We start from the raw sequence: 72,089 nt of genomic DNA, 5'->3' as shown, positions 1-72,089 counted from the left end.
CCTAGAGTCTATAGAAGAGCTACGCCGACAGACGACGATCAGACCTGGAGTTTCAGGTAGGAAATATGGTCCTCCTGAAAGTGTCACCTTGGAAAGGTGTCATCCGTTTCGGAAAGAGGGGCAAGCTGGGCCCCAGGTACATTGGTCCTTTCAGGGTTATAGCCCAGGTGGGCAAGGTGGCGTATAAGCTGGATCTGGCAGCCGAGCTTAGTCAGATCCACAATACCTTTCATGTCTCCCAGCTGCAGATGTGCCTGGTAAATGACTCCGCGGTGGTACCTCTAGAGAATATTCAGGTGGACGACAACCTGAACTACGTCGAGTGGCTAGTAGCCATCCTCGACAGGAAGATAAAGGATCTGAGGAACAAGAAGGTCGAGCTAGTAAAGGTGTAATGGCAGCACCGCAAGGGCTCGGAATGGACTTGGGATTTTGAGGACAAGATGAGGGAGCACTACCCAGAGCTATTCCCAGATGTAGCAGACTTCGAGGACGAAGTCTAAAATAAGTGGGGGAGATTTGTAACGCCCAGTTCTTGGTATGTATTTTAAATATGAATTACTCATTTTTGCAAAGGGACTCGACGAGTTGGAGGCCCCAAACTCGTCGAGTAGGAATGGAAATTTTTGGACGCAGGACTTGAAGTCAATTCGACAAGTTGAGAGCCTCAACTCGACGAGTAGAGATACCAGAGTGAAACCCTAAATTTCAGGGTTTTACACCCTATTTAAGCACCTTAACCTCCAACAGGTGGCCTCATTTGCAGCCTCCATCAATTTAAACCCTAGCCACGAAACCCTAATCAATCTTTGTGTGTCTTTGAGCCTTTGTTGTGTGTTCTTGGTGATTTTGAAGCTTGAGAAGGAGCGAGAAGCTTGAGGATTCAAGATGAAGCCAGTAGATCCGGAAGTTGAGCTGCATTTTCGACTTATTTGAGGTAAAAATTTGATACCTTGGCTTTCCATTGCTTAGATCTCCGTTTAGGGTTGTATTTTGTTACTTTGGGGCCATATTGAAGTCATTTTCGGGATTTGAGTGTATCATGAGGTTTTGACTTCATATCTAGGCACTCATGAGCTTATGAGGCTTAAAGTTTCCAGCTTTATAAAGCATTGGCCCTTTCACATGCATTAGATCTCTTATATAGCATAGTTTTGGTGTTTCTAGCTTCATGACACCATGCATGGACGTAAAGTTAGCAACTTTACGTGGTAACTTGGTCCTAGGGGACCAAATCTATGGTTTGGAAGCATTGAACTAGACTGGAAACAACTGAATGGGTTTAGAATATGGGGGACTCGACGAGTTGTTCATGCAACTTGGTGAGTCGGGTCGTGGTCCCTTAACCTTTTCTGTTACCGAGCAAACTCGTTAAGTCTAGGAGACGACTCAGCGAGTTGGCCATGATTTTGGGTTATGAAGATTGAGGAACTCGACGAGTTCAAGGAGGGGCTCGAAGAGTTGTGAGTGAAATGTCCCAACTTAGTATGAAGGGGAACTTGACGAGTTAATGAAAGAACTCGACGAGTTGGATCAAGATTTCCAGGGTTTTATGGATCATGGAACTCGACGAGTTGATGGATCAACTCGTCGAGTTGAGTGAACCAGGATGTTGACTTTGACTTTGACCTTTGACCAGAGTTGACCCTTAAAGGGGTTATGAGTATGAACGAGTAATTAAAAGGGATTTCATGTGTAGGAGTTGAGGAGAGTTATTTCCAGAGCCAAGGATAGATCAGCTACTTCACGACATTTGAGGTGAGTTATCTTCTAGTAGAAGTGGTTCGAAGGCACCAATGCCAACCTACTAGGAGTTGATTGTAGTAGAGATAATTGTCTTTATGATAATTTTCTGGTATGCCACTATCTGTTACGCTATTTGTGCTAGTATGCGATGATATTATGTGATAGTGGTAGGAAGGGGACTAGTCCCCGGACGCGGTTGAGATATACCGGTAGGGTAGGTTGGGCACCCAGATATGCCTGGAAGTATGTTATGCTATGTTTTTATGTGGTAATGATAGGGGTGAAATAGTCCTCGTAGTCGGTTGAAATAAATCGGAGGGTAGGTCGGGCACCCAGATATGCCTGGCAGGGTAGGTCAAGCACCCATATATGCTTGACAAGGGGTAGGTCGGGCACCCCGATACGCCTGAGCACCCAGATATGCTCAGCAGGGTAGGCCGAGCACCCATATATGTCTGACAGTATATTTATTGTATGGTATGTGGTATGATGGGGGCACTCACTAAGCTTTGTGCATATGGTTTTCAATTTTTCTTTCAGGTCCTTCTTCTTCGAAAGGAAAGGAGTCGACACGGTAGCGGCGCATCACACACATGATTTTCCGCATTATGAGATTCTTGGGATTTGTACTTTAACATTGTTACTATCTTATGACATGATTTTGAGACATATGGCCTATGGTTTTTATGAAATAAAATAACTTGATGATGTTTTCTATATACACACTTTCGGTTTAACATCTACTACGACTTTCGTTTAGATCTCTAATGATAAAAAGTATTTTGTCAAAAATTCACTTTTTACGATATGCGGAGCCGTGCCGGTTTAATCGTGAAAATTTAATGGGTCATAACTTTTTCGTTATAAGTCGGATTTCAGCATTCTTTATATGTACGGAATCCTTGTGACATATACTATAACTTTGGTTAAGATTAGTTATCCTAAATAATCTTCTATCAAAAAGTCATTTTTACGCTTATTATCTCTAAATTGACTAGCCCGAATCTGCAGACATTACATAAACATCTTATGTTTGTCATAATCTTTATAGTTTATGTAATTGGATCATCTGGGTGGTTTTGTTAAAATGATCAGAAAATAAACTAGTTATTTAAAAGTCTTCTATTTATCGCTTAAAATTGTTTTATTAAAAAAGATCGTTTTTAGCTTCTCAAAACCCATCAAAAACTAAAATGAACTCATTCTCAAGTTTTTTCTTTATTAATGTACTACATTTACTGTCACACCCTCAAACCGGAACGGTGGAAATGTCCGGGGGTGGATGACTTCATGTTAACTATAACAACACATGTATCATAGTAATCAAAGTACAACAACCATTGTATTAATAATGTATAAGTTTTTGCGTAAGTGTTCAAGTCATTGTATATATGACATCAAAAGTAGATATATATCAAAAATCTAAAAGACGTGACTCTATACTGCTCCGTCTTCTAAAAAGTTTTGGAAGGTACCTATCTACTGGTTCCTTGAGAATACAAGTGTTTTGAAAAAGAGAGTATCAACATTTAAGTTGGTGAGTGCATAAGTACTTATGTTTAGAAGTTTGTTATCTGTTCCTTGAAATAGTGAGTGTGTTTATTGTTCCAAAAAAATAAAATATTTTCTAATATTACTGAAAGCAGTTTTAATACCATAAAACCGTTCTGTATAAATGTTGTTGTACTATAAAAATAGTGTAACATAGTTTTAGTTCACAATAAAACTATAAAAAGACTATTTTCTATATTGTTATATTCTCTTTGTTGTAAACCGGTACGTTGTATTTGTACCCCTTTAGTATAAACATGTACTTTGTATTTGTACCCCTTTAGTATAAACCGGTACTTTGTATTTGTACCCCGTTAGTATAAACCGGTACTTTGTATTTGTATCTCTTTAGTATAAACCGGTACTTTGTATTTGTACCCCGTTAGTATAAACCGATAATTTCTATTTGTACCCCTTTAGTATAAATCATTTGTACGAGAGTATATATTTAAACTTTGTATACTTGAATAGTGAAAATCGTGTGAGTGTTCCATAAATTATACCTATTATAATTTATGATGAGATTAAAACAACAACTTTTAATCTATAAAGATCGATTAGATCATGAACAAGTATATGAATATGAAACCCAAGAATACAATATAAATAACAAGATAGAACGCAATAATAAGAACAAACAGCTTGAATCAAACGTGTCGAATGATTAAATAAAATCCTTAGAAGAGCTCGATTAAGAACATCAACTGTAAAGGATTAGAAGATTACAAGAAAGCAATATCGTAAATTCTGGAGCGCTAAAACAGAAATCTTGAATCTTAACCTAATATGCATGCAAGCGATAACTTATATACAATACATAAAAGGCTCTCGGTTGGACAGGCCCAAACCGGAGAATACAAGGCTAATCTACGAGCCCAAAAGACGCAATACAAAACAGAACTTCAGCCCAACAATCTCCCCCTTTGCGTCAATTTGGAGCGAGACCATCACTTCGTACTTGGGCCGGCAGCTGAAGCTGGTACCTTCTTCTTCACGGTACTAAACAGACACTTGGTTATGGAAAGGATGGTCTGTCTAAACCTGATGTACCAGTTGATCATATCTTCAAAATATTTGATGTCATCAGCCGAATTGTCCTTACACCGCTTGATGATAGATAGGACGTGTTCCAAGCAGGTAGTGGTGTAGAGGTGCTTGTCAGCTAACGCGAACAGACATTTCTGTCCTTCGGCTCTGGTGAACATCACAGAGTTTCGCCTTGAATCTATCTTGCCCATTTTCATCGCGTTTAGATCACTGGCCGATCCCACAGGCTTGACTTTCGGTTTCTTCTTAAACACTGTGGCAACCTCCTGATCCATTAGGGCCACCTCCATGATATAGCATGCCAGCATCCTTTTGACATGGTCTAAGATGGGACCATATTCGGCTTCGTTTGTCAGCAAGATGTTGTACAATACTATCCAATCATGAGGGTTCAGATTGGGCAGATCCGCCAGAGAGATCATGTGAGCAGTTCTTGCAGATCCTCGGATAAGCTTGAACTTGACGTTTGTGAATCTCCCCACGGCGAATGGCTTCATCACCCGAACATTGACAATCTTCTGGGCGCTCCATGTAAGGAATTGAGGGCGAGCGGCCTCCAGATAAAAGTCAATGAGCTCCCTGTCAAGCTCATCGTTCGGATGCGGGACTTCGTAAATGTTGGAGAAGGCGTGGAAGATGAACGCCTTTCGAGTCAACGGCATATCAAATTGCGAGTCGACCGAGTTGATGCAGTCGAACGATATCACCGGCTCGAGCCATAGTATGCTTGGAGTCTCTATGGCCTCCTTTATCAGACGATCCCTGGTCCAGGCAGGGAAGAGCAGCTTTCGGCTCTCAAGGAGATCGTTGGCTTCTTTCTGTTTACGTTCGGCTTCTTCAGCTTCACGTGCCACACGACTGACATCGTCATCAGTATTGCGACTGTTCTTTCTCTTCAACATGTCCGCAATAGTCTCCTTGTCTTCATCTTCATCTTCATCTTCATCTCCTCCCTCTGCAATGTTTTTCCCTTTGTCCTTCACACCCGAACCCGAGGCATGACCAGTTGGGGGTGGTTCGGTCGTGTGAGTTGCTTTTGAGGAAGGAGGTGGTTTCGATCCTTTCTTCTCATCTCCCCCTTGTTTCGGAATGGACACGAAACTGGGTAGGCCTTCAATTTTATTCAAGAGAGCCATGGCCGGAGAGAGTTTCTCAGCGAGGGTACGCCTCACCGAGTAATTGAGGATGGGATCGTGTGCTTCCAAGATGTTGGATAGAACGGCGTGGACATCCGAAACACACGTCTTGATGATTTCCCTTTCGGATCGAAGAGCCTCCAATTGTTGTTCGGAGTTGGAGAGTTGGGTGCTCTTGACCTTGAGGGCAGTAGTCTTACTCGCCAGGACGTCCATCAGTTTATTTTCAGCCGCAAGATCCTCTTGTAGCTTTGCCAAGCGGGCTTCAATGGAGGCACGGAGTGCCGAGTTGTCGTCGCTAAGGTTTTGTCTGAGGGTAGCGAACGACGATAACTCCGTCTTCACAAACTGGGCCAATTGATTAACAATTGGTTCCAGTGTTGTTTTGTTGGCTTCGGCGCTTTCCTGCATAGACTGCAGCAGGATTGTAGCGTCATGGAATAGTTTATCGACTTTTTCGGTCGCAACCTCACAAGCACGGGTGGAGGCGTCAATAGCAGCAGTAGCAGAGGCCACTGAGTCATGTTGAGCCTGAGAGAAGGCATCAACTATCCTCTGAAGAGCAGCTTCAGATAAGGATGACTGCTGATTGGAAGAGGAGGCAAGAAGTTGATCAACTTTCTCGTTCAGCTCGCGGAGATGCTTCTTAGTAACAGGAGCATCATCCTCCTCATCGCTTTGAACTTGAAACGGACTATAGTAGACCGAATCAAAGTTCAGATGGTCACCACCGAGGTATTGATCATCGCCATCGGAGACGTCTTCAGGAGAGGGTGGTGATGAAGCTGGGGGTGTTATGGGTTTGGTGGGTGCAGGGTGAGTGGGTGGGGGGTGAGTTTCGGGTGGTGGTTGTGTATGGGTTTCGGTTTGTGGAGGTTCGGTTACAGGTGGGGTTTCGGTTGATGTGGTGAATATGGGTGGTGGTATGGGGAATGAGGTTGGTGGTATAGTAGGGGTTATGGTGGGAATGGAAATAGGGATTGAGGGTGGAGGGGAAGGAACTGGGGATTGGTGAAGTTCCATCTCCGGGGTTGGGGACCGAGGGGGTGTATTGCCTCGTAGAGGAGAGACATCGCCTTGGGATCCCTCAGCGTCCGAACTTTCAACTTCGGAGTCACTTGATGAGGAGGAAAGAATTAGCTTTCGCTTTTGTTGGGTCTTCCTCCTTTTCGGTTTTGGTGACGAGGCAGCCTTCGGTTGTTTGCGCTTTTTGGGAGTAGGTTTTGGGGCGTTTGATGGTTTCTTCCCCTTGTCTGCCTTCTTACCCCTGGCCACCGGTTTGTCGGCATCATGGATCGATCTCAACATGTCCGGTGTCAGTTCCCTCGGACCAGATGGCCCTAATTCCTTGATCGCCTTGATCAAATTGCTATCTGATGGCACACTGCCATACATCGACTCCGGGATAGAGCCAATGAAGGAGAATTTTGAGGCAGCGGATACAATGATCTTCGTGGTGTGGAACGTACCAACCGAAGACATCGGTGCACCGTCAGCAGTTTGGACATCGAACTTGTCCATAGCCCATCTTGTGATCAAGATCCAGAACCGGGCTAGTGACACCTCGGAGTGTCGGGAAGTTGAAGAGAGGCTCTGAATCAGTTGTTGCCAAAGGACAAAGCCGTAGTCCAGATTGATTCCGTTGTACACTGCAGACATAATCGACAGAAAAAGACGACTGGCCCCGTCCGATCCTGAACTTCGTTCTGACAGTCCCTTGAAGAGAACTGTAAATAACCCATTCCATTGGGGCGGTAGGCATGACTTCTTGAATCTGGCGACGGAGGTGAGAACTTCCGTGTAGCCCATGTTGTAGAACATGCTGTAGAGCATACCAACTGGAATTGTCTCCGGGTGAACACGCGATGGGTCAGCAGCAAACCCAAGCATAGAGCAGAAGCGGGGACGAGAAATCGACGTCTTGTGTTCCGCCACTTCAAAGAAAACTCTGTCAACGGCCTTGTCGTAATAAGTCGTTGCGTAGACCTGAGATAGGGCGACCATTGGCACCGTTTCAATCCGTGACAGTGCCGGAGCAAGCTGGGAGTATTTGAGACACTCGATGATCGGCGACATGTAGGGATCATAGGCCAGTGGGTTCAGATCAATCACGAGGCATTGCTGAGGACGGATTGGAAGAATCTGAGAAGTAGCATGGACGGAAGAGGATTCAGCCATTGTTGCAGGTTGGAGAAGAAGATAACCGGGAGAGAGTTTGGAAGTATTTTTGCTTTGGAAATTATGGGGCAGGAAAGAGGTAAAAGGTGGTCTGGATGGGTTTTTATAGTAGGTGATAGGAGAGAGAAAGATCGATTCAAATCTCTTATGGAAATATGGAAGGGTTTTTGAGTGACTGATTGGTGACAGTTGGGACGTGCGATGATCACGTAGGAGAGAGAGTGTCAGATTCCTAGGATCACGCCGCCCAATAAGCGCCGGTTCAGAGAGAGGAACCGTTTCCATTTCCACACGCGCCATTAATGCCAGATGGATGACGCTTCAATACTGCACACGCGTCCAATAGTGTCAGAAAAAGCGCGGCCTCTTCAAATTCACGCGCCCGCCTTTTTACCGTCGTTTGAATTTCGATCCTTTGAACTTCCGCCGTGTCAGCATCTTTTGTCTTTTTCCCTTTTTAATCTGCTTTGTTTTGAATAAAACGCCCACGTGGATTATTAGTAACCACAACTTCATTATCAACCATCCATTAATTATCCAGCCTGTAAAATAATTAGTAACGGATTTTTTGAAAATCTAGGATTTTCGTGCAAAGAGTGTAAAAAAAATAAAGAAATAAAGCAACTCTTTATAGGATAATCTGTGATGTCAAGAATGACACAAAACTGATGATCCCGGGCACGAATCTCTTCCTTCAAGGTCAAGAGAGACCCCAAAGTGTTAGTGTGGAATCCCGTTGAATTACGATCAATCATTCATTAATAAATGTTGAAAGGTTTCTTTTAATAAGGCCAATTAAGGGTGGTTTCGCTTTGATTCAACAATTCAATTCTTGATATAAGAACGAAGGTGAACAAAGTACTTGTGAGACCAGTGTAGTCTGTTGAACAAGTAGGTTGGAGTTAATTCTGTAGTGGCTTGGATTAATACGAAATCTCAGATAAAAATTTAAAACTGGATCCCTTGGGAAGAAATGTTATGGTGTGTAACAATTTCATTGGAACCACGCAAAAAGAAAAGAGATTGAGATTTCATGAAGGTACATTCGTCAATTCATTGGTGAAAACTTGATCAAGTTAATTGGTCACCGTCAATTCGTTGGTGTTGAATTTTGGGTTTCACTTAGTTCGTAGTGGCACGAAACGAAGATCATAAACACAGAGGTTGTGTAACCATAAACCCCAGTGGTAGTTTCTGAGAGTCTCAAGGGTTACAATGATGAAACGAATGTTATGGAGAAGTGTAATGGGGATTGTGAAAGAAGACATAGTACCTCTGCTGCGAACCTAAGGACCAAGCAGGAGACTCTGAACTCATGTGAGAATAGAGTGAGGTAGCTCACGATTAGAATAAATAGGTTAGCCTTATTGGGAAGACAAGGTTTGTGTGAACCAGGTCATGAAGGCTATTATTCAAAATCTTATGAGGCTTGGGACACATACAGCAGCATGCTTCTAGGGACACTTAAGTAAGGCATGGAATATATTCCCATAAACAAATGAGCACACAATGAAAAATAACAGAAAATATTTTTGTAGTTTTTGAAATTTATATATATAAAAAAAAATTAAAAATAATAATAAAAAAAATATAGAAGAGAAAAAAAAACTTTTTTTAAAAAAACTTGGAAAAAGATTGAAAAACCGAACCCGAGCGTTCGGTTGGTTTCGGTTGGAAAAAGTTGAAAAACCGAACCCGAACGTTCGGTTGGTTTCGGTTCAGGGAAATTTTGGAAAACCGAACCCGAACCTTCGGTTGGTTTCGGTTCTTGAAAATTTTGAAAAACCGAACCCGAACCTTCGGTTGGTTTCGGTTCTTGAAAATTTTGAAAAACAGAACCCGAACCTTCTGGAGGTTTCGGTTTTGGAAAATTTTTAAGAAACCAAGGAGTTTAGATATGCAATATGAAAAAACTTTTTACATAAAGAAAAACAAATTTTGCACAAGAAATATACAACGCAGAAAAACTACCTTTGAAGTAATGGGCGAGTGAGATGGTTGAACCGAATCCGAACGTTCGGTTTGTTTCGCTTCTTACGATTGAGATTGAGAGGTAGTGTGAGGTACTGATTCTGATTCCATCATACCAAGTCCTTGCAAGATTTTATTGAATGAGGCTTCTGGAAGAGCTTTGGTGAAGACGTCGGCCAGTTGATCAGTGGTTCTTACGAAGTGAACTTCGACATTTCCATCTTCCACATGATCTTTGATGAAGTGATACCTCAGTGCTATGTGTTTGGTTTTAGAGTGTTGCACCGGGTTATGACAGATCCTAATTGCACTTTCAGAGTCACAATATAGAGGGATCTTCTTCATATTGAGTCCATAGTCTCGAAGTTGACTCTGGATCCAAATCACTTGTGATGTGCAGGATGCAGCGGCAATGTATTCCGCTTCAGCAGTAGACAGCGACACACATGTTTGTTTCTTGGATTGCCAGCTGACCAACTTTCCATCAAGAAATTGACAGCCACCAGTTGTGCTTTTGCGGTCGAGTCCACATCCTCCAAGGTCTGCATCAGAATAGGCTTGAACAAAGAAGCCAGAGTTGGATGGATACCATAGACCTAAGGAGGCGGTTCGCTTGAGATAGCGTAGGATGTTCTTCACTGCCAGCAGGTGAGGTTCGCGTGGGTTAGCCTGAAATCGAGCACAGTAACATACAGAAAACATGATATCAGGCCTGCTCGCAGTTAGATACATCAGTGAGCCTATCATTTGACGATAGAGCGTGATGTCGACGGCCGGTTTATCTAGTGAAGGGGTAAGTTTAGTGCCGAATGCCATAGGGACTTTGACTTTTGAGTCTCCCATCATGCCAAACTTTGCTAGGAGAGTCTTCGTGTAAGCTTCCTGATTGATAAAGATGCCTTCGGGTCCCTGTCTTATATTTAAACCAAGGAAAAAATTAATAGGACCCATTGAGCTCATTTCAAACTTAGTCTCCATCAACTTTCTGAATTCAGCTGTTAAGCTGGGATTCGTAGAGCCAAAGATGATGTCATCGACATAAATTTGAACTATCATAAGGTGGTTACCTTCCTTTTTGCGGAAGAAGGTGGGGTCAACCGAACCTTGTTTGAATTTGGACATCTTTAAAAATTTTGTAAGCGTTTCATACCAGGCTCTCGGAGCTTGTTTAAGGCCGTACACAGCTTTATCCAGAATGTAGCAATGATGTGGATACTTTTCGTTCACAAACCCAGGAGGTTGCTCCACATATACCGTTTCTTCAAGTTCTCCATTGAGAAATGCGCACTTGACGTCCATTTGGAAGACCTCAAAGTTTTTGTGAGCAGCATAGGCCAGAAATATTCTAACCGATTCTAGCCTAGCTACTGGAGCGAACGTCTCTTCGTAATCTATCCCTTCCTCCTGACAATATCCTTTGACAACCAGGCGAGCCTTGTTTCTTATGACATTACCTTCCTTGTCCATTTTGTTTCTAAAAACCCATTTGAGACCAACAACTGAAGCATTCGGAGGAGTTGGAATGAGGCGCCAGACTTTGTTCCTCTCAAACTCGTTTAGTTCGTCTTGCATAGCTTGAACCCAATCAGAGTGATCGAGGGCAGTGTTCACTGTCTTCGGTTCAACTTTTGATACAAATGAGTTAAACATACAAAACTCAACTTTTGAGAATAAGGATGTCTGTTTTGCCTTCAGTTGAGATCGGGTCAGAACCTTTTCAGATACATCACCAACTACTTGAGAGATAGGATGATCTCTGGTCCATTTTGTAAGAGGAGGGTAATTCGGATCAAAGGATGGATCTAGCTCAGCGTTGATCATCTCTTCAGGCTCGGATTGGCTATCAAAATCAAGCGTCATATCATCATGCTCCCCCTCAATTGATGAGTCTTGACAGACGTGAGGTTCAGGGGTTTCTTGTGGCGCTGGATTTTCAGACATTGAAGGACCTTCGTGAGGAGGTGCATCTTCGGTTGATGAAGGACCTTCGGTTGAAGTAGTAGAGCTCGGCTCCCCCTGGACTTGTGAGATAGGCTCCCCCTCAACAAGAGAATTTGGCTCCCCCTCGACTGAAGCATTGTTGGTTGGAGATTCATGAGAAGGCGATTCTCCTTCATGCATTCTTCTTGCAGCATCTTCGACAATCTTCTTCATATGATCCATTTTGTTGTCGGCTGCCCCTGCTTCTGAGAGAGAAGCTTTTTCCGGTTCATCAAAGAGATCCAGAAAATTCTCGTACATATTGGCGATGGAGATTGTGACTTGACCAGTTTGAGGGAAGATTTCCCTGGCAGTGTCATCTGTGGCCTGTAGCTTTTTGACATAGCTATCGTCGAAGGTCACATAGTATGTTTCTTCAATCCTTCTTGATCGTTTGTTTAGGACCCTGTACGCCTTTGATGTGAGTGAGTAACCCAGAAATTTCACATTGGGCTTTGACATCAAACTTGTTGCGGTGTTCTTTAGAGTTAAAGATGAAACACCTTGAGCCAAACACGTGGAAAAATTTCACATTGGGCTTCCTGTTGTTTAATATCTCATATGGTGTGAGTGTGAATCGCTTGTTGAGATAGGACCTGTTTTGTGTATAACAAGCAGCAGAAATAGCGTCAGCCCAAAAATAAAGAGGTAAGGAAGCGAAACTTAACATAGTTCGGGCAGCTTCACACAGAGATCGGTTTCGTCTTTCGACTATTCCGTTCTGCTGTGGTGTGTAGGGAGCTGAGAAATTATGACTAATTCCCTTTTCTGCAAGAAACTCTTCAAACTCCTTGTTCTTGAATTCGAGACCATTGTCGCTTCTGATGTTCCGAACGACCTTCTTGAGCTGGACTTCAATTTGCTTGATAAACACTTTCAGCTTTTGAGTCGCTTCAGATTTGAGCTTTAGAAAGAATACCCATGTAAATCGTGAAAAGTCATCAATGATAACAAGAATATACTTGCTACCACCGATGCTTTCTATAGATGAAGGACCACACAAATCGATATGAAGCAATTCAAGTGGTTCAACAACTTTTGTGTTGATTATAGATGGGTGACTTTGACGACTCTGCTTTCCCATTTCGCATGCAGCACACAAATGTTCTCTGTCGAACTTGAGCAATGGAAGACCCCTAACATGACCTCCAGTGACAAGTCGGTTGATATCTTTGAAATTGAGATGAGAGAGTCTTCTGTGCCACAACCAGCTTTCATCGGATTGTGCTTTTAATAGCAGACAGATTGCTGGGTTTCCTTTGATAGGTTTCATGTTCAGCGGAAACATTTCACCCTTTCGCTCTGACTTCAGAATCACTTTCTTTGTTGTTTTCTCTATGATTTCAGAACCTTCATCATCGAATGAAACTTTGAGATCTGTACCTCCAACAAGCTGAGATACACTGATGAGGTTGTGTTGAAGTCCTTCCACATAGGCCACCTTTCTTATGGTAAAATCACCATTCGTTATCATTCCATATCCCTTTATGGTGCCGTAAGAGTTATTTCCAAACTTAACGTTGCCACCATTTGCAAGAGATCTGTATTCCCTCAGTTCCTCCTTCCTTCCTGTCATGTGACGCGAGCATCCACTGTCGATGTACCATTCTTCGTCAAACTGCTCGTCACTTATAACCTGCAAAAATTAAGCAGATTTAGGAACCCAAAGTTTCTTGGGTCCATGTGAGGTTTTCATGGGAACAGGAATAGTTAGAGAGATATCAACAAGATATGTTCTTTTAATTAAAGTTGTTTCATCTTTCCTTTTAATGGTGAAAACTTTTATTTTGTTTGGATTGGATTTGTTCGCTTTAGACTCAGGTTTGAATTCACCGACTTTCTGCTTTGCCTTCTGTTCAGCAGATGGACGTGGTTTTTGAGAATCCATGGAATTAGTGTTAGAGCAAGATGGAGATGAACAAGAAGAATTAGGAAGAGAAGATTTAGATTTGGATGGAGGTGCTTTCCTTGCTGGTGACTCTAGGTGACCCTTTTGCTTTTGATCGTTGGTGGGTTTAACCTTTGAGTCTTGTTCTCTTTTGACTTCAGAACCGAACCTCTGAGTTCGGTTGGAGTTGTTCTTGGAACCGAACCTTTGGTTTCGGTTGAAATCCTTTTCAGAACCGAACTTTTGCTTTCGGTTGGAATTTTCTTGCGAACCGAACCTTGGCTTTCGGTTGGTATCTTCTTGCGAACCGAACCTTGGCTTTCGGTTGGTATCTTCTTGCGAACCGAACCTTGGCTTTCGGTTGGTATCTTCTTGCGAACCGACCCTTGGCTTTCGGTTGTTGGAATTATCGTGCTTTCTTACGGGATTATTTTCATACTTCAGATTCTTGTCCTTGTGCGAATAGTATGCATTCTGGGAGTGCCAGAATTGTTTCCTTTCAGAAAGGTTTTTTCTGTATCTTAGGTTCCTTTCTATCTTTTTATCCCTCATCTGTTTAGGCTGATGATGAACGTTCGCTTTCGCTTTTGATGTCACCTTGGCTGGTTGCTTTTGATCTTTAGGAGTTTTTCTTTGAGCTGAGGGTGCAGAGGGAATGTTTGACGAAGACTCAGTTTGACCTGAGAAAGTGGAAGAAGTATCTGATGAAGTTTCACTTCGAGCTGTTGGCGTTGGAGGAATGTCTTCTTTTGCTGAATGATCAACCTCTTGAGGAGTATCTTTTGTACCACTTGTGCTTGGTTCGCTGAAATTATCAGGCTTGTTCAAGGGTTCAGGTATGTATCTCCCTTTCTTCATCCAAGAGGTTCTTTCAGATAGGCCAACGGTTTCGTTTCCATTGTCAATAGGAGCTTCCCAGAAGAACTCATCACAGCCATCAGCATTGTCTTCGTTAACAATAGCCGTGAGTTCAGCTGTCTGATGTTCGGTTACTCCAGTCACTTTGTATACCTGATTCGGAGTGGTTCTGACCTTTTGATAGACAACAGCCTTTTCTACTAATTTCGGGGACTTTTGTTGGGACAATCTAGCGAATTCCACAGAATTTTCAGAAATAAGATTTTTGTGGTTTTCAGTTTCGCTTTTCACAAATTCTGAGCAGTCAACCGTATCCTCTACAGAAATTTCACTCATGTTTTCGTCCTCGTTAAGCTCAGATGCATTTTCAACATCAATTTTATTTTCTGAGCTTACTTTGGCATTTAGAGAGTCAAACTTTTGTATGGTTTCGGTTCTCAGTTTAAGTCTATCATTTTCGTCCAAAAGATTTTTGAGCATGTCCTTATGGTCTTTGGATTTAATGAAGGACTCAATTTTGTCCAGTCCAATTTGATAAGATGGGTTGACATCATCAGACGAAATCACACTCTCACAATTGTAAGCGTCGGTATCGATTTCATCCTCCTTAAATTCTAGGAAAGGTAAAATCATACGATGGATCTTTTTGCCTATTTCACAGTCTAAGTGCAGCTGAGTAATATTGGAATATAAACGTTTAGCTATTAAACAAAAAACATTTCGTTGTTTTAACAATTTCAAATTGTCTCTTTGCAAATAAATGTTTTCGTCTTTGACTTTGATTAATTCCGACTCTTTTAACTCAATCCACATACGCCGCTCCTCACTCTTCGACGCCACCCTGCTTAATTGATCAGTCAGGTTAGAATTGGTGACTCTAGTTTGAGTTAAGCTACTATCTAAATGAGAAATTCTTGTGTTAACGTTTTTTAGTTCTTTCTCATATGAGGATGATGGTACTTTAGATGAAATAAAAACAGATTGTACCTTCTTTATCAGTTCATCAAGCTCATTGAACTGTTGGCTGAGTGGTTTGGCAGTGAAGCACATATCTTCCTGCACTTTCGGTCCATTGCTTCCTCCATCGGTATTGTATCCCCTCATTTGAGATGCGCTTGACACCATGAAGCATTTTCCACCACTGCTTTCCTCCTTAGCCATATAAGCCTTTCCATGAGTAGGCTTCCTCACTTCTTCATCTTCTGAGTCAGTAGACCAAACTTCGGTGCTACCGAACTCGTCGTTATTAACCGAACCCTGCACAATAAGAGCATTAATAGAAGGGTTAGCGGTAGACTTTTTCTTCCTCAGCTCATCCAACCTCTTCTGCAGTACGGCTTCCTCATCCTTTCCGTCATCCTTTTCAGCCATCTTTTTAAGAACACAGTCCTTAGCATAGTGGTTCTTGCCACCACAGTAAAAACAGCTTACTCCGGAATCGCCATCTGCCTTCGGTTCCTTCTTGGACTCTTCAGCCTTCGGTTCATTGTTTGCCTTTTCAGAGCTATAACTCCCCTGCCAGTTTCGGTTTTTGTTGCTGGGGAATCTCTTCTTAATGAACCTCTTAGGATTGGATACCATCATGGCATAATCCTCAGTTGTGAGGTCATATTCTTCCAAGTTGAGCTCTTCATCCTCCATCACGGCTTTACTTTTAGATAGGAGGGCCAACGAACCAAGACTAGACACAACATTCTTCTCTTGAACAACAATCTTCTCTTGGGACTTTAGAATACCCACCAGTTTCGCCAAAGAGTATGATTTAAACTGTTCATGGGCTTTGACTGTGGAAACAACTGCTCTCCATTCCGATCTCAGTCCGTTCAAGAATGTAACCTTTTGTTCGATGAGCTTCCTTTCAATGTCGTGTTTGATCATCTTGCTGAGAAGATGATTGAAGCGATCAAACGTCTGAGTCACGGTTTCTTCGGCCCCTTGCCTGAATTCTCCAAACTCAGATAGAAGCAAGGTTTGGATGGAGTGTTCAAGATCTTCGTCTGTTGAATACAGTTCGCGAAGTCTATCCCACACTTCCTTCGCCGTAGTGCATGAGCTGACTAGTCTGAATGTGTCGGACTGAAGGGCGAATCTGATCAACCTAAGTGCCTTAATATTGCACTGGAATTTATCTTTCTCGTCCTGCGCAATATTCGTCACGTCCTTGAGCAAATCGTTGTATTCTTTTTGCGTCTTAATAACTCTGGATGTCGCTGAATGAGAAAATGGTCCATTGATAATGGCTTCCCATATGAGAAAACCATTGTCCTCCGATCCAATCACGTAATCTTCAAAATGATGCGCCCATACTTCATAGTCATGGGTGTATAAGATTGGAATCTTTGTCGTCGAACCAATGCTGTTGGAAATATTAATAGGGTTTGATTGCGTTGCGTCCATAATGATCGTAATAACCTGTTCAAAGATCAGACTTGTAATAAAGCAGATTAGGGCAAAACAATAAATACTAAGATACGTCAATTAAGATGACGGCTCAATAAATATCGATGATTGCGGAAAACCCTAATGAAAATCTTTTTCACAGAAAAGAAGTGTATCGATTACACAGCCTCCTGCTCTGATACCAATTGATGAGATTAAAACAACAACTTTTAATCTATAAAGATCGATTAGATCATGAACAAGTATATGAATATGAAACCCAAGAATACAATATAAATAACAAGATAGAACGCAATAATAAGAACAAACAGCTTGAATCAAACGTGTCGAATGATTAAATAAAATCCTTAGAAGAGCTCGATTAAGAACATCAACTGTAAAGGATTAGAAGATTACAAGAAAGCAATATCGTAAATTCTGGAGCGCTAAAACAGAAATCTTGAATCTTAACCTAATATGCATGCAAGCGATAACTTATATACAATACATAAAAGGCTCTCGGTTGGACAGGCCCAAACCGGAGAATACAAGGCTAATCTACGAGCCCAAAAGACGCAATACAAAACAGAACTTCAGCCCAACAATTTATATGTGTTTTCTATTTGATATGAATTATTCGTGAGAGTACCCCCCCCCCCCCCCCCCTCTTTGCTCGGCATGTTACAAAGGGAATATGAAACTTATTGAAGTAACTTTTTATATTCATATATATATATATATATATATATATATATATATATATATATATATAATTAAAATTGAAACAGCAGTTGGACAAATAAATCTACCATAAGCCCATATCCAAATAAGGAAAAGGAAATAAAACGAATTATTAGTCCTAAGCCTTTTAAATCTTATATATATATATATATATATATATATATATATATATATATATATATATATATATATATATATATATATATATATATATATATATATATATATTAGAGTTTTAAGACATTTAAATGTGTTTGACAATATTTAAAAGCATTTCAGCAACTTAAATTCTTGTTTAGGAATATTTAGAAATCATATAACTGTAAACACAATATCCTTGTGTTTAGACTTGTATTCCCCCTAAAAATGTGAAAAATAGTAAATATGGAGGGGTATGAACTCACCTTTTGCGAGTCTCTAGGTGAAGATACGGTGTAGTCGAGTTAATTCCACAAGTTAGAACCCGTGATAAAAACCGAATCCTAATTTATATTAACAACATATTAAGTATAAATTAGATAATCTAATGAAGTTTAAAGTGTTAAAAAAACACTTAATTATTGTAAGAAGACTTACAATAATCCTTAGAAGATTGTGTGGGTGTTCTTCGTGTATTCTTGAAGAAAACTACAGATATTGGGTGTTTTTGGCCCAAGATATGAAGATTGGAAGGTGTTTTTGGACGATATCAAGAACAATAGATGATTTTTCGCTTGATAATCAAGAAGATTAAGGGATTTCACATGTGTTCTTGAGAGAGAAGAGTGATTTCGGTTGATGTTCTTGAGAGAAAAAGGTGGTGATTTCGGCTGAATTGTGTGAGAATGAGGAGTGTTTTCAGTTTATACATACATACATACATATGTATATATATATATATATATATATATATATATATATATATATATATATATATATATATAGATATAGATATAGATATAGATATATAGATATTGTGGCAGTTTTAACACAAATATCTAGATATTATGTGTTTTCGGTCAAGAACACAAACCAAGGAAGGGGTTCTTGGTCAGGAACTCTACCCAAGAAGCCTCGTTTGCAGTCATAAGAGGATAAGGGTTGCGAGGTTTTGGGCCGTGAACTATATGCTGGCTTCGCATGTTTTCGGTCTGAGGTTCTTGGCTAAAAATGTGTTTGCGGTGCGAGGAGATAAGGCAGTCTGAGGGTTTTTGGGCATGCGAGAATCCTCGGTTTAGAGTAATTCCACTTCTAAACTTTACCACACATTTACCAATAGGTTTATTCTAACAAAAATCATTAATTTAACTTTATTAAATTAATCTAAACAGCAAAGTTGACTTTAATTTGATATGTTTGACCTTAGTTGACTTTGGTTGACTTTTACAAGATTGAAAATGACGGGTTGTCACATTATTCCCCCGTTAAAGGGAATTTCATCCCAAAATTAAGACTATAGAGATACAATAGGACTAGGGAAAGAGATGCAGGTATTTTTGTTCCATTTGATCCTCCCGATCCCAAGTGAATTCAGGTCCTCGCTTTGCATTCCAGCGAACCTTCACTATCGGGATACGACTTTGCTTAGTCCTCTTGACTTCCCTGTCTAGGATTTCTACTTGTTCTTCCACAAAGTTGAGGCTCTCATTTATCTCGATCTCATCGAGTGGGATCATAAGAGTCTCGTCAGATAAGCTCTTCTTTAGGTTAGACACGTGAAAGGTAGGATGTATGTTTTCCACACTACGGGACCGATTCTAGCAAGAATCTCGAACGGTCCAGTGTACCTTGGATTTAGTTTTCCACGCTTTCCAAAGTGTATCATTCCCTTCCAGGGTGAGACCTTCAACATCACGCGGTCACCAACATGGAATTCCAAGGGTTTTCTTCTTTTCTCTGCGTAGCTTTTCTGTCTGTCTCTGGAAGCTTTAAGTCGTTCTCAGATTTGTACTATCTTCTTAGTAGTTACTCGAATGATCTCCGGACCAGTGAGAGTGCTGGAAGGAATTTGACCTCTAGCCAGTTGCGTGTCACCTACTTCAGCCCAACATAGAGGTGATATGCACTTGCGACCATAGAGGGCTTCGAATGGAGCAACCTTAATGTAGTATGATAGTTATTGTTGTATGAAAACTCTACTAGTGGCAAATGGGTATCCCATGCTTTACCAATGTCGATAACACAAACTCTTAGCATGTATTCTAGTGTTTGAATTGTTCTCTCACTCTGTCCTGCAGTCTATGGATGGAAGGTTGTACTCATGTCCAACCTAGTCCTTATAGATTTCTGAAGTGACTGCCAGAATCATGAGGTGAATCTACTATCTCGGTCAGAGATAATAGATATTGGTACACAGTGCAGTCTAACTATCTCCTTAATGTATGTTCTAGTTAACTTCTCCATCTTGTCTGTTTCCTTTATTCGTAGGAAGTGCGTGGATTTGGTTAATCTGTCGACGATTACCCAAATGGTATCATGACCACCCGTTGTCTTGGATAACTTACTTATGAAATCCATTTTAATCCGTTCCCATTTCCATTCAGGGATTTCCGGTTGTTGTAGAAGACCCAAGGTTTTTGGTATTCTACCTTGACTTTGGCACAAGTAAGACACTTGCCCACATAGGTAGCAATCTCAGCTTTCATGTTAGGCCACCAATAAAGTTTCTTAAGGTCCATATATGTCTTGTCTGAATCCGGGTGCATGGAATATCGTGTCTTGTGTGCTTCGTTCATGACAACCTCTATGTAACCATCAGATTTTGGTGTCCAGATCCGGTTCATGAGATATCGGGCTCCATCACCTTTGATTTCTAATTTCTTTTACATTCCTATTAAGGTCTCACTTGCCACATTCTTGGGTTTCAAGGCCTCAAGTTGAGCCTCTTTGATCCGTGTGGATAGGTGTGAATAGATAGTCATGGTCAACGACTTTACTCGGTGTCCCAAGTATTCTTTTCTACTGAGGGAATCAGCTACTACATTTGCTTTTCCGGGATGATAACGAATCTCACATTCGTAATCATTTAGTAGTTCAACCCAACGTCGTTGTCTCATGTTTAGTTCCTTCTGGTTGAAGATGTGCTGAAGACTTTTATGGTCTGTGAATATTGTGCATTTCGTGCCATACAAGTAATGTCTCCATATCTTCAGAGAAAATACCACTGCTCCCAGTTCGAGGTCGTGAGTTGTATAATTGACCTGATGTGTCTTAAGTTGTCTCGAGGCGTAGGATATGACCTTTCCTCACTGCATAAGAATACAGCCTAGCCCTTGTGTTAGTTCACAATTTTGTGGTTTGAGCTAGGCATTCATCTTGTATAGGTCTTGGGGTTTGCTATGTTCGTTGTAGTATGTTAGCGAGTGTGTGCGGCCATACACGCGTGTGCGGCTGCACACTCTGTGTGCGGCCATACACGTGTGTGCGGCTGCACACTATGTGTGCGGCCATACACGCGTGTGCGGATGTACACACGTGTGCGGCTGGTGGTCCTATAAATAGAGTGTGTCTGTGTCAATTGTATAGAGACGTCAGTGACGTATCTGTGTGTACTTCTCAAGGTGTACTTGACATTTATGATATAGATGTGTGCATGCTTGATGTTATCTCTCTTCTACTCCTTCTACACTCCATTTTGATTGCTATTTGCTTCATTGATTACTGAATTGGATCCATATTTTGGGACTAACAATTGATATCAGAGCCAATTTGGTATCAATTGAAGCATTTTAGAGTGTGAGGTTGCAAAATTTCACTGTTTTTGAAGTGCATTTGTCTGATTTGATCAAAGAAATGTTGTTTGATTATTGTTTTCAATAGTTTGAAATCAAGTTTCATCAAAATCTGAGAAAATTGTGTGTGCAGGTGACATTTTTAGTGTGTGCGGTTAGCTGTTGAAGGTGTGTGGTTAGCTGTTGAAGGTGTGCGGTTAACTGTTGAAGGTGTGCGGTTGAATCGTTTGAAGGTGTGTTGTTAAGGTGTGTATGGTTAGAGTATACGGTTGAGTGTGTGGTTGAGTGTGCGGCTGAGTGTGCGGTTGGAGTGTACAGATTGAGTGTGCGGTTGGAGTGTGCGGTTGGAGTGTGCGGTTGGTGTGTGCGGTTGGGACCTAGGCTTGTAATGACATGGGTCCCCAAATTTAAATAATCCCGCTCATTGTGCAGGAACAGCTGCGGAGGAATGTCTTCAAATTGTGGTACGTCGGCAGCGGTTGTTCCAGGCACATTGACAGGAGACATCTCCCAACTGCACGTCATTCAGACTTTTAATGGGGGCTATGTTTCCTTCATGGGAGGAGATGGAGGGAAGATCACTCAAAAAGGAATAATTGTAAATGGAGTTCTGAGTTTTGAGAACGTCATCTACGCTCATGAGTTAAAGTATAGCTTGTTGAGTGTCTCACAGATCAACTTATAGACTACGGATAATGATATAAGGTTAAGCAGTGAAGACCTCAATGCAATAGTGTTTACAGAGTGTTCCATCGACTTGTACCTGACATTTTTCTGATATAAACATGTGCAAGCTCGATTTCTTTTCATCTTCTTATTCTATTGCGATTGTTTGTTGCTTGATCATTGACAGAAGGAGTTAGTGGTGTTCTCAAAGTGACGTCTCCAACTTTTGATCAGATGGCTGACACCTTTCAACCGATATGGATACAACTTCAAGGATTCCTCCCCTTAATTATGCTATTCCTACTTCTGTCCCGTCCACAAGTGATTCGACACCGACACAAATCTCCCTGCCTTCTGTAAAAAGAAGTCGACTCGATCCGAGGCATGGAGTGTTTATTCAAGATCAAGAACCACCAGTCCAACAACCCTCCACAGCTGCTACACCAACTCAATCGACCCTAAAAGGACCAAGTAATGTTAGATCTTCGTTTGAATTCGGGAGTTCTTCTGCTCCTGGGGGTTCTTCTCCTCCACAACTTGCGCATGATGTTGCCTCTTTGAGGCTTGCCTAGTTTCTTGCTCAACAAGATTCAGATCCTTTACCTCATGGAAAATGAATATTAATTGGTGAAGGAAGTTCAGGGGGAGCAGGCCCATCTATCTCAGAGCTCAAGGAGGAGATCACTACTCTTAAACAGAAGATCATCAAGAAAAACATTCTGATCGGAAACCTCGATATTCGAGTTTCTGAGCTTGAAGAAGAAAACATTTAGAAGTTTAAACAGATCTCCGATCTCCAGCTTAATCTTGGTGCCCTATCAGCAAGCTACTCTGACTTGAATAACAAACTTATTGCAGAATTTGGTGACAAGTTTAAGACCATAGTCGAAGAGCCTTGCGCCACTGCAGTGATCAAGTTTCAAGATAGAGATTACGCTATTTGTCTTGTTTGATGCTAAGGTTCTTCTGCAATTCAGGAAGCGATACATACACACCTTGGTGATGCTGATTAGAAAGAATGAGTCTATGCTAGCCACAAACCAAGGGGGAGACTGTTAGGTCAAAATTTGTTGGTTTGGGCTAGGCATCTATCTGTATAAGTCTGACGTGCTTCTGATCGAAGAAGACCTTAGTCCATGCTAGCTCAAACCAAGGGGGAGATTGTTAGGTCATAATTTTGTGGTTTGAGCTAGGAATTCATCTTGTATAGGTCTTGGTAGGGTCTTGGGGTTTGCTATGTTGGTTGTAGTATGTTAGCGAGTGTGTGCGGCCATACACGCGTTTGCGGCTGCACACTCTGTGTGCGACCATACACGTATGTGCGGTTGCACACTCTGTGTGTGGCCATACACGCGTGTGTGGCTGTACACACGTGTGCGGCTGGTGGTCCTATAAATAGAGTGTGTCTGTGTCAGTTGTATAGAGACGTCAGTGACGTATGTGTATGTACTTCTCAAGGTGTACTTGACATTTATGATATAGATGTGTGCATGCTTGATGTTATCTCTCTTCTACTCCTTCTACACTCCATTTTGATTGCTATTTGCTTCATTGATTACTGAATTGGATCCATATTTTGGGACTAACACCTTGGTTAGACGCATCGCAGTATACTACGAAGTCTTCTGTCCCTTATGGTAGAGACAAGATAGGTGCGCTGCACAGGGCTCGTTTCAGTGTTTGGAATGCTACTTCTTGTTTCTCTCCCCAGCCAGATATTACACCCTTTTGAGCCAGAGTGGTAAGTAGTTTATCGACTCAGGAGAAATTCTGAATGAATCTGCAATAGTAGCCAATAAGGCCTAAGACTTGGCGGATTTATGTAGGCATTTTGGGTGCTGACCAGTTCTCGATTGCCTTTATTTTGGAAGGGTCCACGTGTATCCACTCTTTACTGACCACGTGACCTAGGAAATCCACTTTCCTAATCTAAAACTCGCACTTTGAGAACTTCACATATAGTTTTTCTGTTCTCAGTGTTTCTAAGACTTGTCAGAGATGTTGGCTATGCTCCTCCTCACTTCGTGAGTAGATAAGGATATCATCTATGAAGACTATCACGAATTTATCCATGTATGGATGGCACACGCTGTTCATTAAGTCCATGAACACTGCAGATACATTGGTTAGTCCGAAGGGCATTACTACAAACTATTAGTGACCATAACGAGTTCGGAATGTTGTTTTGGGAACATCCTCCTTCAGAACTCGTAACTGGTGATACCCAGATCTTAATTAAATCTTTGAAAATTAACTTGCACCTTGTAATTAATCGAACAGATCATCAATACGAGGTAAAGGGTATCGGTTCTTGATGGTAAGTTTATTTAGCTCGCGGTAGTCTATGCACATGCGGAAAGATCCATCCTTCTTCTTCACGAACAAGACTGGTGCTCCCCAGGGTGAGAAGCTTGGTACAATAAAACCTTTGCTAAGAATTTCGTTCAGTTGGTTGGATAGTTCCTTCATTTCTGTTGGTGCAAGACGATAAGGTGATTTGGCTACAGGGATAGCTCCAGGAATTAAGTCGATTATGAATTCGACTTGTCGCACTGTTGGTACTCCTGGAAGATCGTCGGGGAATATGTTGGGGAAATTACAGACTTTGTGGATGCTCTCGAAGTCCTTCACTTCTTGTTTCTTGTCTACCACATGAGCCAGAAAAGCACAATACTCCTTGCGAAGATACTTTTGCGCTTTGATCCACGAAATGATTTGTAGGTTCGTACCGGGTTTGTCGCCCTAAATGATGAGGGTTTCATTACTCAGCAGGTTAAGGCGAATGACTTTCTCGTAACATAGGATGCCGGCATGATTAGGACTTAACAAATCCATACCAATAATGATGTCGAAACTTTTTATGGAGACCGGCATAAGGTCGATTGGGAAGGAAAACTTATTTAGAGTAAAGATACATCCTATGTATATATCGTTAGCGCTCTCGGTCTTTCTGTTGGCCATTTCTATGGTAAAGGTATCTTTTAATGTTTGGGAAGTTTGTTTAAGTAGGTGTTCAAATTTATGGCTCAAGAAGCTTTTCTCTGCACCACTATCAAATAGAATGCATCCGTATGAATTGTTGAGAAGAAACGTACCGGTAACCATGATAGGATCTACAATAGGTTCTTCGTGACCAATAGCCAGTATTCTTCCCAAACCACTGGTATTGCTCACCTTTGGACAGTCCCTTTTGAAGTGTCCAGTTTCACCGCACTCATAACATGCCCAACTTACTACAACGCCAGGAACTTGAGTGATTGGTTGCGTCGGTGACCTGCAGAAACGGGCGGTGTGCCCCTTTCTATTTCAGTTCTTACAGTTCATTTCATGACAACTTCCTGTGTGATGGAAATTACACTTTTTTCACTTCGATAAATTTCCAGCATATTGCTTTGCTGGGGTAGGGGTAACAGGAACAGCAGCATGAACAGTAGTAGCATGAACAACCATTATCTTTTGTTTATTGGAGGGCTCTTGGGAAGATTGACCCTTCCTTTTGTTCCAGGACTTTTTCTTGTTGTTGTTGTTGTTGTTTGTTTGTTTGTTTGTTTTGGGTTGTTCTGGAATGACGGGCATGAAGCCTTGACGAAGTCCATGATCTACTAGTGATTGTGCCAGTTGTTTGGCACTATCGAATGTAACAGGATTTGAAGCTAACATACTCCCTTGGATCTAAGGTGATAGTCCCCAGATATACCTTTTGATTTTCTTGCTCTCCAGGGAAATCATTCCAGGACATATGATGGCTAGATCACTGAATCTATTGGTGTAAGTTGCTATTCCTAACCTGTCATGGTAAGGTTCCAAAGCTCTTGCTCGAGCTTTTGTACTTCACCCCTCGGGCAGTACTCTTGCATCATCATCGATTTCAGATTCTCCCAGCCAATCGAGTTAGCCACTATAAGAGTTAGTGACTTTACATGTCCATTCCACCATGTGAGGGCTCAATCAGAGAAGGTGCAGGTAGCAAATTTCACCTTGCTCCCTTCAGGGCACGAGCAAATCTCAAAGACTGCTTCGGTTTTCTCTATCCATTGAGTTAGAGCAATGAATCCCCCAGTCCTATTAAAGGTTCTAGGTTTTCCATTTGTAAAGTCCTTATAAGAAAACTCTTGTAGGTGTCCATGACTTTCACCATGATTGGAGGGATGAGCACTACTCCTAGATCCACTGGCACCAGTTGTATTTATGTGTGACATGGCGGCTGCCACAGCTGCAGTGACCGCTGCCTGAAACATAGCAGCATCAAACTGTGGAGGTGGTGGCGGAGGTGGTGTTGGTTCTGCATTGATATTGACCTGTCTTGAGTTTCTTCTTGGAGGCATCTTTTGCTTTATGATTTAAAGAAGAAAATATGGTAAGACACCAATAGAGATTATAAATCGGGTGTCTTTGAACTATTTACACTAGCTTAACATGTATACGGTAAGAAGTTATAATAGAAGTCTATCACAAGAAATAACTTGTAAAGCGATCATATAAAATAGAATAGTGATTTTTCAAAGGAGATGAGATGCCTGTCAATTTAATTGGTATATTAGATGCATAGTGTTCGGAAAATTTGACCTTGAAGTAGGCCTACAATATACCAACTTAACGGAAAACTTTCACAACATATCGACCTATCGAAAAGTGAAATTTCGAGGTCGTTATATGAACATGAAAACATCACTAGTGTATATACGTAGACTTAACCTATATCCAAAAAGAGTGAGTAGAGTATGCTCTACTCGCGAGGAGTGTTGTTCGGTTTCCTACTAGTTCCAGCCCTAGATTTAGCCAACCGGTGTTCTGTTTCAAACATATGCCTTTCCAATGATACTTGGCATTCCCGAAGTTCTCTGACTTCAGCTCGGGTTGCAGCCAATTCCCTTTGCAGGAACTCAGTGCGATTCCTGGTTACTTCAAGGTCGTTATCTAGGTGGCAAAGGCGAATTGTGTTGACTTCAGTTGTAGCACCAACATGTATGACTCGGTCGATGGCTGCTCTTGTTTATTCATCGTTACGAGCAAATCGGTGCACTAACACAGGGAGAGCTCTGTCTGCTGAGCCTCCTTCGTCAAGATTATAGAAGCTTCGGTCTCCATTATAAGGAAGGTGTTGACCCTGTTCATGACTCCATCTTTTTAAATTCACTGCCTACTGAGGAGTTGGGCCTTGGAAATTCTTTCGGGGATTGGGATTTTGGGCAACTTGAGGTGGGTTATAGACTTCTGATTCTGAGTCAGAGTCTTCTAGAATTTCTTCTTCTTCTTCCTCAATGTCTTCTTCTATTGGAACTAAAGGGTCGTCTTATGGTTCTATGTCTAGCCATCCTCCATCCCTTGATTGGGAAAGTATGGATCTCCCAGTAGATGAAATCCAACCATGTTATCTATGCGAGAATAGGGGTGTAAGGGATATCTAATAGATTTAGTAAAGGCAAATAAACAATTTTCAAGTTTCCATATAAGAAACTTATAGTAGTATTGTTAATGTACTATGTATGGTATGACCCATATTGGATCCTTCTATAACTACATAGTATATACTAATTATATATAACTTGAGTTGAATAGGCCTTCGAATAAATGATTCTACTCTATATCCACATCCAAACAAGGAAAAGAAAGTAAAGCTAAACCACCCATTCTAAGTCTATATGTAAGTCCCCAAATCTGCTTGTGTATCAATCAGATCCAATTGATGGTGTGGAATCCCAATCAATTGGATGATTTCAGATCAAAATAGAATAGAAGGAGAAGAACAATAACTTGAATCTATGATGTATTCAATGTTGGAATGAAGCTCCTTACACATAGATTCATACACACACACACACTCTTCTCTCTAACTTTCTCTCACACCTTACGCACACACACTTAAGCACCTTGATTAATGCATCACCTCACCCACCTAACACCTATATATACATGGGCCACAAACTCAAGGCCGAACCGAAAACCCAATAGACCAAAAACTCATGGGTTTTCGGTCCAACTACAATTAATTTTCGGCCCAAATGATAAAACAATAAATGCTTAGAAAAGCAAAGTATAAACCAATTTTAGACCCAACACTACAAAACCTTAATTATATATAATCATAATGCATACACTTAATACTTATAGATCTACCAGCAAGGGTCCTTTGTTTTCACATAGTTGGTTCTTAGTATTATAGTGCCTAAAATACTCCTATAATATTTTAACTTTATGTTATGTTCTAGAGTTCCTTTGTATATAGTTGGTAAGTTTTAGACTTGTCGCAACACTACCATCACTCCCAAACACATGTTGGTCATATCTCAAATAAATATAGTTGATCAGGTTATATTTATCCCAAATATTATTACATAACTGTCTAGGTTTGACTGCAGTGTCCAACATCAAAATACTTTTATGTTGTTACGGCTGTGATAGTATGTATGTATGTTAGTATACTTCTTATAATATACTTTATATTTTAAAAGTATAATTTTAGTAAGAGCGCTTCAGTCCTATTGTATTTATAGTTGTATATCTTTTATGAATTGATATACTGAGTTCACTATAAACAATGCTCTAATACCAATCTATCACACCCCCAAACTGGAATGGCGGAAACGTCCAAGGATGGATGACTTCATGTTAAGTATCACAACACATGTATCATGGTAATCAAAGTACAACAACCATTGCATTAATAATGTGTAAGTTTTTGCATAAGTGTTCAATTCATTGTATATATCATCAAAAGTAGATATATATCAGAAAGCTAAAAGACGTGACTTTATACTGCTCCGTCTTCTCAAAAGCTTGGGAAGGTACCTGTCTACTGGTTCCTTGAGAATACAAGTGTTTTGAAAAGAGAGTATCAACATTTAAGTTGGTGAGTGCATAAGTACTTATGTTTAGAAGTTTGTTATCTGTTCCTTGAAATAGTGAGTGTGTTTACTGTTCCAAAAAAATAAAATATTTTCTAATATTACTGAAAGCAGTTTTAATACCATAAAGTCGTTCTGTATAAATGTTGTTGTACTATAAAAATAGTGTAACATAATTTTAGTCCACAATAAAACTATAAAAGACTGTTTTCTATATTGTTATATTCTCTTTGTTGTAAACCGGTACGTTGTATTTGTTGGAATAGTGTCTAAGGCTGCAACTATATTAGGCAAGTATTTGACCCGGTTGTGCATGGTCTTTTTGGGTTGCCTTCACCATAGCAACTTGATAGGATAATTTATTAAGAGAGAGTAAATATTATTAATATATTATGAGAATAATATAAAGAATAATATATTGTTATTTGATTAATATAAGTCATAGAATTAATTGGAATTAATTTGGTGACTTAAAGAGGTTAATTAAATAAAGGGGTATAAACTGTCAATTGTTTGATAGTTAAGCTTTAGACTATAAATCCTTATAGATATATAGTGGACGGATTCTAGAAGCTAGGATAGCTTCAAAATCGTTCAATGACTTATCTAAGGAAAGGATTTGGATAGCCTTAAGAGAAGATTATCTAATTAGGGTTTAGGTTGTAACCCTTAAGGAGTCTACAAGTATAAATAGACCCTATGGCGAAGGGAAATCGGCACCTCACCAAAAGTAAGAGAACCCTGGCCGATTTCCTCCTCTCTCCTCTCTCCTAAATCATCTTTCTTGCTATTGGTGTTTGTAAGCCATTAGAGGAGTGACAATTATGACTCTAGAAGCTCCAAGACTACAAGATCAACAAGAAATTCAAAGGTATGGTTCTAGATCTGTTTCAATGTTATTATTTAACCTAATTAGCCATTAGAAGTCTTGGATTCAAAGCATGTTTAATTAGAAAGCCTAGATCCAAGCATTAGGGTTTTGCATGCGCACATAGGAAAGTTCTTATGGCTAAAACCCATCAGTATTTGTACCCCTTTAGTATAAACCGGTACTTTGTATTTGTACCTCCTTAGTATAAACTGATACTTTGTATTGGTACCCCCGTTAGTATAAATCGGTACTTTGTACTAGTACCTCTTTAATATAAACCGATACTTTCTATTTGTACCCCATTAGTATAAATCGGTACTTTGTATTTGTACCAGTTTAGTATAAACCGGTACTTTGTATTTGTACCCCGTTAGTATAAACCGATACTTTGTATTTGTACCCCTTTAGTATAAAGTATTTGTACGAGAGTATATATAGTTAAACTTTGTATACTTGAATTGTGAAAATAGCGTGAGAGTTCCATAAATTCTACCTATTATAATTTATATGTGTTTTCTATTTGATATGAATTATTCGTGAGAGTACCCCCCCCCCCCCCTGCTCGGCATGTTACAAAGGGATTATGAAACTGAATGAAATAACTTTTTATATTCATATATATATATATATATATATATATATATATATATATATATATATATATATATAATTAAAACTGAAACGGTAGTTGGACAAATAAAGCTACCCTAAGTCTACATCCAAACAAGGAAAATGAAATAAAGTGAATTATTAGTCCTAAGCCTTATATATATATATATATATATATATATATATATATATATATATATATATATATATATATATATATATATATATATATATATATATATATAGAGAGAGAGAGAGAGAGAAAGAGAGAGAGAGTTAGGTTCAAATGTTTTTACTATCTATTGTGTGCTTGTAGGATTGATTCTAGACCAATCATTTTAGTTATTTTAAGAAAGTAATTAATGCATATTAAATGCTGAAGTTCTAATTAATGTTCATTATATCTTTAACATCTAATATGTATTAATTACTTTCTTAAAATAACTAAAATGATTGGTCAAGAATCAATCCTACATGCACACAATAGATAGTTAGAACAATATAACCTAACCCTATATATATATATATATATATATATATATATATATATATATATATATATATATATATATATATATGATTTTGGCAAAATATAAGTTTAAAAGAGTTTTTAAGAGATTTAAAGGAGTTTGACAATATTTAAAAGTATTTCAGCAACTTGAATTCTTTTTTAGAAATATTTAGAAATCATATAATTCTAAACACAATATCCTTGTGTTTAGACTTGTATTCCCCCCCCCCCCCCCTCCCTAAAACATTGAAAAATAGTAAAAATGCAGGGGTATGAACTCATCTTTTGCGAGTGTTTGGTGAGGATACGGTGTAGTCCAGTTAATTTCACAAGTTAGAGCCCGTGATAAAAACCGAATCCTAATTTATATTAACATCATATTAAATATAAATTAGATAATCTAATGAAGTTTAAAGTGTTAAACAACACTTAATTATTGTAAGAAGACTTACAATAATCCTTAGAATAGTATGTGACTGTTCTTCGTGTGTTCTTGAAGAAAACTAGAGATATTGGGTGTTTTCGGCCTAAGATATGAAAATTAGAAGGTGTTTTCGGATGATATCAAGAACAATAAATGATTTTTCGCATGATAATCAAGAAGATTGAGTGATTTCGCATGTGTTCTTGAGGGAGAAGAGTCATTTCGGTTGATGTTCTTGAGAGAAAAGGTGTTGATTTCGGCTGAATGGTGTGAGAATGAGGAGTGTTTCGGTTTATATATATATATATATATATATATATATATATATATATATATATATATATATATGAGTATATTGTGGCGGTTTTAACAAAAATATCTAGATATTATGTGTTTTCAGTCAAGAACACAAACCGAGGATGGGGTTCTCGGTTAGGAACTCTACCCGAGAAGCCTCGTTTGCGGTCAGAAGAGGATAAGGTTTGCGAGGTTTTCGACTGTGAACTATATGTCGGATCGCATGTTTTCGGTCTGAGGTTCTCAACCAAAAATGTGTTTACGGTGCGAGGAGATAAGGCAGTCCGAGGGTTTTCAGTCATACGAGAATCCTCGGTTTAGAGTAATTCCACTTCTAAACTTTACAACACATTTACGGATAGGTTTACTCTAACCAAAATCATTAATTTAACTTTATTAAATTAATCAAAACAACAAAGTTGACTTTAATTTGATATGTTTGACCTTAGTTGACTTTGGTTGACTTTTACTAGATTGAAAATGATGGGTTGTCACATTTAGAGTGTGTGGTAGCTACATATTAGTAGTGTGAAGTTGTAAAAATTAAAGTATGTCTGAAACACGATGTCCGGAACGATCCAAAATATGTTTTGAGAATCTATGCCCATGATCGTGTGACCGTGAATCTAAAATGTCTGAAATCTGACATAAATGATGGATTTGATTTGAAATCAATGGTTGATTTAACATCCAGAATTTCATTCCAGAATGGTAGTTAATCTAAAATATACCACTATAAATAAGCGATCGGAAACAACTCCAAAATGATAGTTAATCCGGAAGCAACCTATGAATGTATGAAGTTGTATTTTTTGGAACAATTAGCTGTTGAAATGTTATAAATTTTAAAGAAACAATTAAAATATGGACAAAATAATTTTACCACATATCTAATATCCACAAAACAGAGTTGAAAAATGATCCGACACATTAGTTTTGATGTTGGTGTAACTATGAGGGTTGGTCCGCCGAAGGTTGTATAAATATGCAGACAAGTTGGTAAAGCTTTTTTCATGGTCACTATCTGAGAAACTTATCTTGAAGCAGTTATAATAGATAATTACATATGATCCAAAGTGAGTGACTAACTACATGGTATACCATTTATATATAAGAGATGAAAAAAGTTGTTTTTTGGGATCCAGTGTGTGTCTGGAAACGTGTTTGTGAATCCATAATGTCACATCTATGTACGATTTTGACTTATGTACTTCAGAATTGACTTTGTCAGTTCGGAATGTACGGAGACAGATTCCGGATCAGAAGCTTTGGAATGCATACAGCTACTCCTGAATGTTTTATTCTGAAGTTTATGATATTTTTTTTTGAAAAAGAATTATAAATTAATCATTATTATTGTTAGTAGATTACTCGATTTCCCTTTTACAAACCAATAAGACTAAATTTGAATTTGAAGACTAGTTTTTTTAACGGCAAATTTATATATTATTTCTAAACTACATCTTAGATCCACAAATCTCCGGTCAACTTTAAGAAGAAAAGATAACATCGGATACCGTTAGGATAGAAGAAACCCTTTGGTTTGAAGATTAGTCAACAAATCAAACTTGAGGCTTTGTTAAGGTGGTGATAATTATTTTGTTATTATACTAATTAAACACGGTATCGAAACTCTAAACCTCCGTTGGTTACATAGAAAGCACATCCAACGGATGAGAACTGACATGGTCCCACCTTTTCAATCACAGAAAACAACGCGCGGAATGGGAGCGTGGATTAAACCAAAAAAGGAAGGATAGAAGTGAAAGAAGGAGAGGATGGTGCATGATGAATATGATGATGATAGATGAGACCAGACATTCAGGTGCTGCTGGGGCTTTCTTTCATCTTGTTTGTACGCTAAATTCACACTCCTACTCTCTCTCTGCCCCCTCCAATTCCGATCATATTCCCCCAACCTTTCTCTTCAAATCCATATCTTAATTCCATGTACAAACCTGTTATTGATCGATAATGGAGGAAATGTACGGATTAATGAATTACCATGAGCAAATTCCGCCGGCAGAAACGGCGAGAGAGAATTACCATCACGCTTTCGATGATCAGGCACCGGACGTTCGCCATCAACGGACTATTCCGGCAGTGTTTGGATCAGGCTCCAATATTCAAACTAGTAGTAGCAATAAGAATAATAACAACGGATTAGCTGAAGAATTAGATGAAGATTTGTCAAGCGCTAATCGAGCCAAGATCATGTCGCATCCTCTATATCCTAAGCTGCTCCAAGCTTACATCTCTTGCCAAAAGGTATGTCTGTATATGTATGAGAGAGAGAGAGAGAGAGAGAGAGAGAGAGAGTTGCTTGAGTGCTTACACGTATGTGTCTATGTATGTATATGTGATGTATTCGGTGTACGTATGTATGATATGTATCCGGTCAGTTTATCTGTTTCCTCTGAGTACAGAGACACTGTTAGTTTCAGTTACAGTGGATCTGCGTTCAAACAGACACGAAAGCTGCGTAGCAATGTCGTGTGCTTGTTGTGTATTTAATCGCTTGCAGAACGTAAATCACAATCACAATATTCATTTTCAGTTTTGCAAAAATTTTGAAATCCGCGCGATTTCCTGCTTGTTTTTAAAATACGCATTTGAATAATTTGATCAGTGATATTCCGAGTCCTCAGAAGATCTTCAAACGTTTAATCTATAGTGACTAGGAGTTTAACTCACATTCAACAGGTTCTGATTAGAATAAATTTATACGAACCTTCTGTTAGGGTTAAGATTCGTTGAAGAATCAAATACGTCACACGTCAAGAAGAAATCACTAGTGCGTGTTTGATTCTTATCAGGTTGGAGCTCCACCAGATATCGCGAACCTGTTTGATGAAATTTTCAGCGATAATGATTTCTGCCGGAGATCCAGCGCCTGTTCATGTCTGGGCGATGATCCCGAGCTCGACGAATTCATGGTGAGTCAAATTGCTGTCACTGTCGATCGTGTGTTTGTAATTAATTTCTTCATTCGCTGATTGCTCGATCAATTTGTGATTCTTTTGAAGGAAACTTACTGTGAGATGCTGGATAAGTACAGATCGGATCTGGCAAGACCTTTCGATGAAGCAACCACGTTTTTGAACAATATGCAAACTCAACTCACCAATCTCTGCAAGGGAACTTCTATAACCTACCACACAGGTCTCTCTCTCTCTCTCTTTTTCTCTCTCTCCTCCAGTCATGGAATCTCGTGCTATGTGTGTATTTCATCATTATCATGTCCCACGGTTTATTATTATTTTATTATGCGTCTCATAGTCAATTATATATACTATATAATTTATCCAATCGGAAACCCTTTTTATATCTCTATTTCGCCGCCGAGGGAAGGGGAGGCGGTGATGGAGGTAGGTGATACGGTGTTGGATACCTCCGCCGTTAAGTATGTGCGTCGGAGCCGCCGGATATCTGTTGTCACGGCATTTTGAATCCGACGGCGAAACAAGAATGAAGAAGAATCAGGAAAACCCTAGCGTAGCGAATTATATTTCTTCTGAGTGAGACTTTCATGGTCTGATTTTAGATATTTCATTGGTTATCCCTGATCCTTCACTCATTTTCATATTCGAAGTCTGATGTGTGTTTGTTTTGCAAAACAGTCCAAACACCTCGAAATCCCAACTTGTTCTAGGATATATGGATAATATATCCGATTGATTTTATATATATCTACTCTTTGGCAAAATACAAAAATCACTCTAATTCTTTGTCTTTTCTTAATTCTATTTAAATGATTACGTTTAATTAAAAAACATATTAACAACTAGGCCTTCTTATTCGGAGAAGAATCGGATTTATGAAGTTTTTAAAGTAAATAATCCAGTCAAATTTAGCTGGAGCTTTGTATATTAATTGGGGTTTGTTATCAAGTGATTAGCTTCAACTTAACTTTGGTTATGATGGTCAAATTAAATTTTGATATGTAGTTAATATGTATGTTATTGGGTCTAATAAGAAGTTAGGTCTAACCTGGTTAGAACCACAATTAGAAACCGTTTATATATTTCTTAGTGAGTCTGATAAGTAGGTTGGATCTAACTCATTCAGACAATGATTTAATTAAATCTAAGTTAATCAACAACTATCAAACAATCTATCAATCACATGAAGAGGTTTAAACTTTAAACAATAGATAATGAAATTAGTCGGCCTTGTATCAATGCTTTGCTATCAGTTTTGGGTTAAAGGATATAGTAGGGTATTCATCTTGTAAGTTAGCATATATCTTAATAAGAAAGTCTATTTCTTAAATTTATTTATGATGCACCTTAAAGGGTACATTTAATCAACTTCAAGCTGTTGGATAGATGATGTATTGTCATTGTGCATTTGGCTTGACTAATTCGAGTTAGGATTAGGAAGCAGGCTCTATATTTAATTTAATATATTTTTGTGTATTACTTTTAAATATAATGTATGTAAGATATCTTGAACTCAATATTCCTATAAGTTTGAACAAAATTTTTAGACATGCATAAAATTTAAGCAGTCACCTTAGCTAGCTAGCTTTAAAAAAAAAAAAAAAAAAAAAAAAAAAAAAAAAAAAAAAAAATCTTTTACTTTAATTTTCGAAATATATGATATAGCAATTCATTCAAAGCAATCGAGAGCTCCCGAGAATTCACAATTCACGTATAAGAAGCCCCTTCCAATACATTATACTCTGTTTAAATTAAAGTTAATCTGTATTAATTAAGTATATACGTGCAGAAACAAAGGTATGATTAATTAAAGATATAGGAAGATATATAATTTTATTTGAGCATTTGCCCAAATCTTGAATCTTAAGAATAGCTAGGGTTTTCAATAATAGGTGTTCTCGCTCTTTTTTTTTTTTTTTGAATGTGATTTGGGTAGTTTGTTTTATTAGGAACTCTGCTTTTCCTTCTTCTTGATATAGATAGAGACATAAAAGGGGAATATGAATGGTGACCACAATGACAGTGGCACTCAGATTTTTTGTTTCTATTTACTTTTTCTTTGTGTTTTTTCTATAATGAAGATGAAAATATTGAAATTAAAAAAAGAATTTGAATATTGTATATAGTAGTTAAGTACACAAAAGGAGTAAATTTTAAGTAGTCTATATGGACCTTTTTAACATGTCAATATAGATCTATTTCTTAATGATTACAGACATTAGGCATACATTATTCTACTTAAAAAAAATGATAAACGCTATAAAATAATATGACTCATCATGTCAATCACAGCTAAATCTTAAGTATATACTATATTCAGCTTGAATTTATCAAACGATTTATCACGTATATGTTTAAATTTACTAAATAATGATATGCTATCATTTCTTAAAAAAAGGTGTTTCAATGGGATACATTTTTTTTATCATGTATCATTGTATTGTTTCACTGTTATAGTAGTTTGCTTGTTTTTTTTAATTGCATGAGAAAGATAAGACATGAAAACCCAGAACACTATGCCATTTTGTAGTCTTATCATAGAAAAGTTGATGATTAATCTTATTTTCAAGATCTTTTACACCAAAGCAAAATATTTTTTCTATGAAGTTTCCTTTCATGAAATAAGAAACAAAAAATACTCTATACCTTACAAATCATGTCATGGTTAATTAGTACAATAGTGAGCTTCTCAAAAAATCATGTTGGTTTTCCCAATATCGTGTCTACCTTTGACAGCTTTCTTTTTCCCATTTCGTTGTATAGTCTGTTGAGAATCTGAATCCCTTTGATGCATACTGCATCTTATTATATAAATCCCAAAATTCAGGATCTCTTTTTCAAGAAATTAACTAAAAGCAAAGAAAGCATAATGTTTTAGTATTGACTTTTGCCACATTTTACTACTATTAAATTTAAAATTTCACATTATCATTTTGCATTCCATACAGTTTTATTATTTTTTTTTCTATAATACATTGAAAGGGATCCCTACATTGAAATCTAGAAAGTTCAATGAAAAAAAAAATACCAAAACTAATTTATAACATTTATTTAAGAATTAGAAAACTTTCTTTTTTCTATTGAACTCTAAATCAAAAAATAACGAGATTTAGCATCTCATACAACTGTCATTGAACTCTCTAGTGTGAGTTGAGTATGCTCTTAGATATAAAGTGAACCAAAAATAAACTTTAATTTTAAGTATATGGCTACTGTCATTCATATAGAGAAATGACTTTTAGAAAACTCCAAAACCCCACTTAAATGAACTAAAAAAGCTTTTATCTTCCATCATGTTAAATCATGTAGTCATTCAAGATGTCAATCTTTCTGATCAATATAAAATATAAAGATTCAAACCATCATTCTTAGTCATCCAAGATGCCCATCTTTGTCAATGTAAAATATAGATATTCAAAGCGTAAGGTTTGAAGTATAAGCCCAATTGGAACTACATACGCATGCTTTATTAAAGGTCGAATCATCTATATAGCATTTAATCATCAAGTGGGTTAAAATGTCCTTTTTTGTTTTTTACTATGTGGAATAAAATATCTCAAATGTTAAACAAATAGTTAAATTCGATTTTGTTTATGTTATTAGTTTGGTAAACTAAGTATAAATGTGGCAATGCGTCCAATTACTAGAGTAAGGAAATATTAAATGTTGTTAACAATACAATTAATTAAATAAGGTTATAAATGAAAAACCAACCTTAATTTCTTTTCTTGACTTTTGTGTATCAAAAGAAAGGTAACTGATCCGGCCCTTTGTCCTACAAGGTTTAGTTTATTAGTAGATTAAGTAGTATGTGAGATAAACAAATCAAGAATCTAGTATTTCTACTTAATTGATTACGAAAACAAGATATGCCTATTTATAATATATAGTTGATAACATGTTAAAACGATATGTTACTTGACATTTAAACACTCTATATATACTCGGATTTAAATCCCAAAATCTTCTAGTTAGGGTGACATGCCGTTATAAAAATACTTCATAAAATACTCTTCAATTCTTGTGAATAGGGGTTCTTTGGATTATTTTTAAATTTTAGTGAGATACAATTATTCGTACTTGAGGAAGAAGGCTTTTGAAACAGTTGTTATTGTAAACTCTAGCTGGGAGGAGTGAAGTGAATATGCAACCTTTTCCCAAACATCATAAAGGGCTTGTCAGTGTTGCCCTACACATATATAATATATAATAATATAAAAATAAAAGTTGCATATATATATATATATATATATATATATATATATATATATATATATATATATATATATATATATATATATATATATATATATATATATATATATATGTACGGACTGTATAGTCTTTCCTAAACTTCATGGGGTTTTACTTTACGTTTTAGGGTTTGTACTTTTAGTAAGTGATTAGTCTTAAAGGAAAGGAAAGGAAAGAGAGAGGCACTACCAGGTAGGTGAGGTGCGTGGTTTGCGGGTTATCTCCCTTGTCTGGCTTTTCTCTTCTTTTCATTAATTTATTTATTTATCACAAGTCCGTACACATGGAAAGTCTCACTCTCACACACCAGGCTCTGGGCTCTGCTTGCGATTCGACACAACGAACCTTTGTATTATCATTTCTCTCATCTTTTTTATTTTATTTTATTTACAGTGAAAGACGTCAGTCAGTATTCATTTCTTTTACTGTGGCCCCACAACCAGGCCACTCAGCCTTTGGTGTTTTCACATCCCTGGAATCATTCAAGTCTAGCTATTGTATTTGTACAACCCTATATGGAGTTGCTTGCCACTAGATCCATTAATTAATTAGGTCTTACTTGTCCTGTATATATATGTATACATATTATATATGTATACATGCATATATAAACATAAACATGCAGAAACATATATTAGCTATATATACCTAGAAGTGTGAGAGAACTGAGAAGTGGAACTGGTTTAAATTTTTGAAGGAGCTTGATGTATAATAGTAGTACCATTACTAAAAGAGAAAACTGTAGTTGGGTAATCATATATAATTTAAAATTTGGAATTAACATTCACACTTTCCATTACATGTTAGTATTTAGCTAGCACAACAAATTTGTATCAGGGTCAGGAAAAGGAAATTAACAGTGACTTCTCACGGGTTCTTCCTTGTGTTTTAAAAGGTTTAATCAAAGGGATGAACTCTACAACTGGGTGATGATAAATTTTTAGTGCATAGGGAGTATTTTCGATCAAAATGAAAGGTGCAATAGTTTTCTGAATCTAAAGAACCATAAAAGTTTTGGTGCGCTTTTTTGGGAAATCTAGTATTCAATATGGGTAAGAAAGACGTTTTCAATTTGGTTTGTTTCTTTGAATTGTTCTTTACTTTTGGGTTGGAAATCAAAAAGGGATACTAGCTAGCTAGCTAGCTCTACAAATTAAGTTTTCTACTGAAACTTTCACGTTCCATTTCCCTTAATTTGGTGAATTAATGGTGAGGACAGATTTGTGTCACGTGAGAAAGTCGATGGTCCTCCGAGAGGGTACGTTCTTCACTTATGTCCGAGAAGCTGGTGGTGGAATCTCCAAACGGTGGAGGTTGGCAGCACTACAGTAGCATCAAGTGGTGGAGGTCTAGAAGTTGAATGATCTTATAAGTACCCAATTCGAGGTGGAGGCTCGAATGGTTACCCAAACGTGAATGTCGGTTGACTTAATTATAGGTTAAACGGGAGTTTTGTAGGTTTCTTGCAACTTTCAAGTTAGTCTAGGGCCTTAAGTGAATATAAAGGGTCTTTTGGTCAATTCACATGTTAAATAAAATAACTTCTTTTCTTTTAGCTGACATAGGGATGAGAAAAAATAGAACCGAAAATCGAAAAAACGTCAAAACCAAACGCAAGAATCCGAAAACATGATGAAAATGGTTTGAATTTTTATAAAAATCGATATATCAATTCATTTTTGTATTATAAACTGGCCTGGAAAAACCGAACCGACTCATAGCTTAAAAACCAACCACCATATATATATTATTTAATATTTATTATATTCTAAATATTATTTGTATTTATTATACATATTTTATGTTAAGGAAATATGTTAACTATGTTACTATATTTTATTTTGTGTCATATCCTACTACCATTACATTTGCCTAGTTATTTTAGTATATTTAAATCGGATATGATGCCATTTATATCAACATATTTTCAATGAGTTTGAACTCGAAAACCTGAAAAACGATAAATCGTAAACCCACATATCCGATAAACAAGTAAATTAAAGGTAACAACATTTGGTATCATTGCTCACATATATATGACATATTATTACCAATTAATTTGTGGTAGCAGATGAAAGCGTAGAGAAATCAGAGGAAGATTTAAGTAGGGGGGAGTCGGAAGTACCAAAATCCAACTGGACAAATGAAGATCGAGCTCTGAAAGAAAAACTTTTACGTAAATACAGCAAATACATAAGTTCCCTCAAACATGAATTCTCCAACAAGAAAAAGAAAGGGAAATTACCCAAAGAAGCAAGACAAGTACTCCTTGATTGGTGGAACGTTCACTATAGATGGCCTTATCCAACTGTAAGAATTCATTCACCACTTAATTTTCAATAAATTAAAAAAAAATATACATAAAAATTAATCCCTTATAATTATTTTGGGTGTACGTTGATATATACATTAGGAAGCAGACAAGATTGCGTTAGCGGAATCAACAGGGTTGGATCAAAAACAGATAAACAATTGGTTCATAAATCAAAGGAAACGCCATTGGAAACCATCAGAGAATATGCAGTTTGCAGTGATGGATAGTTTGTGTGGGTCGTTCCTCGTCAACAATTAATTGAGGTGGTTACTCTTCCGACTTTTATTAATTATTATTATATTATATATTTTGTATAATAATATAATATTATGAATAATCTTGACTCCATCCATTTAAACATTTAAGTACTTTAGGCTACTTCCCAATGTAAGAGTATATTTTCTTAATTTAGCATCATACAAAATGTAGAATCTAGACATGATGAATACTAAAGTATATTATTTTTGTGGTCTAGCTATCAACATGTGTTTGCTATATATGATCTTTTTTGTTATTACAAACAAGTTTCATGAGTAAGTGACATATACGTATGTTATCAATTTATATATATTCATGCATTGTATGTTAAAGTCGCTGTGTAACTTCCAGCTATATGATTATAAAGTTATATTTATTAAAACGACAATTTAACTTTTTTAAGTAAAATAAATATTGATGTTGTCACCATACATGCTAGGCAATTTATACTTGTTTCCATTTTAACTATTTTTCTATTTTACCAATCTATTCTAATAAATGAAAGTTTTTTTTTTGGCACATGTCACATTCTCATTCAATTTGACAAATGTTATTTTATGTTTATTTTGATTTAATTTTTTTTTCCACATATCATTTTATGAGTTTTTTTATTTTAATAAATTCCAAATAAAGTTTTAATAATTACAATAAATTTAGTAATAAATGAATATTAATTTCATTAATGGACTTACATTTTTATTTCAAAATTCACAAATTAAAACTCATTAGTTTATTTTGTTTATTTATTTAAATGTAAAAAATAAAAAAAATAAATTTTAATAATTTATTATTTTTTTTTCTTATAGATCTAAAGTTTTTAAATATTTAAATATTTATATTTAATTTTTTTAATTAACCCATATAATATATGGTTCTTACGCCTAATTAATTAATAAAACCCTAACTTAAATTATATTTGAGTAATGAGTATTAGTTGACCCGACGTTTAAACAAAATATACATCATGTGGTTTAGTTGAAGCCCAACATTCTTTAGGATGATGAGGTAATTTTTAGCCCATTGTTTTCAGACTTTCGAGCCTAAACCTAATCAACCCTTAGAATTTGGACTTGTGCAGTTTTAAATATTGCCCAATAAAACTGTTCAAAATTATCTGGGTTCATAATCTTATATTGCTCTTTACTAATACTAATCATTAAATTTTAAACCTTCTACCGTTGATACGTGTCAATTATTTTATGACCGATAAAAGAGTCATAACTACATTTTGAATCATGCTCTGAATTCACTAATTATTCCATTGAACTCAAAACATGATATATTTGTAATAGTGATAATCTTTCATACGTCCTTCCTTCAATAACAAAGAATAAGATATACAATTACGATGATTTGGGCCAATCCTATAAGAGGCCACATATGGGCTAAAGGCTATGTTTTCTAAAGCCAACAATGCTCAAGATGGTACGAATGATGGTTGGTGGAATGACCAGACTGAAGGTTTCATCATAGTCAATGTTGGGATGTTGAGTACGTCCATTTTCTACCAAGCCGGCTTTATATCGAGAGTACAAGATCCCAAGTATGATTGAGCTTCTTTTTGAAAAGCCATATACAATTGATAATATTAGCGGCAGTGGGTCGTGGCACAAGATCCCAAGTATGATTGGCAATAAGAGCAGAATATTTTTCTTGGATTGCATTTAGCCAGTTAGGATCTTGAAAAGCTTGTAAGTATGATCGTTGAATGGGAAAGGAGGACTCAATATGAAGGTTGAGTTTATTGATGGGTTTCTTAATTTATGTTTTCAATTGAGTGATTATATGATGATGATAAACCGGAGTAGAATTGGAAGTGGGTGACATTGTAGGAGGAGATTAAGAGGTTACGTCATTAGTGACGTTATCAACAACGTTATCGAGGTGATCGGGAGGCTACTGAGAGGATGAGGCATTGGTAGTGATAGGATTAGAATTGGAAGGCTCGGGTGTAATTGGTTCTGTATATTGAGTAAAGCAAGGAAGAATAGGATTAATATTTTCTAGAAAATATTACGATAGAGCGACAGTGGGTGTCATGGATTTGAATGGAAAAACATATTCATCAAAGGTAACGTGTCTAAAGATGATGATTTTCTTAGTGTTTAGGTCAAGACATCGATTGCCTTTGTGATTGGAAGGATACCTAAGGAAAATGCATGGAGCAGAGCGAGGTGATAGCTTATGAGGAGTGATAATGTGACGAAAGCAATTGTTCCGTTATCAAATTGAATCAATTTTGAGTCTTTGTTGTCTCGAAACAATTGCTCCAGACTGAGCCAAACGTAAGATGTTATGGTGTTCTTCTTCAAAATTATGTGCAATAGGGTTTGAGACAGAGTGTTGTAAATCCATGATTTCATAATGGAATCCAAATGAGTCCATTCATCAGAAGGAGTATGAGATTTGTCGGTTGGCGGTTGAAGATGATCCGCAAGACCGTACCCAATGCAATGAGCTAAACACAAGAGGGTCATGATGCTATTCTAGAACCCATCACGTGTATGTGTGGATTTTGCAACATCATATGTGGTCTAGTCTGATGACTCTATGATGGCTAACATAGAATTGGAAAAAGTTGTGTAGTTATGTTATACATTAGCCATCATTGAGAGTTTGGGCATATGAAATTTACTTCGGTTTGAGTTTAGACAAATATGCATTACATATTTGAAATTGTTTGATTATTAACTAAAATTTTGGACGGAATTTTGAAATGATTACTTTTATATTGCATTTTTGCCCAACATTAAAAACTTGAGTAACATTTGTTGATTCGAAAAACCCTTTTGGGAGTTTGACTTTGGGTTTTTAATGTCGATATTTTCCAATGTCCTTAAGACTTGACTATGAGAATACTCATTAGGTTTCCCAAACCTAACACTTGTATTGTTACATGTATTTAAATTTGGTTTTTGATTGATGACTTGAATTAGATAAACTTGGACATTTTAGAATATTTATGGATATTTAAAACTAATGTTTTTTATTGATTGATACTTTCTTGCAACTTTACAATTATATTGGAACTTGTACAAATGGCCTTTGGCCAAGCGGTAAGGAGTGATCCTCTCAAATGAGAGGTGATGGGTTCAAGTCTCATTAGGAGACATAGGTTGTGTTTAGGATTAGATTTGGAGTAGGATACTTTATTGTTTCAAAAAAAAATAGAACTTGTAGCTTTTGAGACCAAATTCCATAATATTGAACATTTAAACATTTTGAACTTAAAAAAAATAGAACTTGTAGCTTTTGAGACCAAATTCCATAATATTGAACATTTAAACATTTTGAACTTAAAAACTAAATTTTGTTAAATTATTTTTCAAATCACTCATGAGAAGAATGTTTCACTATGCATAATCATGATTATGAAGTATGTACATGGAAAGATGCAAAATGATATATAAAATATGATAAAAGGGTATGTGAACTGAAACCTAATAATATGTTGTCGGGTTAAAAAAATAAGAACGTTAACAAAAAAAACCGATCATATTTTTTTAGCTAAAGCCATGTATAGAACGGAGCATGCTAGAGAAATAAGGAATCATAATAACACACACGCGCACACACACACACACACACACACACACACACACACACATATATATATATATATATATATATATATATATATATATATATATATATATATATTATTTCGATTGATTTAAGGATCGTGTTTCAAACACTTTCTAAAATCTGTAATTCATCCATTTTGCATGTGGTACACAAATTCAGAGGTAGGATAATCTAATAATAAAAAATTACAAGTCTAATTCAAGTTAAGAAACACAAAATACATTTGTTTGATGTGTTCTTGAGAGATAGTGTAACATCATGTAGTCATTCCATAGTTCAGGGTCGTGGCCTGAATATCAATTATCATAAGGCTTCGAGCCTTAGGGAAGGAGAAGTGTGGGTAATGTAGATTATGTTATCCAAGAGTTCGGCTTGTGTTTTGGAGCCAAATGGTATAACCGTAAAGTGATATTTCAGGTCTTTTATGAATTTTGGATTAAGGTTCAGAAAGTTTTAAGGAAAAGGAGAGTTGATAGGACTGTAGAGCTTCTCATTACCTTTTTGTAGATATAAAGAACGTCGAAATCGAAGTTGGAATGAAGAAGTTATGGCCATTTGAAGTATAATGACTTTGGGTTAAGTCGGGTACGTTGGGCGTTTAGGGAGTACGTTGAGCGTACGAGGCTCAGATGATCATGATGGACCACCTACATATGCTAGGCATACTGTCACACCCCCGAACCAGACGGCGGAAACGTCCGAGGGCTATTGTAACTCAGTTGAATACCATCACAATGATTATACATGAATCATAACATCATTCATCACCATGAATTGTAATATTACAACTGATATTGTTTACATTCAGTACATTGTTTTAAACATTACATTTCCATAACTTAAACCGCTCGATACTAATTTAAACAAAACACTGTGACATCATTGGATACATATTCTTCAATTTACCTGTTACCTGAGAATACAAGTATTTTGGAAAAACGTCAACATATGAAATGTTGGTGAGTTCATAAGTCATGTTTGAAAAATAATGATTTTTGTGTAGTTTGAAAACCTAGAAAATCCGATATTTTCTGAAACGAATATTGTATATAAGAAAAAGTGTGGAGATCCGTAGTATGCTTGTCGATTTTTGTAAATGTGTATAATTGTTAAACCTTGTATACATCACTTAGGTAAAAGTGTTGAACTTCCCGGGAAAACCCGATGTTTTCCTCATACATAAAATTTCATGTCTTGTTTATTGTTATATCGATACGACGATTGTTTCTGATAATTCCAGGTGACATTGGATTAATTATGGGTTGTGAGTCGTTATAATCACGCATTAATGAAGATGACTAGCTTATAACTATCAAATACAAACGATCCCTTAAGCTTCGTCCGTACTACTCACTTAATCCAACCACCCTGACTTCTCATAGCCCCACAACCGAGGAGAAAGGAAGGTACGAAGCCCCCATTATTTCCATAAGTCGTTCAAGGCTATCGGGAATGCGAAAGGCACTTGGCCCGACTCGCATTTGACTTCTCGACTTTGCTAGCAGTACCAATGGGCCCTTGAGGCCCAACAGCACAATAAAGCTATTGAAAGTCCTTTTACATGGAATTAGGTCATAGAAGGCCCAATAACATGTAAGCGCGTTCCCTTCGTGCCTAAAGATCATGATATTGGGCTAGCTAGGCCCAACAAGCACGATTTGAAACTTTCAAGCCCAAAGATTGAATATTGACTTCTCATAAATTTCGCATGTTTATTGAAGTACTATTGTTTATTGATTTTTGATTCGTTATTGATTCGAGACCGAATCAATTCGTTTGGTAACGATATTGGTGTTGAAAGTGAATTTGTTATTACGTTTCGCCGGTAGCCGTGTGGTGGTTGTCGAGGCCAACACAAATAATAACCCTAAATATTACACACTAAAATAGTGTATAGTGGTAAAGGGATCGAATCCACGGAGATTGGTTCAATTTATAACTCTATGAAAAATCTCTTTGTAAAAATACTTGTAAAATGACGATAAAAATAAAATGGGGCGTTTTGGTGTTTTGAAATACTTGAAACAAACTAGAATTAACTATGATTTAAATAGACAAATGCAACAAAAATAAGAGTTTGATGTAAAATCAATAAGGGAGAGATGGTTGACTTAAAGTTTCCTCACTTTGACTTTTGATGAACATATCATTAGAATCCAATGGTGCAATACTTTGATTTAAATCCTTAATTTGGCTATAGTAATCCAAGGAGCTTGAGATTACCTAGACTTTTCTTAATTGTTGAAATGGCTAGAGAAGCTCAGAACAATTTCCTTAGTCAAAGTCACTAATTCCAAATAGCATGTAATTAGTGAAAGTCAACTAGCATTAAGAACCAAAAAGTCACCAAATCCAAGAGGGGTCAAATGTTTTCACCACCATGTTGGAGGAAATATTTTTATGATTGTGTGAAGCAAAAACAACACAAAAATCATATGTTGCTTGCTAATTTGAGGATCATTTACTTAATCAAGAAATTAGCCAACTAATCACCACAAACACATTTAAACTCATGAATAAAAACATACTAGTAGTGCTAATATGATAAAACACAAAACATTTCCATAAAGATTTAAGAACAAGTTCATGGATTCTTCAACATTCAACAAAAGTTCAAAGGATTCAACAAAAAGTCAACCAAGATTAGTTTAGCCAAGCATGACTAAACTGAAAGAAACAAAGTTAGATGAAATTGTACCAAACATTTTACAATAATCAAGAGGTGAAATCAAGATGTTCTTGAGGTGTTCTTGGCCTTCAAAAGCACTCCAAACTCCAGAGAGAACAAGTCAAACTCAGACCTTCAAGATAAGGCTAAAGAGGCACACCCACCTTCCCAATATAGAGCTCTTAGCAAAATCCCAAAATTGCCCTTGTCAGGAATCCACGCGGGCCGCGGGGAATCTTACGCGGGTCGCGGGCTCTGACGGGTATTTTGGGCTTCTTCAAGTCTTGGGCCCCCACAGCTAATCCATTGGCCCAGTTCGAGTCCAATCAACCCTAGCCCATTTTTCTTCAATATTTCTTCAATTAAAGCCCAATTTGTCTTTCCATATCACTCAAAACTTCCGCAAACTCTTAAACATCGATCTTGCACACTCAAGAATTCTCTCACGCCCTTTCAAATTTAAAGTTCAACACTTCTGCGCCTTCAAGCAATCGACAAGCCTACTCCCTGGATCACCTCCAAAGCCATCAAGCATGATATCCCCACTGCTCTTCAAGTCCAAACACCTTCCAAAAGATACCGCACACTCCCTCTCCTCTAGTTTCCTTAAAATCTGCAATAATGCTCAAGAAACTAGAAAGTACCTGAAATGGTCATAAAAATAACAAAAAGGAAAATATGCATGGAAATTAACTAAAATGCGAATGGAATGCGCTAAAAAACTATAAAAAGAAGTAAATAAAATGAAGTTATCATCGTGGTGCACGTATTTTATCTTAAGGGATTTATTGTTTAAAAATAAGAGTTTACCTTTTTATGACCCTTCTTGGATAAAATTTACATTTTTAACCCTTTATATAAAAGAATTTCCATTTTTGTCCTTTAACTTTTTTTTTCTTGACACTTTAGTATCAAAACTTATTGAAAAGACATTTTCAGCCCAGATTTAATTGATAAACAGCTTAAGTCCTTCAAAAGTGAAATTTTCTCGGTTGGAACCCTCATTTTCGCAACTTTACAGTTTTGGCCCAAAACGGAAAATTTTTGCATTTTTGATCCCTTTTGACTTTGAAAAACATTTTTGACCCTTGAAATAGTTTTATTACACTTGTAATCCCCTGTTTCACAGAAACTTGCATTTTCAGCCCCTCAATTTCAAAAATCTCGCAATTTGGGGCTCATTGGGCCGAAAAGCCCAATTTAGCCCATTATGTTCAAAATTTACATTTTAAGCCCCTCAAAAGTTTTGATATTCAGAAAATTTGTATTAGAAACTGTTTGGACTCTTTTCAACCTCCAGAAATTATCATTTGTCGTTTTGGGCCCTTAGTTTTGTATTTTTGACAATTTGAGCCCAAAAATGGGTTTTAAGTCCAAAAATGTTCATTCTAACCAAATAAACTATTTTTTCTAGACTTGATTAGTGTAAAATGGTACAAGTTATGTTTAGTTCATTCCTCATATTGTAGATCTCGGTTTTTAGGTTCTTTTTGGCTAACATATTCATCACAAAACACATAAGATCATACATACAAGCATAAAAATCACACAAGGCATACATTTACTCATAGATCTACACATTTGTTTGTATTCTCCCCCACAAAAACTCATAAAAACCGAAAAAGAGGGGGTATGAAGCTCACCTTGGGTGTGGTTTCGGTTTTGGAAGGAAAATGAGAAAAATTCGACCCTAGCAACCTTCCTTGGAAGATCTCGAACTTGGATGCTTCTAAGGTGCTAGATCATAAGTTTGAATGGATTAAGAGATGATTCTTGAATGGAATGAAATAACTAGCTTATGGATCTAACATCAACTTACCTTAGATGATGTGTTTGTGGGAAAAACCTCCTTGAAAGCTTCCAAATTTTCGAACACTTGGAGAGGAGTGGAGAGAGTTTCTTTTGAGAGAGTTTGAGTGAAGTGTGTGTGTGTGTGTGTGTTTGGGTTCGGCAGAGAATCAAGAAGAAAGGAGAGAAGAGAGATGTGTGAAAGGATGGTGCATGGAAGTATGAGTCCTCTTGCATGGAAGTCCCTTGAATAATTGTGAGGTGGCACACACAAAGTCAACTCTTCCTTCCTTTGGGCTTGGGCCGAGAATGGAGAGGGAAAGAGGAGATTTTTGGGCTTTTTGCCCTTAAGCCCATATTATAGTTAAGCTAGATGATGTTTGACTCAAATAAATCAAAGTATAATTTTTATGACCTATTAGGGCTAAATTAGGTAAATTATGCCCCAAAATGGTTCATGTAATTAATTTATTTCACTTTAGGCCCAATATGGCTCAAAATATTGAAACACATGGAAGTGGGTCCAACTAGAGCCCATTTAAGAGTTCTAAGCCCAAGATGGTCAAATTGGAAGCTTATTGGTCCATTGGGCCCAATAAGGAATTCCTAGTCCAAAATGGACTTAAACAAGAACTCCTAGGGTTTCCAATTGCTTATTGACTACTTGAAATGCTTGCATGGGGTGTTTGTTTGAAATTTTATTGTCATAGAGTATGCATCATACATGCTCTTATGTCTTTGATTCATAATTTGGCTTAAGCGTTGTAGTTACAAGGCACAAAAATTTCTAGTTGTGACACATACAACCTATACGTTGGTCGTATGCTAAACAAACCAAACCCCTAGTTTTGGGTCTTGGACCCTATTTACACACCCTAACTTCTTGGGAACCCTTCATATCTTCAGCCTCCACCTCTCCAAACCCTAGGAACAAAACCCTAGTTGCCTTTTGAGTGTTTTGAGCTTGAAAGTGAACTTTGAAGGTGTTTTTGGTGATCTTGAAGGAAGAAGAGCTCTTGGAAATTGCATTGGTTTGGCTAGAGCTTGTGGATCCAGAATCATCTCCAACTTGAGAAGCTTTTGGAGGTATAAAGCTCTTAACTTGATGGTTCATTTTGATAGATCTAGTTATGGCTTGTTTTTGTGCTTTTATAGTCCTTATGAGCTACTCTAGAAGCTAAGGATGGTAGATCTTAGCATTTCGGAGGTCCCTTGTTCATAAAAATGCAATCTTGATGTGTTATTTTGGACCATGCACGAGTTAGGGTTCTTACTATGGTTTTTCTTGAGGGTGGGTCCAGTTAAGGCATGAAAAGGAGTAAATTTTCCAACTTTATGTGTAAAGACATCATTTAGGATTAGATCTGAGAATTGGACTTAATGGCTTAACCAATTAAGCACTTAATGTTGAGTTGGGTTGGTTCTGGAGTATGTTGGGTGTACCCAGCTCGTATGCAGCACATACTGACAAAAGAGGGCGTATACAGGGCGTAAGTATGATGTAACATCCAAAAATTTCATGCAAAATTAAAACTTTTTCAAAGCATTTAAAACCATTCATCATTACAAAGTTTGTTTTCAAACTCTAATATCAGAGTTTTCCCATAAACATAAACAAATCATGAGGAGCTGTATAATCATGCCTACGCCTTGCCACGAACCCCTGAGGTACCTGAAACAATAAACTGAAGCTGTAAGCCCGAAAGCTTAGTGAGTTCCCCCAAAATACCAATGCCATACAAATATAACCACATCATATAACAATTACAGAACAGCATGCATAATGAGCCTTCAGCCTGACTAGACCGCCTCGCAGGGCCTACAGTTTATCTGGACTGCTCCCGAGCCTTCGATATGACTGGACCGCCTCGTAGGGCCTACAACTTTGAAGGGTTTTAAGCAAAACATCAATCCTATGGTGTACATGCAAACCCTAATAGCTTTTGGATCTAGTTTGTCTAATGAACATGCAATTGAATATCCAAAGCTATAAACCCTAGATCTATCAAATAAGAACTGAAATAAGGGTTTATGTAACATCCAAAATTTCAAAACAATTAAAACTTTTCAAAATCATCCATTTTATTAACGTTGTTACAAAAAGGTTTTCAATACATTATTAAACAGAGTAATTTCCCAGGTTCATATCATAAAACACCAACGCGAGGAATGGTACGATCACGCCTTTGCCTTGCCACAGACTCTTGAGAACCTGAAACATAAAACCACAACTGTAAGCCCGAAAGTTTAGTAAGATACCCCCAGAATACCAACCACATATACGCCTTTCCAGGCCCTGACCTTCCGGTCCATGTGTCTCAGGGGACTTCCGTCCCTGCTGGGTAAACCTTCCGGTCCTACCCACGCCGACCTTCCGGTCCATCACACAACATATTGCCTTCCGGCCCATAACATATTGCCTTCCGGCCCATAAGCATAAAATGCATATATAACATAACAAATAATCATATAGCAGTTCATAGACAACAATCGATCAACAGATCACATATCATAATATTACTCTTAAACAAGATACCGGTCTAGCCGGTCACTAGCATAACATTACCCTATGAATCAGTCAACATACTAAATGCATACATACGCCTTTCCAGGCCATGACCTTCCGGTCCACATAGCAATGCCTTCCGGCCCATAACATGTAATGACAACTACCCGGATTTCCATCCGATAAAAGGGTCGGCCGTGGTGCCATAAACCCTAACGATATAGTGAGGATAACTCACCTCGAAACTGCCGACTGAACAGATAGCTCAAGCTGCTCCGATCACTGATACGATCTCCACCTCTGGACAGTCACCAATGCACTGAACTCACACAATAAACAACAATTACCAAAATACCCCTGGAACCACTGGTCAATCCTTGGTCAAAGACAAGGTCAAAGTCAACCCCTGACTGACCCTACTCGCCGAGTCAACCCTAAGACTCGCCGAGTCCCCATACTCAGAACTTCACTTAACCCGCGACCTAACTCGCCGAGTCACCCCAAGACTCGCCGAGTTCAACGACTCTGAGTCCACTCGCCCTTGACTCACCGATTCCTTAAGATTCCCTTTTTACACGTCGAGTATCCCCTTTTTACTCGACGAGTTCCTCCTGGAAGAATCGCGGGGCCACCCCGACTCAACTCGCCGAGTCTGAAGAACAAATCGACGAGTCCCAGTAAATCTTCAAGCTACTCGTCGAGTCTGATCATCGGACTCGGCGAGTCCATGCCATGCAACCGCTCAAACTGCTTTCTAATGGCAGAACGGCTCCGACCATTCATAGGCCTGGCCTTCCTAGACTGGTCCATCACATAAGGTCCTCATTTTGGTGCTCATGGTACACCCCAAGACTTATAATTTACATATTGACCTAAGGCATAAGGATTCCAATCCAAAACCTTCATCAATTTCCGAAATGCACAAGCATGGGACATTCTGGACCTCCAAAGGTCCCAATACAGAGTCACAATCGTTTGGGGGACTAGGGTAGCATTCAATCTAATCACAAAAGGGTTCCACAAACCCTAATTCCATAAACACATCAACATAGCAGAGCATAACTCGAATTCTTACCTGAATAATGTGCCCTCTGTGTCCCCAAATCCTCAGAACGTGACTCCCTTGCTGTTCCTTTAGCCAAGCCCTTCTCTTCCTTGCACAACAACACTTCCAAGATCAACAATGGCCCTTGAACTTTGCTCCAGATGCACCCAATCGATGTAGGGTTCTTCCCAGAAGGCTAAAATGATCAATGACGGCCAATAAGTGCCTCTTATACGTCCCAAACCTGAACGGTTAGGGTTTTCGCTAAACAGCGCAGACTCGCCGAGTCCATATCTGGACTCGTCGAGTCCAGTCGCGAACCCGCGACCCGGTCTGCGATCCTACTCGGCGAGTCTATGCACCAACTCGCCGAGTCCCCTCTTAAAGCACCCCCAAAATCACAATTATAGCAATATTTGAAATTCCGGGCTGTTACAATTCTCCCCCACTAGAACTAGACTTCGCCCTCGAAGTCTCACTCTGAAAATAGCCCCGGATGCTGCTCCCACATATCACGTTCTAGATCACAGTTCATTTCCAATCCCCTCCGGTGCTGCCACTGAACTAACACCAGAGGTATCTCCTTATTCCTCGGAACCTCGATCTTCCGTTCTCTGATGACCACTGGCTTCTCGGCATAATTCAGACCCGCATCCACCTGAATGTCTTCTAATGAAACCACTGCCGACTCATCGGCTATATACTTCCTCAATTGCGACGCACGAAAAATATCGTGGATTTGTCTCAAATCCATGGGCAACTCCAACCGGTAGACCATCCGGCCTACCCCCCGCAATCACATGAAAAGGCCCAATATACCGGGGCCCCAACTTGCCCCTCTTCTTGAATCGAATCACTCCTCTCCAAGGAGAGGCCTTCAGGAGTATGAAGTCACCGACCTGAAACTCAAGCTCGGACCGGCATCTGCCTGCATAACTTTCCCTGCTGGCTCTGTCGAATCTGCTCTGTCGACTGAAGCACGATCTCTGCACTGCACATCACTCTCTGTAACCGAAAATTACCCAAGATGTAACTCTGCTCTAAATCTCAACGATCACTCGACCCATAAGGGTTAGGAAACCATGAACCACCGGATCCCCGATCCAAAGCCCACTTTGTCCATTCCGGACCGACTGAGAGATCCATTCTCACTCTCAGAGCAACTCTCACAAGTTCTCCTCTTGCCATCACATACACATACTGAACTAGTCCCAACACCCGCAGGTTGAAAGACCCGATACACTGATGATATCCTCGAACATCTCCCAATCCGGATGGGTTCCTACTTCGCTGCCGCGAACACGATGCTCGAAGGCATACTCGAAATACTCTAACCATAACTCTGCTCTGCAGCTTTCATTCTCGTGAACTTGCACTCCCCTTCGGAGTTACACACCTTTCTCTTTTCCTTCCAAGGGACCCTCTTGGCCATAATGCCACTCCAACCGGAGCTACGATGCTTGCCCCAAGCGACACCACCCTTTTTGCGTAACCGCTATTCACATACTCTGGTTCTCATTGCAGGGGCTCTCAATCCCATGCACTCTCTACACTCATCAAAATCACTGCCTCAGCTAAACAATATCACTAACCCGAGGCCAGACCTTCCAATGCAATCACACTGCAACATACACGATCCGCAATCTCAAACTGATCCAGCAATACCAACAGAGCCTCCAGCATGACTGGACCGACTCTCATAACACATACTAGCCACTCGAGGCTATATTTCTGTGGGTCCGTACACCCAACTCTGCGAATCCTCAGGTTCTAACTCCGGGAACCTTCCGGTTCCAGCTCTAGAAACATGCACAACATAATCCTGTGGGATTAATGCAGTACAACCCATCACGTACCTCAAACATACCAATACTCTGATCGCATAACCCCGGTTACTTACTCAAGCTTGATCCCAGCCTTCTCTCAGGCCTCCACAATCCAATGCCCTAGGTCTTTATCCCGCCCCGCATACCCGACACTCGCTCTTGTCGGCCTATACTCTGCGCTGACAAACACTGCTGAATCCCAACAGCTAAGCACCCTCACATACTCATCGATCTCCCGGAGAATTCTCCAATTCTCCCCCACTAAAGCACTGACTAACTGCCACCGATCGTCATTAACGACCTTTCAGAACAATCCTGCACAAGGAGAACATTTACCCACTGACTGCTTCCCACAAGCATAAGCAACCCTCAGCAAAACACATCTCCTCCCTGATCAATCCGCTCAAAAGAATCCGGTCTTTCAATTATCCACTCCACGACTGCAGATGCTACCCGACATTCAACCCAGTGCCGCATCTCCACTATCAACCCTCACGAACGATAACCAACGGAATTCCCAAGCAATAACCCATAACCAAACCCACAACCTGAAAAAGGATGAATACCACATCGAAAACCGCACAAGGATACCGGCACCAAAACACCAACTATAACCATACCAAACCCGCGAAACAACGAATACCGCATCGAAATCCACACCAGATACCAGCACAAACAATACGCCACAATCAACGCAAGATAATCAAGACATCAAGAAAGCATTATACCCGCAGCTGTCTCCGGCACCGCTCCGTCTCCCTCTGCCGCAAGCTGATAAGCACGACTCTGAGCCCTTGGGGCTCCGCTCCATCCTATCCTCCTCCTGAACTCCTCAAGGTGGCCGGTGCTAGAGCCTGCACCGGTCCTGCAGAAAGCTGTGGACAGTTGACCCTCAAATGTCCAACCTGCCGACAATGATGACAAATCCTCAAATCCCGAATCGGCACTGACTGCCGACAATCCCGCGCGTAGTGCCCCTCTTTTCCGCACTTGCGGCATGCACCACCGGACCAGCAACTCCGGTGTGACCCCTCCCATACTTCCCACAAGTGTGGCCGCTCCGATCCCCCATTCTAACATCAACGGTACTGGACCGTTTCGGCGCTGGCTGCGACTGCATCGGAGCCTGCCTCAGCTCACGCAACTGCAACTCAACCTCTAACTCACGCCGCATGGCGGCCTCCTGCAACACCAACAAGGTCTCACACCTCTGCGCAGACACGAACTGTCTGATATCCCCCTTGAGCATACTCAGATATCAGGACATCTGAGCCTGCTCCAAAACGAACTCAGGGCAAAACATCGCCCTCTCAATAAACATCCTGGTGATCTCAGTCACCGACTCCAAATCCTGCTTCAGCTCAAGGAATTCCCGAGCCAATCTCTCCTTTTCATCCCGTGGAACATAGCGAGTACTGAACATCTCTCTGAATTGATCCCATGAAACCGCAGCCCTCTGCGCATCGGAAAATGACCTCGTAGTCAATCTCCACCAATCCTTCGCTCCTAGCCTCAACAGGTTCAGAGCACACCTCTCCCTCTGATCAGCAGGGCATAAACTCGTGGAGAAACACCCCTCCAAGTCTGATAACCATCTCATAGCAACAATCGGGTCCTGAAATCCCTCGAATGTGGGAGGCTTCTTATAATAGAAGTCCCGATACTGAAACCCCGACTAGGTCTTCCCTTTGCCGCTGCTACAGCCGCTGTAACCGCCGCGGCAGCCGTCTCTGCGAGAGCCACATATCGCTCATCAAACTACTCAACCATGGCGGTCCTGATCGTCCCAAACAATTCCGGCAACTCAGCCCGTAGCAATGCAGTAACCTCATCACGCAGGATCTCGCGAACCTTCGCGTCCAACTCGTTCGTGCTCGTCTGATCGATAACCTCAGGCGGTACCGATCCACCCGGAACTCGCTCTCCAGCTCCCGATCCTGATCCGGATCCACTATCATCATGCCTCGAAATCTCCATACCGAAAACACCATACCAAATCCCAGACACTTCTTACAATCCTGGGATCCAACTCTCGCAACCCTACCCTAGAGATCATGGTTTCCCTGATACGCGTATGGGTCCTGTGCTTTCAGTAGTACGGGCCCATACTACCTTCCACACTTACCCATATTGTATGAAGTACTACCACAATACCCTAGAGAACATGCATAACAACTATCAACCCTCACCACTAGAGGAACACTGAGAACATCCCATAGGGGACCCTAGGCTACAGGCATCACATATCAGGCAACATTATCATGAATTCCTGAAGATCCCTAGCCTAACTCTAGCATGCTGTGCTATCAAGCTCAAATAAACAAATATCATGTATGGTATCTTGGGGTTACTTACTGGCTCCGGCTGATCGTACCTCCGCGTCCTCCTTTTACCAAATTTGAAAACCATTTTAATTTCTCATTTTAAATTTTCTCTTTTTGAAATCCTCCTCGATTTGAGACTGGAGTCACACGAATGTTTCCCCAATTCACTCAAACCAAGGCTCTGATACCAACTTGTAACATCCAAAATTTCAAAACAATTAAAACTTTTCAAAATCATCCATTTTATTAACGTTGTTACAAAAAGGTTTTCAATACATTATTAAACAGAGTAATTTCCCAGGTTCATATCATAAAACACCAACGCGAGGAACGGTACGATCACGCCTTTGCCTTGCCACAGACTCTTGAGAACCTGAAACATAAAACCACAACTGTAAGCCCGAAAGCTTAGTGAGATACCCCCAGAATACCAACCACATATACGCCTTTCCAGGCCCTGACCTTCCGGTCCATGTGTCTCAGGGGACTTCCGTCCCTGCTGGGTAAACCTTCCGGTCCTACCCACGCCGACCTTCCGGTCCATCACACAACATATTGCCTTCCGGCCCATAACATATCGCCTTCCGGCCCATAACATATTGCCTTCCGGCCCATAAGCATAAAATGCATATATAACATAACAAATAATCATATAGCAGTTCATAGACAACAATCGATCAACAGATCACATATCATAATATTACTCTTAAACAAGATACCGGTCTAGCCGGTCACTAGCATAACATTACCCTATGAATCAGTCAACATACTAAATGCATACATACGCCTTTCCAGGCCATGACCTTCCGGTCCACATAGCAATGCCTTCCGGCCCATAACATGTAATGACAACTACCCGGATTTCCATCCGATAAAAGGGTCGGCCGTGGTGCCATAAACCCTAACGATATAGTGAGGATAACTCACCTCGAAACTGCCGACTGAACAGATAGCTCAAGCTGCTCCGATCACTGATACGATCTCCACCTCTGGACAGTCACCAATGCACTGAACTCACACAATAAACAACAATTACCAAAATACCCCTGGAACCACTGGTCAATCCTTGGTCAAAGACAAGGTCAAAGTCAACCCCTGACTGACCCTACTCGCCGAGTCAACCCTAAGACTCGCCGAGTCCCCATACTCAGAACTTCACTTAACCCGCGACCTAACTCGCCGAGTCACCCCAAGACTCGCCGAGTTCAACGACTCTGAGTCCACTCGCCCTTGACTCACCGATTCCTTAAGATTCCCTTTTTACACGTCGAGTATCCCCTTTTTACTCGACGAGTTCCTCCTGGAAGAATCGCGGGGCCACCCCGACTCAACTCGCCGAGTCTGAAGAACAACTCGACGAGTCCCAGTAAATCTTCAAGCTACTCGCCGAGTCTGATCATCGGACTCGGCGAGTCCATGCCATGCAACCGCTCAAACTGCTTTCTAATGGCAGAACGGCTCCGACCATTCATAGGCCTGGCCTTCCTAGACTGGTCCATCACATAAGGTCCTCATTTTGGTGCTCATGGTACACCCCAAGACTTATAATTTACATATTGACCTAAGGCATAAGGATTCCAATCCAAAACCTTCATCAATTTCCGAAATGCACAGGCATGGGACATTCTAGACCTCCAAAGGTCCTAATACAGAGTCACAATCGTTTGGGGGACTAGGGTAGCATTCAATCTAATCACAAAAGGGTTCCACAAACCCTAATTCCATAAACACATCAACATAGCAGAGCATAACTCGAATTCTTACCTGAATAATGTGCCCTCTGTGTCCCCAAATCCTCAGAACGTGACTCCCTTGCTGTTCCTTTAGCCAAGCCCTTCTCTTCCTTGCACAACAACACTTCCAAGATCAACAATGGTCCTTGAACTTTGCTCCAGATGCACCCAATCGATGTAGGGTTCTTCCCAGAAGGCTAAAATGATCAATGACGGCCAATAAGTGCCTCTTATACGTCCCAAACCTGAACGGTTAGGGTTTTCGCTAAACAGCGCAGACTCGCCGAGTCCATATCTGGACTCGTCGAGTCCAGTCGCGAACCCGCGACCCGGTCTGCGATCCTACTCGGCGAGTCTATGCACCAACTCGCCGAGTCCCCTCTTAAAGCACCCCCAAAATCATAATTATAGCAATATTTGAAATTCCGGGCTGTTACAGTTTAGTAATTACCTTTGATTGTTATATTGTAATAACAAGCCATTCCTTGCTTTGATTGGCTTTAGAAAACTTAGTGCCTCAAGTGCTACACCTCTAATGGAGTCACAAACACCACTAAGCAACTTGGATGAAGAGGAGAAGAGAGGAGGCTGCCCAAAACGTCTAGAAACCCTAGAGGAAGACTTGTCCATGTTTTTGGGGCATAGGGGCCCTTTATATACATGTAGGCTATTAGGGTTTTCAACTAGGAAACCCTAATCTGGCTGCTTAAGCCCTAAGCAGCCCATGGACTCCTTTAACATATCCCTTGGACGATTTCTAATGGGCTTCCCATAGAATTCGTCCAACCTATATTTTATTAGGTGATCCATAGCCCAATTATAACTATCTTATAATTACAACTCCAGTCCCCTAAGTTTAATTAATCTCTTTTAGTCACAGAAGTAATTCTTAATTAATTCTTGACTGATATTAATTAAACATTATGATTTCTCCTTTAATATATTATTCTTATAATATATTAATAAATCATAATTAAACCTTTCTCTTCTTAATTCATCCTACATATTGCTATGGTGAAGGCAACCCAAAAGGACCATGCTCATAATCGGGTCAAGTACATACCAAAATAGTTATGGACTTAGACACCAATCCAACAGTCTCCTACTTGGATAAGTCTAATAACTATTTTCCGTATGACTTCAGAACCTGATCAGCAATCGTAGCTTTCAAAATCCGCTGTTAACTCTGATCTTATCAGATAGCGTGTCCTTTAGATAAGGGATCATATATTTCTCCATTCTCAAGATATCGTATAGACATAAGACATGAATTTCAATCATTCTCTCTATAGTGTTTCCCGACTTCCGATTTATGACGACTGATAACAGACTATAATTGAACACATCAACTTAGTCCCGGCTTGGCCAAGCGCTTAGGTGTCATCACTAAATCATCAAGGGGCTCACAGATATTGCTTTTATCCTGCATTGGGTAAAAGGAATGGATAAACTTTGACTCATATTCTTGCTTGCATTCACTAATCGAATCACACACAACAATAAGTGTTATAACACCAAGTTATTGGTGCGTTTACTTATTATCAATGTGCAACCGACCAACAAATAACAACTCACGCGTCTCGGTTTCAAGAATATACAATATTATCGTCTCACTAATCACTCGTGATAAATCCATGAAGTGATCCAAGTGAGCGTGGGTTTAATCCAATACTCTAATCTTATCAAAGCACTCATGAACTCTGCAGCAAACTTGTGCCATGTCTAAACACTTCAGACAATCTACAGATAGATTCATGACAGTCTTTCTTCATACCTACTCCCAACGTATGACCGACTGTGGATATTTGAATAACCTAGTTATTTTGGAAGTCAAAACATGCAAACTGAAACATAACAATAATACTTAATCCTATATGGCCCCAAACTTGTGAGAGTAAATAAAACACTTCTATTTATCCACCATATTGATTACTCATTATTTGTCATTTAATGTTTTGGATAATCAACTCATTACTTGAATAACAACAATTGTCCCATGCTCCAAGCATGCACACTTTGTTTCCTATGGTCCATGCTTTGTGAAATAGATCAATTGAAAAACTTTTCCAATGATGCTCATTTCACAATTCCCAATCCTTATCATTTGTGTAAGAACACAAGGTTCTTTGCTACTATTAGAATATGCTAGATTCTAACTATCTATGCAGTGATCCTTTCGTAAAGTCATAGCACAAAAGTTACCAAGACTTGGCTAATGAAATTACAAAGTACTCTTTTAGAAATTGTTACAAGACAATTCCATAGACGTGAAGTCTCACATTCAAAGTACATTCCTTTGAACATCCTTTTTGCATAGAAGTTTCTAATCTAGACAAAAACTCTCAATATCCAACTCCCACTATGGAAACATTTCCATATTTGCCATATGACAATTCATTCTTAATAGAATCTTATCTATTCATAATAATGTCGATACGGTCCATCCAATACCATAGTTCTAACTACTCAGAAGCGACCAATCCTCAGCGAACTTTGGATCGTCCTTTGATAGTTGTTTAATTATTTTAGTTAAAATCGATTCTAATCCTTTTTCCCTCTTAATGCGCTAGACATTTGGAAAATTTTAGAATGGTCAAATATTATAGCATTTACAATCGATCGTATACCCGAAGCGTATGGGACACGATGCATAATGTCTTACATAAAGATATGATACTTTATCAATCTTCTGCCATAATATTTTATGTGTCACGTTCTCACAATTTGAATTATGAAGATGGATGCCGTAATCATAATCGAAATTTGAGAACACACTAAGTATTATTTGACTAATTTTATTAAAATTTCTCAATCTAAGCTTTAGATTCTGAAACGAATTATAATATTATCTCCCTTAATTAGCAAAACAACTTTTCAACCCATGCAACCTTGCAAACTCAATCTTTGCTTTTCTAAAATTAATATTGCTAACTTGCAATACTTGCCATAATAATCATACAAGCATAACACTTATGCTCCCACTATCATGATGATTATTATCATATAAGCATAACACTTATGCTCCCACTAGCTTTTACATGTATTCAGAAAACAACTGAGCTTCTAGAAACAATACCTATTGAATTTATGAAGTTCATATTTCTAATACCAGATGCTTTGATAAGCCTTTATCTAGGCTTCTTAACCTTATACACCTTTGCCTTAGATAGCTCATATGTGTGTCTAAACAATTCAGAACTTATGTTACTAAGTTCCAAATGTTCAAACTAATTGCCAAATCTCATAATTCGAACTATGGAAAAGGATGTCGTAACCATAATCGAATTTGAGAATACAATTATCACAATTGCTATCTTCTTAAAATCTCTCTTAGTAAAAGAATTTCCTCACAGTCATTTTCATGAAGGAGGGAATCTTATGACACTTAGATTTTATGGTGTATGAGTTCCTATCCATGTGAATTTGCCAAAACCAAAGTTGGTGACAAATCCAAACTCATATGGACTGAACTTTCTTAATCTTGATTTCTTGCCTTATGGTCACACGAGTGCCCACCATGTCTTCCAAGTAGTTTAGCAACTCATCAATGTACTTTCCATCAATCAAGGCACTTTGTCTTTATGCATTCAAATGAGAACTCATAGAACTCGCATACATAATTAACTCAATTGGAATGGCACAGAAACAAAATAATGTCACCACGATAGGTTGTAAACCTCAAGTCGTGTGCTAGTGATGATCGATAAGGTTATTCTTGATTCGTTCTTGAAACCTTTTTCGAGATCATTAAAGCTCCCACTGACCTCTTGACATATATGATTCTCTTATCAGGAAACTTTTCTAGACAAAACAAATATTCAAGAGTTAGTGTAGTTCTTATCAAGGCAAAACACTTCACATAATTGGTCCTAGTTGGTCTTTGTCTTATCCAAGACAACACAACTCACCAATTTCAAATGTGCAAGAATAAGAAAACTTTTCCAAATTCCACATTTGATGAGTGTTATTAACCTACTTAAGACTTGTCACTCAATTCACAATCTTGGAGTATAACTCTAAGACTTGATATTGGAATTAAGTATGGTCGACTTATTGATTTAACCATTCCCATAATTCTCGATTCCTCTTCTTAGACATACAATGCACTAAGACTCACTTAGAGGATCAATTGAGATATGGTTCTTAATCATTAAGACTTATCATAAAACACAATAAAAGATACTCTCCCTTCTTCTTAGAATATAGAAACTTTTATCTTTCTGCCTACTTGATTCTTCTTTATTCGTTCTACTATTCATTGCAACTCTTTCAATCAAATCAGAATTACACTTAATATTATAAGTATAATAATATTAATAAACTTTTAGAAAATCATGACGAATATCTTATCTCTCTTTGTGGTGGACTTGATCAACACACAACCTAGTGTACTCGATCTCCTAGTCCTTCACTTGACACTTTGTCGAAGAATTAGTCTAATTTCCAAATATGAAAGTTTTCATTCATCACGTAACCAAGTTGTATGATTCCAAGTTTCTGTCCAATTGAAACTTGGGCGATGAGAAACTCTCCCTATTTGGTGAATTCTTGACATCTCCACAAATAACATAATCAAGAATCAAATCCATTATTGCTAATAATAGAAACCTTCAAACATCAATTTTTTATACATGCCATTGCAAGGATAAATAAATAAGATAAAATCAAAATTCATTTTATTTTTGAAAAATTTGTCCTTACAATGCAATTCAATTGAAAAACTATGTTATTACACATGTCTTAACAATCTATTCTAACTCCAAGTAGTAGCTCAAAAATCCAATCTTCAAACAATGCGACCAAAATCCACTTTCTTCACGATTAGATTCAGCTCACTTCTTCCCTTAAGCTTCCTCTCTTTTCTTTGATCCTACAAAACATCAAAATGTAATATTATCACGTCATGTATTAAGAATCTAGAATAGGAGCTTAAAAGAGTTAGTTAATGGATTTTACCTGAAGCAGAGCCATACGTCTTGACTCTCCCATCTCTTAGATCTCTCAGGTAGTTAGGGAAGCTTCGTCTCCAATGCCCCTTCTCTTGGCAATAAAAGCAAATGGACTCCTTTGGCACAACACATCGGACAATCATAGACTTAGTTCTTTCTGGACTTCCAATGTTGCCAGTGTCCATTGAAGTTTGGGAGTTTGATTCACCAGACAAATTTGCTTGACCAGCACGCCAAATCATTATTGATTCAGCAGCTATAAGCAAATAGGTGAGATCAATGAGGGTCACGTCGTGATCCATCATATAGTACTCTCTGACGAACTCACTATATGATTCAGTAAGTGACTGAAGAACCCAGTCAACAACCAACTCACTTGAAATCTCAACACCCATCATGCTTAACCTATCAATATGTGACTTCATCTCTAATACGGGTGCACACACAGGTTTCCCATCTTCGTGTTTACTTGCCAAAAGGGCTTGAGTGAGCTTGAACTTTTCAAGCCTTTGAACTTGTGGGTCAGGGAGAACAATTAGAGGAGGTGGAGGAAGTGAAGCATGACTCTCATTTCCTTGATCGTATCTCGGAACGTCATCTTCATTTGGAAAGCTTGTTCCAAAGGATTTGGGAAGACCATTATAAGATTCAGACATCTACAAAACGGGAGAAAATTCAAGTTAAGTTGATTGAGTCCTTAATAAAACACCCAAATGAGTTATTAAGGCTAGGATCCAACACAATATTCTACAACTTAGAAGAGGGATGCCGTAATCTAGTTGCAGAATATTTGAAGGTAGGTAAATGACGATTTACCAATTTCCACCATGAAAAACGAAAAAAAAGTTTAAGTTTTAAATGAATTGAAACTCCTAGATCTTTTGAGATTCATTGAACTTTTCAATGGCATGTTTAATCTCGATTATGCCCTTTTATTTGTGACTGGGATGTCGAGGATCACAAATAAGTTGTGAATAACCATACGAATCACGTGGTGCACCCAATGCTACTATCACCTAATCAATGTGCCGGTTAGACACACACGCTCCATTGATATATGATAAGCATCGAGCCACCCTTCACCACCAATGTCATCCCCAAATTAGTGTGCCGGTTAACCACACACGCTCCACTAACGTTTGACAAGGGTACGAAGTGTAATTCCATGGGTTAGCATACAATTTCACATTTTGCCTAAAGTAACTATGATTTGGGAATTTGAAAAGCATTTAGTTACTTGTGTACTTCATTATACTTATAATGGAAGGTTTCTGTCCTATCCTACCCATTCGGCTAACGACCCTCCACTAGTCAAGGGTGCGGTGGGTAAGAGTGGATACCCATTCAATCGCCATTTTATAGGCAATTTCCTTAAACACCCCTTATAGACCAGCTTCGTGAATGAGGCCTACTAACGGTAAGACTGACTGTTTACTCATACATATATATAATATTAGACTTTTAATGTTATATATAGTATAGGGTGTATTTTACATTTTTAAAATACTAGGTGGTTTAACTTAGTAAATTTTACCTTTTAATTTAATTAAATGTAAACCAAAACTTTATGGGTTTATTAAATCTCTTTTAATTATACACTTTAATTAATTAATTAAGCCATAAGGGTGTGATTTGAACTTTTCAAGTTACTAGGGTTTTTAGAATTTAACATTTCAAAATTAAACTTTTAATCAACTTTTAAACTCCAAAACTTGAGGGCAAGTTTTGAAACATTTCAAAACATTAGGGTTTAACTTATTTAAATTTCAAAAACAAAACTTTTAAGTTCAAATTTAAACTATAAAACCTAAAGGGAGTAATTTGAAGCTTTTCCAAACTTTATCAAGAATATTCTAGATCACAAAATTCAAATAAGGCAATTAACAATAAATTGGTGGTTATCTAATTTGACCTAGTCCAAATTCTTGCAAGATAATTCACCAAATAATTCAAATAATTAAATTTAATCATATAAGCAAGTAATTACTCAATTAATATGAAGATATCTTTAAATTTGGCAAAGATAATCACCCAATATCATAAAATTTTGATTTATATCAATAAAAGACGTTTTGGTAACTATCCCACAGCCAAAGAAGCACAAAATCCCAAAATTAGCTCTTTCTGACCAGCTGACTCGTCGAGTCAGGCATGGACTTGTCGAGTTCACATGGACTCGGCGATTCCAGCCCCCAAAAACCCTAAATTTCGATTTTAAAGCAAGAATAAACCATAATTGCATCAAATACATCAAACAAACAGCCCTAAGCTCTGATACCACTGAAGGGTTTTAAGCAAAACATCAATCCTATGGTGTACATGCAAACCCTAATAACTTTTGGATCTAGTTTGTCTAATGAACATGCAATTGAATATCCAAAGCTATAAACCCTAGATCTATCAAATAAGAATTGAAATAAGGGTTTAATAATTACCTTTGATTGTTATATTGTAATAACAATCAATTCCTTGCTTTGATTGGCTTTAGCAAACTTAGTGCCTCAAGTGTTGCACCTCTAATGGAGTCACAAACACCACTAAGCAACTTGGATGAAGAGGAGAAGAGAGGAGGCTGCCCAAAACGTCTAGAAACCCTAGAGGAAGACTTGTCCACGGTTTCGGGGCATAGGGGCCCTTTATATACATGTAGGCTATTAGGGTTTTCAACTAGGAAACCCTAATATGGCTGTTTAAGCCCTAAGCAGCCCATGGACTCCTTTAACATATCCCTTGGACGATTTCTAATGGGCTTCCCATAGAATTCGTCCAACCTATATTTTATTAGGTGATCCATAGCCCAATTATAATTATCTTATAATTACAACTCTAGTCCCCTAAGTTTAATTAATCTCTTTTAGTCATAGAAGTAATTCTTAATTAATTCTTGACTAATATTAATTAAACATATGATTTCTCCTTTAATATATTATTCTTATAATATATTAATAAATCATAATTAAACCTTTCTCTTCTTAATTCATCCTACATATTGCTATGGTGAAGGCAACCCAAAAGGACCATGCTCATAATCGGGTCAAGTACATACCAAAATAGTTAAGGACTTAGACACTAATCCAATAAGCTTATCCGGGCTGCTCGCCGGGTATGTTGGCCTACAGGACAAAGCAGGACCACCTCAACCCAACTCCCAACCAAACAATCATATGCACATAGATATCATACGCTAGCTCATATCATATAACAGTCAAATCGATCTAATAGATCACTAATCATAGCAACATACTAATAACCGGGATACAAACCTAACCGATCACTAACATAGCATTATCCTATAACCAGGACAGCAACCTATTCAGGTCACTAAGCATAAGCATATCATCATCCTAACTACCAGGATGTAATCAACGAACATATCATGCCATAATCCAGATACAAATACATAAAGGGCCGGCCTTGGTGCCTTAGACCCTATTGATATAGTGAGGGTAACTCACCACGTACTATCGACTCGAAGATACACTCAAGCTCTTGGATTGTCGGTACAATTCTACCACCTAAATGCACCATAGAACCATGCTTGTAATGTAACAACGTAAATTTTCAAGCGAAAATTTTCATTTTTAATTTCATAAAACACATGTCATTTTAAATAAACACCATTTAATACTCAACGAAGTTTTCAAAGCATTATCAAAATCCAGGATCCTTATTTACAACTCTTTTCTCTTTGCGTATACAATCGAGTCGCCGCCTTCCCGCGATATTGATAAGAACCTGAAACACATAACACATAACATGGTAAACACAAAGCTTAGTCAGTTCCCCCAAAATACAACATACAACACATATTAGCCACTCGAGGCTGTAACTCTGTATGACCCTCTGGTCAATGTGTCTCAGTGGGACCCTCCAGTCCCATAACTCTATGGACCCTCTGGTCCTAACTCTGTGGATCTTCCGGTCCTAACTCTGTAAACTCTAAATCATACTTAGCACAAATCACATAGAAATAATGCAGTGTATCACATCATATAAATAGCATACAAGATACTCTGTCACATAACTCTAATTACCACTCTTGGTAAAGTATAGTGAGAAGACTCACCTCGGGTAACTCAGATAATTTCGAACTCGAAATACTGATCTAGCCTCCGCCTAATCACATAAAACAAATTCTCCTAATCAATACGGCTCTCAAAGGCTAGACTAGTCCCTCTCTAAATTCCCTCAGAAGGGTAAAAGACCATTTTACCTCTCAATTGGCTCAAAGGTCCAAATATTGACCAAACCCTAAAAGTCAACGAAAGTCAACCCTCCGAAGTACGCGGTGCGTACCATCTCTGTACGATGGGCATACCCGGATGCTTTACAGAATCGGGGAGCTCGATCCCCTATGTGACAACCCGAAGTTTATTCTATTGCTGTAACCCGTTCCGTCAATAAAATTCGTCTTTTTCGAATTGTTTCCGTTTACGTTTTTAAATTAAGTCATTAATTTTGAGATTTCTAATATGACTTAATGGGTGTCCAAACACGTTTGAAACACATGAAAACACCCCAATTTAGTAATTGGAAAATTTTTAGTTTCGACCACGTCGGGTTATGACAACTTAATCGGGTGCGACCAAAAGCCTCGTTTAACGTCAATATCGGGTAGAATTCCACCGTGTCCCAAACTTAAACCATATATAAAGTTCAAAGAACTTCATTTGAAGCTTTTTCACCCTCTCTCACTACTCTCTCTCTAAAAAATCAATCTTTGATCCAAAATCACTCAATTCAAGCTTCAAATCGATAAGATAACTATCCTAACTCATAGAGTAACATATTTTGCCTTCAAATCCGTGTTTAAACCATGAAATAGGACCATCATCCTGTGTTTACGGCCCTAGAACAGTCCTAGGCCGCAAACACACATAAAAGGGGTTTTGGAGCCCAAAAACCCTCCCAAATCACTTCTGGAGCTTGGAAATGACTCAAGGGCTTATTTGAATGGACTTGAAACACCAAAAACTCATCATTTAAAGGTTAAACATGAGTTTACGGCCCAAGAACATTCTTGGACCATAAACCCCCTTTCATAGGCCGTAAACACCTTTTTAGGTGTTAAGATGCCCCTTAAACACCTCCTAAGCCTTGGAATAAAGTCTAGAAGCAACCACAAGTGTGTTAGGGACCTTAAACTTGATAAAAAATACCCCCATAGGAGCTTATGGCCGTAAACCCCCCAAGGAAAGGTTCATGGGCCATAAACTCCTATAACTTGGTCAAATGATGCACTAACTTCATTCCATGGCTTGTATATTGAGTTTGAATCACATGTGATTGACCTAAAACCACCAAGACACATAAGGAATGGATGCATGAGATTTTACGGCCGTAAACTCCATGTTTACAGCCATGAACTCCTTGAAATGGTCCATGTGTTGGTTTAATCACTCTATATACGCTAGATTTGATCCTAGCCAATTTCCTCAAGTGATGTGTGACCATTAAAAACCCTAGAACACATCACCCATGAGTTTATGGTCGTGAACTCATGGGGACATGATCTTAGGGCCGAAAACTCCCTTAGGAGTTTACACTTGAAGAGCAAACTCCATATCTATGCCCTATACGTCCGTAGATGCCACCCAAGTCACTCCGAACACTTGATTTGAAGTGTTTTCGCGTCTTGGAGTGTATATATTCATATCTAATTAGTGGTTCAAAGTCTAATTAGATACAATTGTGTATCTCTTCATATTACATAGGAACCTCACGCGTTCTCAAGCCCCGAACTGATGTTTAGCATCCAAACCGACACATTCCTCGATTGGTGAGTTCATACCCCTACACCTTTTTCCACATTTTTCAATGTTTTCAGGGGGAATACAAGCAAAAGTACAAGAATATCTTGTACTTAAACTATTTATTTCATTTAAAATGTTTGGTATTCACATGCTTTTAACACTGGAAACAGTATTAACCAACCGTTTAACCTATACAGTTAGTTTTCAAACTGTTTGTGAAACTCTTTATAAACGGTCATGTTTTATATTTCACAAATGATTTGTTCCATGTCATCACTGTTAAAAGCATTAGATTAGTACATTTGATTTGTCCTCGGTAACACTCCATAGAGATACGCGAGTAGAGGATCACCGTTGTAACAGGATTTTCCGTATTATTACTAGTAAATTTGTTATTCCTAAAAATTAGAGACATGTCCTCGGAAACACTCCACAGAGATACACGAATAGAGGACCGCCTCTGTAACCAGAATCTCTTGGATAGGGAGCGTGACTTGAGTGTATAGATCTATACGGGGCTTACTACCCCGCACATGGCTGCTAGCTACAGTCGGACCAAAAGGTCCAAGGGTGCGAAAGTCATAAAATGATTTGGACTTCTTATTGCCATATCTAGTCTATCGTATGGTTATGGAACTCGCAATTTCAATAACAGAGATTTACTTGTTAGTAATAATGAATTTAGTAACTAGTTTACTTCATACTTATTAGTTTTATATACGTGTTAAAACTAATGCACTACACAAGGATAACCAGGTTTTCAGAATACATCTCATACATTTCATTTCGGATTGGTAACCAAATTTTTGGAAAATAAGGGTTTTTCCTAGGATAACAATTGTTCATAACCAGAATTTGTGTAACAAAAAGATAACTAAACACTACTTTTAAGAAAATATGGGATTTTTCTTGGATAACAACTCTTTAAGTAAACCAAAGGAAACTTGTTCATTTTCGGAAAATAAACCGCTTATGAACTCACCAGCTTTATGCTGATTTTCAAACTGCTTGTATTCTCAGGTCCACATTAGACAGGTACCCCACGATCTTTTTGCAGAAGACGGAGCCCATAGAAGACACGTCTTTACTTTTGTTTATATGATGTATACGTATATAACTTGTAACACTCTACTTTCAAACAAATGTAAATTTTCCTACGTAATGTAAAGGTTGTTTACTTTGCTTACTATGTACATTGGTTGTGATACTTAACATGACGTCACCTCCGCCCCGGAACATTTCCGCCTTCGGTTTCGGGGTGTGACACCCTTCGTTGCGCGTACTGGGATTACGCCCAGTGTAAGTCCCAGTCTTGTGCTCTTTTTGATTTTTGGTCTTAAACGGTTAAGACATAAGCGCCAATTGCAGATCTGACTATTCTAAGGCCACTTAATCCATAAAGTCGAAACCTTTAAGCCTTCGCATGGCTATAAAGGCCACCAATCACTCCAAACACCTTTCATTTTTCCTCATTAAGCCCTCATCTCATGCATGACTTAATATCCATGTCCAAGATTGGATTTTTATGAACCTATAACACATATTACATTGGAATAGGGCAGATCTAAGCTTATGGAGACCCTTTGCTCATAAAGTCTGCACCTTGGAACCAAAAACCCTAAAAATGGGTCCATAAAGCACAAGTTAAAGATGACAAGGAAAGCTTTGAGCTTTTTACCTCCAAGTGAAGCTCCAACCTATGTAGAACTCGGATCTAAGCTTGTCCTCCAACTTCTAGCTTCCACAATGGCCTCTTCTTCTTCTTCACCACCACAAAATGGCACTTTCAAGCTTCAGAGCACACACACAAGCTTATAACGGGGTTTTTCTCTCTTAGTGTTTCGCTTTCTGTAATATGGTGGTTGGGGTAAGAACCATATCATTCCTTTTATAGTCCTCAAGTCTCATTTAGGGTTTTGCATCTGAGCCAGTTACACCCAGCGTAACTTTGGTACACCCAACGTACCTAATTGAGTCCGCGTTCATAATAAGCGTATGAGTACGTGCAAACGTACTCTTCAGTACGCCCAGCGTAATCGTTTGCAACATTTTTCACTTAGGGGCTAAACTTGACAATTTGGTAAAGAAGAAGGGTAAAATAGATGTACCTGAATTTCGGGATGTTACAATTCTCCCCCACTAGAACCAGACTTCTCCCTCGAAGTCTTATGCCGTAAACAACTCCAGATGCTGCTCCCGTATCTCCGACTCCGGCTCCCAAGTCAGCTCGGACCCTCTCCTATGTTGCCACTAGACCTGAACCAGGGGCACCTCCTTGTTCCTCAGAACCTTGATCCTCCGATCCACAATTGCGACTGGCCTCTCAATGTAATTCAGGTTTGCATCTATCTGAATATCCTTCAGCGGCACTATTATCATCTTATCGGCTATACACTTCCTCAGCTGGGACACGTGGAAGGTATCGTGGATCTGACTCAACTCTTTGGGTAGCTCCAAACGGTATGCTACCTTACCCACTCTGGCGATCACCCTAAAACGGCCAATGTATCGGGGCCACATTTTGCCCTTCTTCCTGAACTGGATCACTCCTTTCCAAGGAGATACCTTCAGGAGCACAAAGTCTCCAACCTGGAACTTAAGTTCGGATCGTCGCCTATTTGCGTAACTCTTCTGGCGACTCTAAGCTGTCAGTAACCTCTGTCTGACCTGTTGAATCTGCTCAGTCGTCTTAAGCACTATCTCAGTGCTACCCATCACTCTCTGTCCTACCTCTCC

The 72,089-nt window shown here is 38.6% G+C and overlaps 1 protein-coding gene across 1 annotated transcript; it reads left to right on the top strand.

Annotated features, from left to right (window-relative positions):
• The first annotated feature begins 33,190 nt into the window (after nt 1–33,190).
• Nucleotides 33,191–41,396, top strand: LOC111900683 (homeobox protein knotted-1-like 6). Its single transcript, XM_023896562.3, has 5 exons — nt 33,191–33,676; nt 34,225–34,344; nt 34,435–34,570; nt 40,676–40,914; nt 41,018–41,396. Exons 1-5 carry the CDS (start codon nt 33,383–33,385, stop codon nt 41,174–41,176), a joined length of 948 nt encoding a protein of 315 aa, XP_023752330.1. The 5' UTR covers nt 33,191–33,382; the 3' UTR covers nt 41,177–41,396.
• Nucleotides 41,397–72,089: the final 30,693 nt, after the last annotated feature.

This window comes from Lactuca sativa, chromosome 5 (assembly GCF_002870075.4).
Source record: "Lactuca sativa cultivar Salinas chromosome 5, Lsat_Salinas_v11, whole genome shotgun sequence".
NCBI lineage: Eukaryota > Viridiplantae > Streptophyta > Magnoliopsida > Asterales > Asteraceae > Lactuca > Lactuca sativa.
The sequence above is the reverse complement of the archived record's forward strand: the minus strand, read 5'-3'. Positions and strand labels throughout refer to the sequence as shown.

Coding starts and splice junctions, on each gene's coding strand:
- LOC111900683 (XM_023896562.3), top strand. CDS start 33,383: ATGGAGGAAATGTACGGATTAATGAATTACCATGAGCAAATTCCGCCG. Junction 34,345..34,434: donor CCGAGCTCGACGAATTCATG/GTGAGTCAAATT, acceptor ATTCTTTTGAAG/GAAACTTACTGTGAGATGCT. Junction 40,915..41,017: donor ATAGATGGCCTTATCCAACT/GTAAGAATTCAT, acceptor TATATACATTAG/GAAGCAGACAAGATTGCGTT.